This window comes from Cupressus sempervirens, chromosome 4 (genome assembly GCF_028749045.1).
Source record: "Cupressus sempervirens isolate cs-2001-9-10 chromosome 4, ASM2874904v1, whole genome shotgun sequence".
NCBI classification, from domain to species: Eukaryota; Viridiplantae; Streptophyta; class Pinopsida; order Cupressales; family Cupressaceae; genus Cupressus; species Cupressus sempervirens.
Genome location: NC_143121.1, coordinates 219797992 through 219870080, shown reverse-complemented (window position 1 = coordinate 219870080; position 72089 = coordinate 219797992).

The window sequence follows — 72089 nt, the reverse complement described above, 5'->3', positions numbered from 1 at the left end:
CTTTTGATTACTTTCTTCCAACTTCAACTTCACTTCCTCATGAAAAGACTTCATAAAACCAACAAATTCTTCCCCTTCAGCACTTCTCTTCCCTTCATCAACAACATCCCTTAAATATAATATTGCTCTAGGTTGCATTCCAGTAACAATCTCAAAAGGTGTTTTCTCTATACATCCCTCAAATATAATATTTCTCTAGGTTACATTCCAGTAACAATCTCAAAAGGTGTTTTCTCTATACTCCTATTCATATAATTATTATATGCAAACTCAACTTGTGCCCATATCATATCCTCCTATTCATAGAATTATTATATGCAAACTCATCTTGTGCCCATATCATATCCCAATTACTCAACTTATCTCTAGCTAAACATCTTAGAAAATTACCCTAGCTTCTATTCACAACCTCTATCTATCCATCTATTTGTGGATGGAATGTAGAACTAAATCTTGATTTAGTATCTATCTTCTTTCGCAAAGTGCTCCAAAAATAACGTCCAAACTTACTGTCTCTGTAAGAAATAATACTTCTTGGTAATCCATGCAATCTAACAAACTCTTTAATGAAAATTTCAGCACCATGCTCAACATCTGATGTTGTCTTAAATGGTATGAAATGAGACATCTTACAAAATCTACCCACAACAACAAATATGGAATAATACCCTTTTACTGTCTTAGGGAATCCAAGAACAAATCCATATTGATGTCACTCCAAGATTTCTTAGGAACATAAATAGGTGTATACAAACCAATATTATGACTTACTCCTTTCACAACTTTACAAACTCCACAACTCCTTACAAACTTCTGAACATCCTTATACATTTTTGGCCAATAATACTTATCCTTCAACAAACTCAATCTTTTATCAATTCCAAAATGTCCAGCCAATCCATCACAATGCTTCTCCTTAATGAAATTAACTCTCATAGAACTTCTTGGTATACACAACTAAATTCTTTTAAACAACATACCTTCTTGAATGAAATACTCATCATACTTACTCATGTGATCGGATAGATTTGGTGCTCTGCACTCTCTCCACACCTCAGAAAAATCAAGGCTAGTTTAATACAATTCCTTCGTCTTATCAAAATGAAGAACTTTCAACCTTCATCTTAGTCCACAAAGAACTTCTTCTCAATTCATCAACAACTCTGTTAGTAACTCCACTTTTATGCTTGATCACAAATGTGAAATTCCACAAGTACTCAACCCACTTCATATGTCTCTGATTCAATTTATGTTGACTTCCCAAGTATTGTAAAGATTTATGATGAATAAATAACACAAACTCCTTAGGAATCAAATAATGCCTCCACTTTTTCAAGGCTTAACCAATAGCATAAAACTCTTGATGAAACACAAAATACTTTCTTTTAGTATAATTCAACTTTTCACTAAAGAAAGTAACAAGTTTACCTTTTTGACTCAACACAGCTCCTATTGCACTACCACTTGCATCACATTCAACTTGAAATAACTTATTGAAATCAGGCAAAGCCAATACAAGTAACTCATAAAACTTTTGTTTCAAAGTCTCAAAACTCTTATCAGCTCCATGTGTCCACTTAAAATCCTTTTTATCTCCTCTCATTGTCTCAGTCATAGCATTACAAACAATACTAAAATTCTTTATAAAATTTATGTAGAAACTAGCCAAACCATGAAACGATCTTATCTCACCCACATTCTCAGGTGTAGGCCATTCCAAAATTTCTTTAACCTTCTCAAGGTCCATTCTCAAACCATCAGTTGAAATCAAAAATCCCAAATACAAAATCTCCTCTTGTATAAAAGATTTTTTTTTCAAGTTAATCATCAACTTCTCTTCTTTCAATCTTTGCAATACTTGTCTAACATGCTCAATATGTTCTGCCTTAGTCTTACTGAATATCATAATATCATCCAAATAAATAGTCATAAACTTACCCAAAAATATTTTGAGAACTTCATTCATCAACCTCATGAATTTTTCTTTCCACACTGATCTCTAACCCTCTTAGAATCCTTCAGCTCAACTTGGCTACCAATACTCAGGTTACTTCTACCAAGCTCTTCATTCTACAAAGGAATTAGGAAATTCTTCCTACCACCTTTCACAATTTTAAATACATTCTTGACACAATCGTGCACAACCCTACAATGATACTACCAAGGTCTACCAAGCAACAAATGACAATTGTTCATGTCCACAATATCACACAACACTTGATCCTTAAACTGCCCAATCTAGAAATCAACAAGGCATTGCTCCCTCACCTCCAAAGTATGTTCACCTTGCAACAAACCAATCCTATAAGGATAAGGATGTATCATTCTTCTCAAACAAAGTTTCTGAACCATCTCCTCAGCAACAAGGTTTTTCTATACTACTACCATCCACATTCACATTGCAGAGTTTACCACTAGACTTATAATGAGTCTTGAACAAATTACTCCTCTAACAAGAGTCCAGTGTCCTCTGACCAACCAATACTTGCCAAACTAGAAATTTCTCTCCTTGCTCAGATTTACTAACATGATCTTCAACCTAAATCACAACAAAAACTCTTCTATCACTAGACTTCTATGGATAATCATAAGATCTATGTCCCTCTTCATGACATCTAAAACAAGTACCCTTAAACACACCTCTATCTATCCTTTTCTTTTGATTGACAGGTTTTGGTTCATATTCTGCACTCAATTTAGCTTTTGCCAAGCTTTCCTACTTCTCCTTCGCTTTGGAATCACCTTGAATTTTCCTCTTCAACTTATCTTCTACCTTTAGGGAATACTAATAATCATCCTCAACCAAACAAATCTTCAACATGCCAACCTCATCTTGGATATTTAATCTCAAACCATTAATGTACTGAGCTACCTTCTCCTTTGACAAATCTCTATGCCTAGACTGAATAGTCAACTTGTAGAACTCCCCAATATAATCTTTCATAGACATATCCTTCTACTTCAAATTTTGCAACCTTTTGAACAAATCAAGCTCATAATTTGTAGGAATGAACTTAGCCTTCAACTTAGTTACCATCAACCTACATCTAGTGATTTTATTTCACCTTCCTTCTCTCTGTCTCTTTGCAGTTCTTTTCACAAAATAGAAGCATGTCCTTTCAAGTTAGTTTGTGTCAACCTTACTCTAAGTAGATCCTCAATATCCTCAAGATCAAAGTAGTCTCCCAACTCACCAATCCAATCAATCGGGTCTTCAAGATTCAAAGTACCTAAGAAATTAGAAACCTCCATCTTATGCTTCAACTTCAATTGAGATCCAAGTCTAGGAAATTGACCAACCCTACCTCCCATAGGTCTCTCTACATGATCAGTTCTATCCTCACCACTTGATCCAACAACTTCAAAATATTTAGCAACTTCCTCATAAGCATCTTTAGTACCCACATGTTGAGGTACACCACCCAAAGCACTCACAATTTTAGCTATCATGTCACTCTTCATCAATGCCATCTTCTCTGAGAGCCTTTCTTCCACAACATCATAGAGATCATCAATCTCCCTAGGGTCCAATATTCTTGGAGGCATGTTCCAAGATATTTTGCAAACCCAAAGCAATAAATTCACAAATCCAAAAGATCAATCAGCTCCACAAGATCAACCTTCTCTTCCAGCCTTCACCCAAGTCCTGGTGTAAATTGCCTTTGATTCAATGCTCAATCTACACACTCAAGAACAATTGTACTGTGATACCATCTGATGTAGTGCAAGGTAGGAGAATCCCTAAAGGAGATGTCCTAGCCCCTAACAAATAACCACACAATGGAAAAAATCCAACAATGCAAGATCTGATACCAATTCACAATACTTGAATCATAAAATAATTGTTTACATGCAATGTGCCTAACTGTAAGGCCTTCCAGGTTTTGGCCAAATATAGTAGCAATTACAAAAACACTTCTGCAAGATCCCTCAAGATCCAACCCAAAACCCATCTAGTCCAGATCTACATTCTAGTAGAAACCTCCAAGGAAGATCTAAACTTGTACTCGCAAGCCTACCAAGCAATCTCCTTATTTTCCAAGCCTCAGCTACTAGCCCTTCTCAAAGTTTTCTCCTCCACTTCATCCCCTTCTCTTATTTGGAATGATAATGATTAAAGACTCAACAAGACCCTCTACTTATACCCAACTAAGCCACAAGTCAGCCTAGCCCATGATAAACTAAAATAAACGTTTACATTAAATATATGCATAAGCTACAAGTTGGCTGCAACACCCAATTATCCAACCACCTTGCTAAGTAAACACCAAGGAAGAAAATACACATAGAAAAACACAACAGATATAGAGAACAAAATAATTTTATTGATTCATCAAGTTATCAGCATGCATGTCCAGTTGTAAGGCCTTTGGTTATGGCCAGATACAAAATACAACTTCAAGATCTACAATCTCGCTTCAAATTCACAATTCCAGAAACATTTGCTCTCACTCTCTAAGTCTTGCTTCAAAACTAAACCAAATACCTCTACTTATACTTACCAAAATGACTTACAGAAGATTCTAGATCATTACATAATATAAAGGCTGACCTCAAAATGGTTTGTACTCATTCAAAGACAAGATCCTACCATTAGATTCATGATCCAAATCAAATACATAAGTCACCTCAAACTAAGAACCAATCATAGACAAAATCAATCAAAGAAGGAACTAAGCATCAACAAGTATCAAGTTCACTCGGCACATGAAGGAACACTTAGTTAACACTGTGAAATTGGTTAACATGACATGTTAATACACGGTTAACATTGCAACTCAATTAAAATGACATGTTAGTACTTGGTTAACAATGCCATTCGGTTAACATGATAGGTTAGTACTTGGTTAACACTACTGAAACTTGACTAACAATGTTGGAACTTGGTTAAAAGTACTAGAATTAACAAAAGAGAAGGATAACAAGGAAACCTAGGATGATCTTGCATCAGACAATTAGAGTTGAAAGAAATAATTCTCTTGAATCATGCAATTGTCACAACCTGAGTTGAATCCAACTCAAATTGAGAAATCCATGTAGCATCTTCAACTGGTTTATTCTTCTAGTTTACCAAATACTCATAGTAATCATTTCCTCTTGTGCTCTTACGAACTCTCTGATCCAATATCTATTTAACCCCTTCAATATGCTTCTTAGGATGATCATCTGACACGGTAACTTCATCATCTATCTCATAATACTTATACAAATAAGAAACATTGAATATAGGAGATATATCCATGCCATCAAGTAACTCAACTTCATAAGCATTACCACTGTCAAACTTTCACAAGATTTTACAAGGTCCAAACTTCTTCATCTTCAGCTTACTATATGTTTCATCTACCTTTCTTCAAATGAACCATCACCAACTTCAAAAACATGATGCCTTCTTCACTTATCAACATTCTCCTTATACTTCTGATTACTTTGTTCCAACTTCAACTTCACTTCCTCATGTAAAGATTTCATAAAACCAATAAATTGTTCCCCTTCACCACTTCTCTTTTCTTCACTAGAAACATCCCTCAAATATGATATCCCTCTAGGTTGCATTCTCATAACAATCTCAAAAGGTATTTTTCCTATACTCCTATTCAAAAAATTATTACATGAAAACTCAACTTGTGCCAATACTAGCGCTTAAGTACTTAGCTTATCTCCAACTAAACATCTCAAAACATTACCCATTCTTCTATTCACAACCTTTGTCCCTCCATCAGCCTATGGATGGAATGTAGAACTAAATATCAACTCAGTATCCATCTTCTTCCACAAAGTCCAAAAATAACCAGCAAACTTACTGGCTCTGTTAGGAATAATACTTCTTGGTAATCCATGCAATCTAACAATCTTTTTGAAGAAAATTTCAGCAACATGCTCAGCATATGATGCCTTCTTAAGTGGTATTAAATTTGACATTTTAGAAAATCTATCCATAACAACAAATATGGAATCATACCTTCTTGCTCTCTTAGGCAATTCAAGAACCAAATCCATAATGATGTCACTCCAAGGTTTCTCAAGAACATAAATAGGTCTATACAAACTAGTATTTTGACTTACTCCTTTTGCAATTTGATAAAATCCACAACTCCTTACAATCTTCTAAACATCCTTATACATTTGTGACCAATAATACTTGTCATTCAACAAACTCAATGTCTTATCAACTCCAAAATGTCTAGCCAATCCACCATAACACTTCTCCTTAATCAAATTAACTCTCATAGATCTTCTTGGTATACACACCTTGATTCCTTTGAACAACATACCTTCTTGAATGAAATACTCGTCATACTTACTCATGTGATCAGATAGATTTGGTGCTCTGAACTCTCTCCACACCTAAGAAAAATCAAGGTCAATATCATACAATTCCTTTATTTCATCAAAACCAAGAACTTCAACCTTCATCCTGATTAACAAAGAACATCTTTTGCTTAATGCATTAGAATATCAATTAGTGACTATAGTTTTATGCTTGCTCACAAATGTGAAACTCTGCAAGTATTCAACCCACTTCATATGTCTTTGATTCAACTTATGTTGACTTCCCAAGTACTATAAAGCTTTATGTTAAGTATACAACACAAACTCCTTAGGAATCAAATAATGTCTCCACTTCTTCAAGGCTTGAACAATAGCATAAAGCTCTTGATCATACACATAATACTTCCTTTTGGCATGATTCAACTTCTCACTAAAGAAAGCAATAGGTTTACCTTTTTGAATCAACACAGCTCCTATTGCACTACCACTTGCATCACATTCAACTTGAAATACCTTATTAAAATTAGGCAAAGCCAATACTGGTAACTCAACAACCTTTTGTTTCAAAGTCTCAAAACTCTTATCAGCTCCACGTGTCCACTTAAAATCCTTTTTATCTACTCTCATTGTCTCAATCATATCATTACAAACAAATTGGAAATTCTTTATAAACTTTCTACAGAAACTAGCCAAACCATGAAATGATCTTACCTCACCCATATTCTTAGGTGTAGGCCATTCCAAAATTGCTTTAACCTTATCAAGATCCATTCTCAAATCATCAGCTGAAATCACAAATCCCAAATACACAATACCCGCTTGCATAAAAGAATATTTTTTCAAGTTAATCATCAACTTCTTCTCTTTCAATCTTTGCAATACTTGTCTAACATGATCAAGATGTTCTTCCTTAGTCTTATTGAATATCAAAATATCATCCAAATAAATAATCACAAGCTTACCCAAAAATCTCTTAAGAACTTCATTCATCAACCTCATGAAAGTACTAGGTGTATTAATCAAACCAAAAGGCATTACCAACCATTCATACAAACCATCTTTTTTCTTGAAAGAAGTCTTCCATTCATCACCTTATTTGATTTTGATCTGATGGTAACCACTCTTCAATTCTATTTTGTTAAAATAATTTTCTCCAATTAAGTAATCCATTATGTCATCCATCTTCGGCATAGGAAACCTATATTTCACCGTGATGTTGTTAATAGCTTTGGAATTTGTACACATCATCTATTCTCTATTCTTCTTTGGTGCTTATACTATAGGTACAACACATAGACTCAAACTTTCTTTGATCAAACCTTTCTGCAACAACTCTTGCACTTGTCTATTAAGTTCTTCATTCTCTGTAGGTGTTAATCTATATGCTGCTTTATTTGGAAAACTAGCTCCAGGAATTAGGTCCATACAATGAATTATACTTCTTACTGGTGGTAAACCATAAAGTATATCCTTTACAATAATATCTTCATACTCATTCAATAATATTGCAATTTTTACTTGGTTACCACTATTGTATTTCATTCGATTACCACTAACCTTTGTCACTCGATTATGACTAGGATAACTTGATCTCGTCAGAATTATGGAAAAACATATTTGATTCTTGTTCATTTCCTTTTCAAATTTCTTTCCATTAACCATGAAAATCCTCACAGTAGCACAATTAACCTCATCTAGAATTTCAATCAAAGGTAACAATACTTTCTTTCTTCCATTTATCCAAAGAGTATATTGATTCAATCTTCCATCATGTATAGCATATCTATCATATTGCCAAGGTCTACCCAAAAAAATATGACAACAATCCATAGGTACAATGTCACGAAAGACTTCATTAAATTAATGTCAAATCTTGAACTTCACAATACATTGTCCACTTACCAATATCTTATTATTATCCTTCATCCATGAAACATGATAGGGTTTAGGATGCTTTAGCATCTATAACATCAACTTTGTAACTAGCTCTTTTGATGCCAAATTTTTGGAACTTCCACTATCAATGATCACCTTGCAACATTTTCCAAACATCTTACATTGAAGAATTATCCTTAGAATAGATTCTTCATCAACTCCCTTATCACATAAAGTTCTTCTTATCATCAAACTTTCTCTAGTGTCAGGTCCACTTGGTGAATTCTTAATGTCTCCTTGAATCTGTTGTCACCTAAATTTGCAATCTATAAAATTACAAGAAAAACTTGAAGATTTAGGCCAACATTGGGACAACCAAAGGTTGTGGGTAACCTATCAATGGATGAACCTCCAGATTCTAGGCCGGCTCCTCTATGGAAAATCACCTGATTGATTCTTCTAACATTACTTTCTTGATGAGAAAAGGGTTAGTGAAGATTGCAAACTGAAAAATAAACTATTTTAAAAAAGGTGATGCACCAAAGATGTTTAAAGAAAGGTTTCAACAAATAACAATTTTTTTCCAATCAATATACAAGAAAGCACTAGTAAGCACTCAAACTTTATATTGGCTTGCAATAGTGTTTCACATTAAGGTTTTGATTCTCACTCATTAAGGAAATAGAGATTTTCATTTAATAAGATGAAAATAAAAAAAACACAAAAGATGACCTGCAAACAAAATACACTCCAGTCACAGGGTAAAAAATGAGATAGATTAACAAGGACCCCTTGGATTCACAGACTAATCTATCAAATTAGGACATTACACAGTACCACAGAAAAAGATTGAGGCTTGAAAATCTTCCCCCAAAATGAACCTGTAAAAGCTTGTCATATATTCCACTTTTCTTCAAAATAGTTATAGAAAAAATACATAACAATACTTAGGATAAAATATCACTCAATACTATTTTTGCATAACTCAGAAATGTCTCTCCAAAATGTAAGAGAAAATAAAACTAAGTACTAAGATCCTCCCCACTCCCTGGGTTGGATACACAATCATTGCCCTGAAAATAGCCCCTCCACTCCTCCAACAAGCATCAATTGACTAGAAAAGTCAAGTCAAGGCATCAACCACCCATGTGACTCATCAAAAATGTCCTCAAAAGGCTCAAACTATCAATAAATGACCCTAAAAAACCCCTTGCGATGCTCAATTTGATCCTTAAATATGCCCAAGTAGGTCCTATATTCCCTTCATTTGTTCCCCAACTAATTCTGCATGCGTCACAGGTAATTAATTGATCATAAAAAAAAATTATTAAATGCTTATGCACATACAAAATAAAATAAAGCTCATAAGGAATTTAATAACATATTAATATATCTTTTACAAGATAATATTAACACATTATTAACATGTTTGAACATTGAGCTTTATTTAAAGAAAACTAAGGGAAATAAAAACAAAAGAAGATGCCGATAGGGATAAGGGCTCGGATTTGAAAAGATGTTACGATGTTAAAAAAAAGGTCTTTTAACATTCGAACCCTAGCATCATTAAGCACATTTCACTTTTCCATTTGCTTGTTGTCTGCAATAATGAAGGGTTTTGAAACCCTTGCTACCATGAGAGCCTGAAATACAGTTTGTATGTTGACTGAAGACATCACTTCATTTGCTTTTTCCCCTTTTCACAAATTTTTAGGTAAAAAACTATGTCCACTCATTCAACTTGAGCTGCTATGAGATCATCTACTGGAGATATGTGGGTTGAATATCATGATAACCCGCTGAAGGTATGCTTTCTGAGCCTATTTGCTTGCTGTTATATGAGGAATAATTCATCATTTCAAACTGTGAATGCATACAGCTGGTCTATGATGCACTTTTTTTTGTGTTTTTGCTGGAAAAAAGCTACTCACTGAATATGTTGTGAGAATGATGAAGTTGTTGCTTTCACATTTGATAAAGCTTGAGTACACATTCAGTCGGGTTCATTCAGTCAAAAACCCAAACTAGGTTTTACCGTAGTTGTAACGACACTTAATTTCTCTTTTTTCTTTCTTTTTTTTGCTGCTATTTGGACTTCCATTATTATGTTGTCATTGTGATTTTGGTGGAATCTGAAAGTTCTTGTTAAAATGGTTGTCATTTTTCTATTCGGATATGGTATTCTTAGACATTTTCTCTGCTGGTCTAAACCTATTGCTTGATTTCAGATTGCCTTTTGTATTGAAATCACATCCTTGTAGTATTGTCTTCCTTAAATTATCAGTTTCCCTTCTACACAAAGCTGAATGTCAGTTTCTCTTCTGCACAAAGTCGAATCATGGCTTACTTTTTCTTCTAGTGCTAGTATGTATTCAATCTCGCATTCGTAGAGCAACCATTATCATGAGGATCTTCACTTCTTCATTTGAATTTATCAATGGATGCTTATTCATGTTAAATGTTGTTGGTCTGATTAAGCTCTTTTCATAAATTTGAGGCTCCCTTATTTTTGTAGATGCTCATTCTTCTTGCCCAGACAATTTGATCCAATACTAGAAATGTCGACAGTAGAGCATTTTAGATTTCCCAAGATTTTTGACTCATCAACATTTTGTGATGTACCATCTCCACTATTGATAAGGAAGTTTGAGCCACATTGAATAGCTCTACATATTTTATCTCTGCCTTCTTCTTTATTTAGGTACAAAACAGGGAGAGCAAGTTCTGCTTTACCTATGTCTATTGAGCTCATTACTTCAATACTTCAGAACTTAGTTGCAGTTGGGTTTCTAGTTGATAATATGTATGTTGCAAATGTATATGGCTATTTTTCTTTTCCTCATTTTTCTTTTCCATCTCTTTATGATGTAATATATTCAGCAAGATCATGTCTCTTCTTTTTCACATTCTCAGATGTTTGAAAATCAAATTAGGATATTTTATGTCTAAGAAACAGTGATTGAATGCACTAATGCTATTGTTTATATTGTTTTGCTGGCCATCATTCCTTGAAGAGATGGTTTTCCCTTTTGTCTTGATTCCTATGGCTTTTGCTGATTGTTTCATAGCACTATTTGCTAGATGGTATTTTTCTCCGAACATTCTGCATTGCTTGAAGTAGTTCATATTGATGATCTTACATGTCTTCTTCCAGTAAGTACACACATACAATATGTGATGTCAATCATTATTGCTATAGTCCTGTAGCATATTATTATGTGAGGTTCAAGCACGGGCTCATGACACTTGCAATGAATTTTATTTCTTTTTGCACATGGCACAAACATGTTAGCAATAAAATCACTTGTGTACATGGTTTTGGTTGTCAGAAACTCTGATATTGCTATTCCATGATTGGTTGAGTTCACTATTCTTGTTCAAACTAGGATCATGGGTAAATGGTACAAGTGTACATGTATATTTTTGTGGAATCAAACATTGCTTAGATCCATATGGATCTAACGTGTACCTTTCTTTCAATTTTTTCAGGAGTTGGATGCTTGGGGAATCGGGAAGAACTCAATTGCAGTAGGGAAACCTCGGGAATGAAGACTCAGACCAGCCATATACCCCTAGGCAATGGCTGGTTCCCTTTCTCATACTCTTGCATTCCATTTGTATCATTTATTTTGTTTTCTACATGTTCCTTATTTGCACAAGAATAAATAATCCTAGGTTACTCTCACAGCCTTGTGTGAGAGATTTTGATCATTTTTTCATTCAATACATGTTGTTTAATTCTTCAATGTATAAACTCCAAATTGAAATTTGTCATTGTTTAATACAAATAAAGAATTTTCTCATTTTATTAATGCAATGTACTTTTTCATTTCTATGAGCATTGACAAATGAATGCAATTGATAAACAGTAATGAATGTTAATGCAAAATTTCGTAGGTAATGAAAATTTGATAACATTTTTGGCAACTTCCACTAGATGTATGCCTGCTATACACAAGACCAGTTGTCTTACAAGTCCATTGGGCTATGGAGTCTGATAATGTAAGAATCAATGATTATTGTTTTCAGCTGAATGTGGTTTGCATGTCTTGTAATGATGAAGGCTTGCCTTCAACCTTTTGAGTTATGCTCATGATATTGGGTTGGAAAAAATGATGGTTGATTCTCATATAGGTATTTTGATTAGGCAATCATGCTTGTATGTATGTTGTGAAGATAGTTAACCAGTTTTCTGTACTTATTAGACATAGAGCCTGAATTATGCATCCCTAGCACCTAAACTTGACACAAAGCGACTTCTAAAGTTGCTGGTTCAGTTTTGAATGTACGCTCATGAATTTAATAAGACCAAAAGCTCTTATTAAATTGATGGTTATGTAGGGTCAGAACTTCAAGTATCAACTTTAGGAGTTGAACCATCATAGGTGACCATTTGGTTGGCGTATGTGTAGATGTATGGACTTATATGACTGTATGTATGCAATGTATGCATGGGTATGTAGATATGTATGGATGACAACCATACATATTTAATGTCAGTGATATGTATGTCTGTATGTGTGCATATGTTGAATATGTGCATGCATTTGGGCACATATATCTATGCATGCATGAATGAACTAGGTAGATATGACTGTAGAACAACATAAACCAGCAACTTGACTAACCTAGACTACCAAACCAAAATAGAATAGAAAACAAAAATAAAATAAATGCAGATGCATTTATTGAAAACAAGGGAACTAAACCTAATATGTACAAAGTAGGACTGAAACTCATACCTCAAAACATGCTTTAAGGTGGATCCTATTCATAAGGATTGGTAGCTGCTCTCCATTCATCTTTGATAACTAAAAAGCATTGTGTTCTTTGCACTCTGTAATGATGAAGGGACCACTCCACATTTTGTCAAAGTGAGTGTGCTGCCCCAGTCTACTTTTCAGAACATCCCACCTCAAGACAACATCACCTTCTTTGAATACTTTGACATCTGACTTCTTATCAAAACTTCTTTTCATTTGGATTTGATGGTACTCCATATCCTTCATTGCTTTGTCTCACATTTCTTCTAACTCCATGAGCTCAACATATCTGACTATCATTGGTCTTGATCCTCTAAAATTTCCAACTGACGCACAATCTCCAAAGCTAGAATCTCCACAAATAAGGGTAATTTGGCTTCCTTCCCATAAACCAGCACAAAAGGGGAATTTCCAATTGATCTCTTTGGTGTTATACGATTTTCCCACAATGGAGATTTTAGCTTAGTATGCCAATTCTGCTGGTTATCTTCCAATGTTCTCTTAATAACCCTTATTAGATTCTTATTTGTGGATTTAGCCAAACCATTACCTTGAGGGTAATAGTTTGAGGATGTATTCAAATGAATACCATGCTTGACAGCCTAATAAGTGATTCTCAATCCCAAGAATGCCAATGCAATGTCAGATATAATTGATTCCGATACTCCAAGCCTGGCTACCAAATCTTCATAACAATTTAGGGCTGATGTTTCATTAGCCTCCTTAAATGCCACTGCCTTTATCCACCTTGTAAAATAATCAGTAGTAGTCAGGATCCATTTATGTCCTAAACTAGATGGAGGGCTAATAGGTGCTATAAAATCCAACCCCCACTTGACGAAGGGCTGATCCACTTGAATTGGCTGGAGGAGTAAGGTTGGCAACTTGTCTTTCCCAACAAAAATAGCATATTTGGTACATTTTCTGACCCAAGCATGTGCATTCTTAAACAAACTTGGCCAGTAGTAGCTAGCCCTTAGTATTTTCCAAGTTATAGTCCTAGGTGCAAAATGTCCTCCTGCTTCTCCATCATGGAACTCATGCAAAATCTTGTGAACTTGATGAGGAGCTACACACCGCAGCAGCACATCACTATGATCCTTTCTGAACAATACACCTCCAAGCAGTACAAATGGAATTGACTGCAACCTAAAGTACCATCTTTTAGCTTTATTCATATCAGCTGGATATGCACCATGCTGCAAAAAACTTGTCATTTCAGCCATCCAATCACCTTCTTTGACATCAGCCTCCTACTGCTATCCAGTTTGCAGCATTAAAACATTGTCCATCTCAGTTAAAATAGGGCCTTCAACTATCTACTCACATAAACCTTTACCTTTGACCATCTTGGTAATCTTTATATGCATGTCATATTCCATGACTTTAGTGATCTATCCTGCCTCTTTTCATTTAAATCCTTGTTTAAGAGGAAATCCTTCACACTAGGATGAGAAACCATAAGATTAATCCTGCTGTTAGACACTAGAGGTTTAAATTTTTTTAAACTCTTGATAATAGCCAACACATGCTTCTCCACAAAGGAATAATGCTGCTCATAATCATGAAGCCCTTGACTAAAAAAGGCTATTGGCATCTCAAAGCCATCTTCATTTTCTTGTACCAAAATTGCAGAAATACAATCATAGCTCCCATAAGCATAAAGGATAAAATCCTTATGAAAATTTAGATTTGCTAAAGTTGGAGCTTCACTTACAGCTTTCTTGATCTCTTCAAAACTTTGCTTTCCCTCTTTTGTCCAACTGAAAACTACATGTTTCTTGAGCATGGTTGTCAATGGTTTGAGAAAATCTACAATGTTATGAATGAACCTTCAGACAAAATTGATCCTTCCTAAGAAACTTTGTAGTCCTTTTTTATGATGAGGCAAAGGTAGCTCCAAAATAGTAGAAACCTACTCAAGATCAATGGTGGTTCCTTCTTTTGACACAATAAAACCTAGCAATTTTCCTTGGTGAACAACAAACACACTTTTTTTAGGATTTAAGGATATCTTGAACTCTCTACAACGTTGAAAAATCTACTTCAAATGGCCAAGATGATCCTTTGCTTCTTTCAAAAATACTGTTATATCATCAAGATATACCAACACTATCTTGTACATTAGTTTTTCGAAAGCCATATCCATAGCTTTCTGGAATGTTGCCCCAGCATTAGACAACCCAAAGGGCATCTTTTTATAAGCCATAGTCCCCCACTTGGTTGTAAATGCTATTTTATAATAATCCTCATCCTTAACCAGAACTTGATTGTATTTGCTATAACCAGCCAGCAATAAAAAGTGTTAAGCTCCTGAAACAAATTGCAAAATTTGTTCCATTGAGGGAAGAGGGTGGCAATCCTTCAAAGAGGACCTATTAAGGTCTTTGAAATCTACACAAAGCCTAAGATCACCATTCTTTTTTCTCACTGGGACTAGATTTGATACCCAGGAAGTGTGTTTGATTGGAAAAATTCTGTTGCTCTCAATCAGTTTATTAAGCTCTTTCTGCATTAAAAGCTCCAATTTGGGGTTCACAGGCCTCTATTTTTGCATAACAAGTTTGGCACTAGCTTCCAATTTGATGGTATGCTATGCTAATTTTGGATCAAAACCTTTCAAATCTCCATACTCCCAGGCAAAACCATCACTAAATTCATTGAAAAGCCACACAAAAGACACTTTGTCTTCTGTTGTACACACTTTTCCCAGCTTAAGCTTCTTCCTTGCTGAAACCTCCACCTCTTCATAATGATCTTGCTGTACTTGAATGCTGGATTTTGGCTTTTTAGCTTCATCATTAGTATTAAATAATGATTCAAAGGTATCCAATCCCTTTGGGAATTTATTGTTTTTTAGCTGGATAATCTGATCATCAAAAAGATGCTGAATTTTATCTTCATTCATCAAGGAGAATTTTGCCTCTTCTTTGATAAAATTTATGATTTTCTGGTCACTATAAAAAATCTACCAATGTATGCTATTATCAGGTACAACTAGTCTGAAAACCACCTTAATATGTTTGTTCCAGCCTTTGTTGTTGACTTCCTTGGGAACATCAAATTTTGCCCCTATGGCAGCCAACCTGTTAGCATGTTTTTTTTGATTTCTTGGAATTGAAATCAAATTTATGGCATCAAAATCTTCTAACAAATCCCATACTTTGTTTCTGTAAGATTTTAGTAGATTATTTTTGGCTGTATTCAAACTCCTCACTTGATTAACCACTAACTCATTATCTCCATAGATCCTTAAACAATAGATACCCATCCTTCTAGCCCACTCTAGTCCATATATCAATGCCTCATACTCAACTGTGTTATTGGAACAATGAAAATAGAAATGAAAAGAAGAATAATACCTCTTTCCACTAGGAGATATCAGCATACAACCACTGCTAGCCCCGACTTTGCTTCTAGCACCATCAAAATACATGTCCCAAACTTGTTCAACTAACTCTTCATCTTGCTGGTCAATCTCTTTAACAAGATTTGGGATCACAACATTTGGTTCCATCATCATGTAAACTCAAAGGTTTGACTGTTCAACAAGAGTGGAAGTAACTTGTATTTCGTATTGAACAGCCCATTCATCAAGAAGTATATCTGGAATACCTTCAATCGGAGTTTGACTTTCTACCCCATTCTCCTCTAATTCATTTATCATCAAGTTGGCATTAATAAGGCTTGGGCTATAGGGCTCAATGTGGCTTTTTGCAATAGGCTCAAACTGGATAGTAATTTGGTGCCATATCTGGTCCTAAACAACATGTGTGACCAATCCAAAGATAAATAACCTCCTATCTTAGCAGTGAAATCACGTGAAAGACACAAGGCAAAATAAGGTGGTAGCTCAATGATGTAGATATCTTGAGGAATGGAAAAGTTTGGACAGGCATGTAGAGTCAAATCCAAACCCTTAATAACACCAATCGTGCCTACAGATGTTCCATCTAGCCGAACAATTCCCTTTTCTAGAGGTTCATACTTAATTCCTAGCTTGTCCATGATTTGTTTAGGCATAACAGAGTTGCTAGCTCCTAAATCAATCATACAATTAGGGAGTAGGATATTTCCAATGATTAAAGACACATAAAAAGGAGGTGGTTTAGTTTGTACCAAAGTTTGAACTGCTGGACTTTCTTCAGCATTAGTCAATATAACTTTAGTACTATCAAAACTAGGCTCACTAGATAAAGTCAAATCATGCAAAGCTGATTGCAACAAATCCTTTTACCCCAAAATACTTAAAGAATCCCACAATGACATGGAAACATTAACCTTCTTCATTGAATCTAAAATATTGAGGGTAGGGACACTTACTTTGGCACCTTTAGAAGGAATCTCTAGATTATCAATTGCTAGAGCAGAAGGTGGCACACTTGGTTTGGGTACATTTGCTGATTGGTTAACACTTGGTAAAGGTTAACCCCTTGGTGAAATCCTTTGATTGGAAGGAATCTGTTGGGCTTAATTTCTAACCATGGCTACTACTAGTTTATCTAGTACCATAGCTACTTTTTTGGTATGTTGGCATCCAAAGCTCTCTTTTTGCTTCTCGTATTATCTAATATTGTTGAGCCATCTTGTTTAACTCCGTAAAAATCTTCTTTTTGCCAGTTTAACAATGTTGTTTTAGGTGGTGGATCTACTTGATTAGATGTTGAAACTTCATTGACTACAGCTTGTTGGTTGCTTGGTATACTTTGTATCATTAATGCTTGATTGATCATTCCATTCACACAAGTATTCTGATTGTGTGCTTGGTTACAAGGATAGCACCATTCAAAATCTTGTACCAGGTTATTCTAAATAGGAACTATTTCCTTTGAAGTACTGGAAAAATTTGGATTATAGGGCTGAAAATTTCTATTATTGTATGCTCTTTGACTTTGATTTTTCTAGAAGACGGGCCTATTTTCTTGGTTTTTCTTAAATCCAGGTTGTATAGGCTGTTGATAAGGCCTATAATTCTGACTTTGTTGCTTTTTAATATTAACTATCTCATTACCAAAGTTTTGCTGCAAGCCTTTGATTTCTTGAAGTTCATTTGATTGAGCTAAAATATCTATTAGTAATGCATTTTGGGATGTTCCTGGTGATGGCAGTGTTGGTACCACTGGAATGGCTGCTAAATGAGCCACTTGCAATGGCTCTACTGGAGGTAACCTTGGTGCAACTAGAAAAATAGGCATTACAGGCCTTGGAGCTATTTGACCAGCTTGTATCAAGTTGTTTTATGCTCTTATAGCTATTTGATATGCATTTGGGAGAGTATTTCCTCCTAATGATTGAATCATTACATCAATGTTGCTATTAAATGCCCTTAAGAAGTATAAGAATACATGCTCATTAGATGGCCTTACTGTTGCAAGAATTCTTTCCCAAGTCTTTTAGAATCTAAAATTGAAATCAGATACCTGCTCATGAGGAGCCCGCTTGATAGTTGACAACTACTCCATCAAAGACAAATGATCTGAGGTGTCCTTGAAAAAATCACATAAGGCTATTCCCAATTGGTGCCAATTTGTAATGGATGTTGTAGCTAACCTTCTGTACCACTCTAGAGCTTTTCCTTTAAATGAGGCTGCCAAGGGCCTAACTACAATATTGTCTTTAGTAACATGATGTAGTGCACATAAATTAGCTACATCTTGAATATGCTATGTAGGAGTGGTTTGTTCTTCTCCTAAAAAGTATGGTAAAATTTTCAAGGCAGCCATTGGTATGGGATCATGCTGTGCTAAATTTAAAGGACTCCCTTGGTTAAATGCAGCAAAAGCTCTTGCCATTTTTTCTCTTTTAGTCCCTCTTCTTCTAAAAAAAACTAATGGAAATGGTTGTACTAATACTAAACTTGTAGGAGGAGGAATAGATTTTTCTCTTCTTGTCTTGACTAAGCTTTCTTAGACTCTATCAGCTATTCTCCTACCTCTCCTAGGTGGTGACAAATCACTATATTGAAGAGGTGCAATACTGCTTCTTGTTTGGACTTTACTCATAAATTGTAGCACTGAAAATACTCATACCAGAGTAATGGAGTCGCCAAGTGTGTTTATTTTCTGCCTTTTGCAAAAAAAAATAAAAATTGTTGAACACAACAACAACAATATCAGAAAAACACAAAAAGAAATACAAAACTCCTTTTCGAGTCCCACCAGGTGTGCCAAAAATTGTTGTCACCTAAATTTGTACCCTATCAAATTACAAGAAAAACTTGAAGATTTAGGCCAGCATTAGGACAGCCAAAGGTTGTGGGTAACCTATAAATGGCTGAACCTCCAGATTTTAGGCTGACTCCTCCATGGAAAATCACCTAATTGATTCTTCTAACATTACTTTCTTGATGAGAAAAGGGTTAATGAAGATTGCAAACTGAAAAAAAAACTATTTTTAAAAAGGTGATGCATCAAAGATGTTTAAAGAAAGGTTTCAACAAATAACAATTTTTTGCCAATCAATATACAGGAAAGCACTAGTAAGCACTCAAACTTTATATTGGCTTGCAATAGTGTTTCACATTAAGGTTTTGATTCTCACTCATTAAGGAAATAGAGATTTTCACTTAATAAGATGAAAATAAAAAAAACACAAAAGGTGACCTACAGACAAAATACACTCGTCACAGGGTAAAAACTGAGACAGATTAACAAGGACCCCTTGGATTCACAAACTAATCTATCAAATTAGGAAATTACATAGTACCACAAAAAAAGATTGAGGCTTGAAAATCTTCCCCCAAAATGAACCTGTAAAAGCTTGTCATATATTCCACTTTTCTTCAAAATAGTTACAGAAAAAATACATAACAATACTCAGGCTAAAATATCACTCAATACTATTTTTGCATAACTCACAACTATCTCTCCAAAATGCTAGAGAAAATAAAACTAAGTACCAGGATCCTCCCCACTCCTTGGGTTGGATACACAATCATAGCCCTAAAAATAGCCCCTCCACTCCTCCAACAAGTATCAATTGACTAGAAAAGTCAAGTCAAGGCATCAACCACCCATGTGACTCATCAAAATTGTCCTCAAAAGGCTCAAACTTTCAATAAATGACCCTAAACAATCCCTTGGGATGCTGAATCCGATCCTTAAATATGCCCAAGTAGGTCCTATATTCCCTTCATTTGTTTCGCAACTGATTCTGCATGCCTCCCAGGTAATTAATTGATCATAAAAATCAATTATTAAATGCTTATGCACATACAAAATAAAATAAAGCTCAAAAGGAATTCAATAACATATTAATATATCTTTTACAAGATAATATTAACACATTATTAACATTCTTATTAGATTTCCACAATCCATTGATGCTAAAAAATTTGACACAATCAAATCCAGAAGCACAAATTATACATTATTAACATGTTTGAACATTGAGCTTTATTTAAACAAAACAAAGGGAAATACAAACAAAAGAAGATGCTAATAGGCATAAGGGCTTGGATTTGAAAAGATGTTACAATAAAATAAAAGGTCTTTTAAAATTTGAACCCTAGCATCATTAAGCACATTTCACTTTTCCATTTACTTGTTCTCTACGATAATGCAGGGTTTTGAAACCCTTGCCGCCATGAGAGCCTGAAATACAATTTGTGTGTTGACTGAAGACATCACTTCATTTGCTTTTTCCCCTTTTCATAGTTTTTTAGGTAAAAAATTATGTCCATTCATTCAACTTGAGCCGCTATGAGATCATCTACTGGAGATATGTGGGTTGAATGTCATGATAACCTGCTGAAGGTATGCTTTCTGAGCCTATTTGCTTGTTGTTTTATGAGGAATAATTCATCATTTAGAACTGTGAATGCATATAGTTGGTCTATGATGCACTTTTTTTGTGTGTTTTTGTTGGGAAAAAACTACTTGCTGAATATGTTGTTAGAATGATGAAGTTGTTTCTTTCACATTTGATAAAGCTTGAGTACACATTCAGTCAGGTTCATTCAGTCAAAAACCCAAACTAGGTTTTATCGTAGTTGTAATGGCATGTAACTTTTCTTTTTTCTTTCTATTTTTTTCTACTATTCAGACTTCCATTATTATGTTTTCATTGTGATTTTGGTGGAATCTGAAAGTTCTTGTTAAAATGGTTGTCATTTTGCTGTTCGGATATGTTATTCTCAGACATTTTCTCTACTGGTCTAAACCTATTGCTTGATTTCAGATTGCCTTTTGTGTTGAAATCACATCTTTGTAGTATTGTCTTCCTTAAATTATCAGTTTCCCTTTTGCAAACAGTTGAATGCAAGTTTCCCTTCTGCACAAAGCTAAATCATGGTTTACTTTTTCTTCTAGTGCCAGTATGTATTCAATCTTGCATTCGTAGAGCAACCATTATAATGAGGATCTTCACTTCTTCATTTGAATTTATCAATGGCTGCTTATTCATGTTAAATATTATTGGTATGATTTGGCTCTTTTCATAAATTTGAGGCTCCCTTATTTTTGTAGATGCCTATTCTTCTTGCCCAGACAATTTGATCCAATGCTAGAAATATTGATAGTAGAGCATTTTAGATTTCCCAAGCTTGTGGACTCATCAACATTTTGTGATGTACTAGTCCCACTATTGCTAAGGAACTTTGAGCCATATTGAATAGCTTTGCATATTTTATCTCTGCCTTCTTCTTTATTCAAGTACAAAATAGGTAGAGCAAGTTCTGCTTTAGCTGTGTCTATTGAGCTCATTACTTCAATACTTCAGAACTTAGTTGCAGTTGGGTTCCCAGCTGATAATATGTATGTTGCAAATGTATATGGCCATTTTCCTTTTCCTCAATTTTCTTTTCCATCTCTTTATGATGTAATATATTCAGCAAGATCATGTTTCTTCTTTTTCATATTCTCAGATGTTTGAAAATCAAATTAGCATATTTTATGTCTAAGAAACAGTGATTGAATGCACTAATGATATTGTTTATATTGTTTTGATGGCCATCATTCCTTGAAGAGATGGTTTTCCCTTTTGTCTTGATTCCTATGCTTTTTGCTGATTGTTTCATAACACTATTTGCTAGATGGTGTTTTTCTCCGAACATTCTACATTGCTTGAAGTGGTTCATATTGATGATCTTACATGTCTTCTTACAGTAAGTAAACACATACAATCTGTGATGTCAGTCATTATTGCTATAGTCCTGTAGCATATTATTATGTGAGGTTCAAGCATGGGCTCGTGACACTCACAATGACTTTTATTTCTTTCTGCACATGGCACAAACATGTTAGCAATAAAATTACTTGTATACATGTTTTTGATTTTCAGACACTTTGATATTGTTGTTCGATGATTGGTTGAGTTCATTGTTCTTGTTCAAACTAGGATCATGAGTAAATGGTACAAGTGTACATGTATATTTTTGTGGAATTAGACATTGCTTAGATCCATATGGATCTAACGTGTACCTTTCTTTCAATTTTTTCAAGAGTTGGATGCTTGGGGAATTGGGAAGAACTCAATTGCAGTAGGACAACCTTAGCAATGTAGACTTAGACCAGCCATATACCCCTAGGCAATGGCTAGTTCCCTTTCTCATACTCTTGCATTCCATTTGTATCATTTATTTTGTTTTCTACATGTTCCTTACTTGCACAAGAATAATGAATCCTAGGTTACTCTCACAGCCTTGTGTGAGAGATTTTGATCATTTTTTCATTCCATGTTTTTTAATTCTTCAATGTATAAACTCTAAATTGAAATTTGTCATTGTTTAATGCAAATAAAGAATTTTCTCATTTTATCAATGCAATGTACTTTTTCATTTCTGTGAGCATTGGCAAATGAATGCAATTGATAAACAGTAATGAATGTTAAAGTAAAATTTCGTAGGTAATGAAATTTTGATAATAGAATCATAGCATTTCTATTACCTCATTCATTATTAGTAGATCTATACTCAAAGGATTTATGCCCTTCTTTACCACATCTGAAACAATTACCATTAAAACCACCTCTAGAATAAGAATTACCTCTTCCTTGATAAGAATTACCACCTTTTCATTTAGTGTTTCCTTTTCATCACTTTTCTATTCAAATTTTCCCTTATCTTGTATAGAATTGTTAGATCTGCCACCTTTTCCATAGATCTGCCACCTTTTCCATAGGATCTATATCTGCCTCTTTGGAATCTACCACCTCTACCTCTTTGTCTTTGTTCATGCTTCTTTGTCAAGATCTCCTTGTTAGTGTAAAAAATTATTTATTACACTTTACTTAAGTTTACTTAGGATAAATGCATTAATTTATTATTTCTTAGGTTAGACACTTAGGATTTTGCATACTCATATGGGTTTCCATGTTGACAACACAAGAGTTAGCAACTCTAATTTAGCACATGGTGTCTACAACATTGGAGTTTGCATGATTAACCGAGTTGTCATGTTGACAACATAGTTATTCACACTCTTATTTTAGCACATGGTGTCTACAACATAATTTTACGTGCTACACCTTTGTAGGCTTATCCTCTCATCATCACACTAACTCCTATGCTTAATGGAGGATAATCCACTCCTGGTGGACATGTGCTTGGTTGTAAGACTTATCAGTGTGCCGACTCTTAGTCAGTCTAGAGGCCTTTATATTCAGGCACTCCTAGTGTACTTTCATCCAATATCCAATATCATTCAATATCTAAGAACATTATTCATTCTCATATCATTATTTTGATCATACATTATTTGGTCAATATTTTTCTAGTCTTGTGCTTTTTGATCTTGGCTTCATTTTTCCCTAAGGAAAATTCTTCATGGTATCTTAGCTATAAAAAATTCGTACATGGTATCAGAGCCATAGAGGCATCATTTTAGAGCCACTAGAGACTGATCTTGCTTCACCTCTCTGAGCACACCTTGACTTAGATCTAGAGTATCTGCACCTATTGGGAGAATCTAGAGCCAAAGTGAACCTCACCATTAAGTCTGAAGCATTGATTTGGTGAAAATTAACTATAAATTTTCCTATGTTGGACCATAGTCAAATTTGAGGCAATTTCTTTTTTGCAAACTGACATCCAAAGGTCTGATTTGAAATTTTGGTATAATCATTTCAGATCTGTGTAGTTAATTTTTAGATCTACATTTTTCATTTGCTTCTCCTTGCATCTCCGCATTTATTCTATTCATATTTGTAGTTTATTTCTGAAATTCTATGAACAAATTGGCCTTTTAGGCCAGTAAGAGAGATTTTTTGCAGGTGAAGATTGGATCTTGCTAGTGTAAATCAGATATAGCTTCATATTTGTTGTTGTAAACAGAAAAATTAGAAGTCCACTAAGTCCAATTTGACAAAGTTGCCCATTGTAATCACACTACATATAAAATTCCAAACCATGCATTGGGGGGGTTGATTGATTGTTTTTGCATTTTGGGGGGTGCATACATATGTTAATCTCATGGAGTTTTGTTTCACATGTCGGCGTGGAGTTAGACTCTCGTTGACAAAAAGGAACTATCACAAATGGAGTGCTTTAATCATTGATCATCTAAGAAGAGAGCATAAGAAAGTATTTCCTTATTTATGTTCCAATGAACTGATCTCTTCCACTGAAGAATAACCACCCGTTAACAAACCTTTGGATATCATTATATTTAGTATCAGTTTTGATTTTTAGCATGTCATTAGAAAGCTCATTCACCCTTATGATATTTGGATGGCTATTTGGAAAGAATATGGAGATCCCATAGTTCCTCCTTTTCTAGAAGACATTCTATCTTTAGTCACTTCAGCTATGGTTCCTTAAAATATAGTTGAGATCCCACCTCCTGATGCTCCTATTGATTCTACTGATCTAGTTCTAGCCTTAGATGCTCCTAATTTAGTGCAATAGGATTTACTATGTCTTCCTACTTCAGTTTCATAGGACGAATTCCTTCCAGACATTGTAGGGTTGTTCGTGGAGTCTCACATTGAAGATGTGGGAGACATCATCAATGACATCAATCTTCTCTTTATTGAGGATACTTCTTCACTCATTGTGAGGGCACACTTTGACCCTCAACCACTTGATCATTCTAACATAATTGTGGCTTCTTTACAGTAGTTGGAGGATGACTCTTTCACTTATGAGGAGTTATATCAGTCTGTGGAGATTGTATTGTAGTTTCCTTAGACATCCTATTTTCTAAGGATTCTTCCTACTAGTTGGGGAGCATTCTCTACCACACCTTTGGAACCATTTCTTCCTACAGGGAGGGCCATCATTTATATTTCATGGTGCAACTTCTTCTATCATCAAGGAGCTTCTTTCACAAGTGTGTCTACATTATTGAATGGAGGTGACATAGCTTCTCTTCCTACATTTTCCTATCTGGATGCTTCATCATATGTGGAGGTTTGCTTCATCTTCATTCATGGACATGTTACCTTATTTGCCACCTTATTTTGTGCTTTCAGTAGATTGGTTTGTGGCATCCTCATTCATTAAGGACTTGTTGACATTTGAGTAGACTTTAGAGGTAGCATCCACCACATACTAGATCTAGATTCCTCTTCCATCTTCCTATCCATAGTGGGAAGCATACTTCCACCTCTATTTGGTGTATTTATAGGATTTGAGAAAATAAGCCAATCAAATCCACAAAGCCTTTGAATCCCTGCATGCAAAAATTTGTCATAGAAGAAAAAGACGAGAGGAGGCAAGGGTTTTTCTAAAAAATGGAGATAGAAGAAAAATTTCTCTCAAATGTGAAAAATGCATAAGAGATAATGAAAAAAGTACAAGGCTCAACCTTATAAAGGTGAGATAGAAACCCTAAATGAAAAAGCGAGGTTGCACATTAATAATTAATAATTATTTAATAATGTACCTGAATGAAGCTTAAGTAACTAGAGTAATAGAAACTTATATAATTAAATCAATATGATTTAATTAATAAGTATAAATGAAAAAAATACTCTAATACCCCCCTTAAGCTTAAAGCAAGGAGTAAGCTTACCTAGCAAAGAAAAGCTATGAAAGCAAAAACAAGTGGGTCTTGGCAACAAGGCCTGATCAAGTACCTAGTACAAAGAAATCTCTATAAACCATAGCAAAGGAGAAAACCTAGTGGGAAAAAACACCTCTCCAAAAAGAGATGTAAAAGCATGCAAAGACAAAAAATAATGACTTCAAGAGACTCTCTCAAAGCCATAAGTAAAATGCATGCTACCAACCCCCTTGTGAGAGAGGGTTGAGGCCCCAAAGTCCCCCTAGAATGTAAGAACCCCTAGATCAATGAAAAAACCACTGTAACTCCAATACAGAGGAGTGAAAGGTAGTGGACACTATAGAGGGAACCTTGAAAGTTGAGGTGTCACTTGAAGGCCAAGGTGATTCTCAAAGGAGTAAACACAAGGATCTTGAAAGGGAATCCCCAATGTAAGTGGTATGACAGGTGTACAAACACTATCATCAAAGAGGAGATGAGTGTCCTCTATAGAATCCTCAAAAATTGCACCTAGTGGCTCGATGAATGGAGCTAGAGGATCAGACAGTGCTGAAGAAGAACCCTGCTAAATAGAAAAGAGCTCAAGAGGAGGTGACAAGGTAGTCACAATAGTAGTCTCAGGAACCACACAGAGGTTCAAGAAACCTAACTTTACCATATGATGCTCTCTCAAAGGAGGAGAGTCATGTTTTGGAAAAGGTGGACCAAAGTGTGAAAAGGAGTAGAGACAAGTGGAAAGATCAACTATCCTTGTAGCAACAATACCTCCTATCAAACTATCCCATATGAAAATTGAATCTGGAGTGAACTCAACTATCTTCCCAGACCCACTATGAGAAATTTGATAAACCAAGAGAAGGTTTGTAGATAGAGATGGAACATACAACACATCATTGAATGTTCCATCCTGAATGCATATAGTGCCTTTCCCACAGACTATCATAATAGTGTTATTCCCAATGATAATATGAGGAATAAGAGAAGCCTCAAAAGAAGAGATCTCTGGAGAAGATGCCATATGGTGAGAAGCACCTGAATCCAGTATCCAAGGGACCTATAAAGGGAATGTGAAAGAAGCTTGTAATGCATGACCCTTTCCAAGATCCTATCCAACTGTAGGATTGATAGTGAAAGATTAATAAGCAGACCCCTATGAGCCAGAAGAGGATGGAGAGGAAAGATTGCTCTTCTAAAGAAGAGCTTGCAAATCTGCTATCTGTTTCTCATAACCATCAAACCTCTTCTGATAGCAAAGTAACTCATCATGTGTTCCCTTCTGACAATTGGAACATGTAGGTCTCTTAGTCTTCTGTTTCTCCTTCTTAGAAGAAAATGGTGGGCTAGTATAGTGCTAAGAAGAGGAATCTGATATCTACTTCAACTTTTGTGTACTTTGAGGTGGCTTGGCAAGCAATGCCTGTGACTGTGAACCTGTAAGAGAATCCATCTGAGTGAGCTTTGATTTCTCATGAGTCAATTGGGCACAAAAGGTCTCGAAAGAGGGCATAACATGTTGTGCACCTAGAGCATCCATAGTGGAGTAGAAGGTAGAACGAAAAATTTGATAAGTTCCTCGAAGCTTGGATAGTATCAGGAAGATACACTCATCATCACACTTTATCTTTCTAGTAGCCTGTAACATAAATCGAAGAGACTTGAATTTCATCAAGAAATCCTCAATGCTGGTGAAGGATTTAGGAATCAAGGAGGTAAACTCTACATCTATCTATACAACCCTGAACTGATTCATTGTTCCAAATAAAGTTGAAAACTTGTCCCACTTAGCCCTAGGTGTATTCAAACCATCCAGCTGAAAAAGTAACCCATCTGAAATATACATTGCAATGAGGCTCATTCCCTCATCGATTTTATTGTGTTGCATAAGAAGCTCATAAGGCCTCTATAGAACTAGTTGAGCTGCATCGAGACATGACCATAACCCCTTTGCCATAAGAAATCTAGTCATCTATCCTTTCCAAGTATGATAGTTGTGTGGTGTAAGGAAGGTGACATAAGAGTCCGCCATTGAGATAAGAAGATGGAAGTAGAAGGGTCTTATTCTAAATTTAAAGTATAGAAAAGAAAATGCTCCCCCAACAATAGATAATGATATCCCTCGAATACCAAAGTAAACAACCATAAAAAGCATAAAAATTGAGAAAGGAACCTAGATTTCATATGTAGAGAAGAGAGAAACAAAAGCCTGTACTTTAACACCAAAATTGGAAGCTCAAATGAACTCATAATAAAAAAAATTAGCACCATTGTCTCCATCTCTGAACCAGCTTTTTGACGCTTCTTTTGGATCGAAAAAAGACCTCCATATGCCCAAGTTATGGCCAAAAAACCAACTACAGGTCCAAAAAAAGAGCTCTCTGGAAAATTACAGACTGAGGAAAAAATTTGACGGTCATACAAATGTTAACAGCTAGTCGCCAAAAAAAATTGATAGCCAAATTGATGATGTCAAAGGCTAGCTTGATGACATCACTTGTAAGGAAATGACGTTAGGACAAGTGAGTAGTCGATGACATCATTGCCAAAAAAAGGTGACATGGCCCCTGAAGGTGATGTCAACAGTCAATTTTTTGACGTCAGATGTTAGAATGCTGATGTTAGACGGTAGCATTTTTTAGGGGGAGATGCCATTGTAGAGGTGGCACTCAAAAGGTGGCATTTTCTGTGGCTCAATCGGCGAAGCTAAGCTACGATGGCCGTAGGGTGGCGTGTCAGTGGCGACCACGAAAGGGTAGTGCTGTGGCAGTGTGATAGCTATGGAGCTCGCTTCGCTGAGCGTCGGTGGCACTTGAGTGGAGTTGGGGTGGCCGTTGGGTGGAGCATCGGTGGTCACCCTTTTTTCAATTTTTTTAATAAAAAATGCCTTGATCTATGTCAATGAGGCTGTATGGTCCTGTTGGGCAAAATTTTTTTGCCTCCTAGAGCAATGTTGTCCAAATCAAACAAATTTTATATGGAAACAGGAGTTTTGATTCCTTTTGAATCCATCTGTGATGTTTGTTTGCCCTCAAACTACTCCAAAAATCAATGACCCCCTATTTTCTCAAAAAATACTCGAAAAATTCCAGATCTATTTTTCCAAACCCTTGTTCTCCTTTTTCTCCAAATAACAAACAAGTTGCAGTAGATTTGGCTCTGATACCATGTAGGATTTGAGCAAATAAGCCAATCAAATCCACAAAGCCTTCGAATCCCTACATGTAAAAACTTGTCATAGAAGAAAAAGATGAGAGGAGGCAAGGGTTTTGCTTAAAAATGGAGACAAAGGAAAAATTGCTCTCAAATGTGAAAAATGCATAAGAGATAATGAAAAAAGTACAAGGCTCAACCTTATAAAGGTGAGATAGAAACCCTAAATGAAAAAGCTAGGTTGCACATTATTAATTAATAATTAATTAATAATGTACCTAAATGAAGCTTAAGTAACTAGAGTAATAGAAACTTATATAATTAAATCAATATGATTTAATAATAAGTATAAATGAAAAAATACTCTAATAGTATCTTCTTCCTCAAAGGAGAGATGTTGTTTGTAGGCATTGGATTTTCTTCTGTCTTCAGACACTTATCATTATGAGATCCTTCACTAAGGGGTGGATTTCATCATGGGATTCTCTATTGTATATGCAAGATGTATGTCATCATGGGGGGTCTTTTTTACTCCATCCATTCATGCATCTTTTTTTCTTGTACTTTTCTCTCTTTTTGGGGGAGGGTTTTTCCCATGAGGTTTTCTCTCTTTCCCCTATTGTAGAGATATTGCATTGTGTGTTCAACATTGCATTTGTACTTGGGTACCTAACATGGCCTAGTAGCTAGGACCCATTATGCATTTCATCATAGCTTTTGTGAGCTTAAGTGCATTCCCCTAAGTTGCACTTAAGGGGGGGTGTTAGTGTAAATAATTATTTATTACACTTTACTTAAGTTTACTTAGGATAAATGCATTATTTTATTATTTATTAGGTTAGAAACTTAGGAGTTTGCATAATCATATGGGTTTTCATGTTGACAACACAAGAGTTAGAAACTCTAATTTAGCACATGGTGTCTACAACACTGGAGTTTGCATGATTAACTGAGTTGTCATGTTGACAACATAGTTATTCACACTCTTATTTTAACACATGGTGTCTACAAAATAATTTTACATGCTACACCTTTGTAGGGTTATCCTCTCATCATCACACTCACTCTTGTGCTTAATGGAGGATAATCCACTCCCAGTGGACATGTGCTTGATTGTAAGACTTACTAGTGTGCTAACTCTTAGTCAGTCTAGAGGCCTTTATATTTAGACACTCCTAGTGTACTTTCATCCAATATCCAATATCATTCAATATCTAAGAACATTATTCATTCTCATATCATTATTTTGATCATACATTATTTGGTCAGTATTGTGCTAGTCTTGTGCTTCTTGATGTTGGCTTCATTTTTCCATAAGGAAAATTCTTCATGGTATCTTAGCTATACCAAATTCTTACAGTCCTCAGCTTTCAAGGCATATTGGTATGCTTCTTCCACACTTTCCAATTTCACAAAACCTATTTTATCTTGAATCCCAGATCTAAATCCATTTAGATACCTTACAACTTTCTGAACGTCATGATGCACATGTCCATATCTGATGTACAATCAATATAATTCCTTAGTATACTCCTTCATATTCATGTCCTTTTCTCTCAAGTTTTGCATCTTTCTTAACAAGCTAACTTGGTAATCAATAGGAAGGAACTTCTTCTTCACCTTCTTCACCATTTTCAGCCAAGTTATGATCTTCTCTTTTTATCTCCTTTGTCTATCAATTTGCAAATGCTCCCACCACAGTGAGGCATGACCTTTCAACCTACTAACTAAAATTTTCACCTTCCTATTATCAGGAGTGTTTTCAAACTCAAAGAACTTCTCCATATCAAAGATCTAATCCAACACAACATTGGTGTCCAATTTTCCATCATAAGGAATAACTTCTACTATAGCCTTTGAATGTGCCCTAGACAATACTCTCAACAATCTTTCCTCATCTTGTTCTTCTTCAAGTTCTAGATTAGGGTTTGGTGCTATTGCTTCATTAATACTCACATCTTCAAGATGTGCTCCTCTCCTCTAGGTTGTCTCTACAGCATCTAATCTGGCTGTAATTTGTCTCAACATATCTATAATAGTAGCATTTGCATTTCTTTTGCCTCAAACCATCTTTGCAAATAGGTTCCTACAAGATTGTAACCCTTTGCAAGTTATAGAAAAAATTCTCAGATCTGCCACCCTACAACCAAATTCAACTTAGGGTTCTACACGATCCAATCTCCACAAGGATGAACCTCAACCTCTGATACCACCTGGTGCAAGGAGGGAAATTGAACAACTAGAGCCAAAGGCACATCCAACTATCCAACCACTTTGCTAAATAAACACAACAAAAGAAAACACACAAAGAAAAACACCAAGGGGAGAGAGAACAAAACACTTTTATTGATTCATCAAGTTATCAGCATACATGCCTAGCTTTAAGGCCTTTTGGGTTACGACCAAATACAAAGTACAACTTCAAGATCTACAATCCAGCTTCAAATTCATAATTCCAAAAATATTTTCTCTTACTCTCTAAGTCCTGCTTCTAAGCTAAACCAAATACCTCTACTTATACTTTCCAAAATGGCTTACAAAATATTCTAGATCATTACATAATAGAAAGGCCAACATTAAAATGGTCTGCACTCATCCCAAGACAAGATCCTATCATTAAATTCATGATCCAAATTAAATATACAATTCAGCTCAAACTAAGAACCAATCATAGACAAACCAAGTCAAAGAAGGAACCGAGCATCAAAAATTTCATTCGGTACATGAAGGAACACTTGGTTAACACTGTGAACTCAATTAACATGAAATGTTAATACTTAGTTAACACTACTAGAATTTAGCTAAAACTACTAGAATGAACAAAAGAGCATGATAACAAGGCAACCCAGGGTGCTCCTACATCAAAAGGATACAAATGTAATTGGAAGAAAGTGGATTTTTAGAAATAAGATGACTAGAACAGGTGAAGTCACAAGGAATAGAGAAAGACTAGTTTGTAAAAGATATGCATAAGAGGAAAGAGTTGATTATGGAGGGACATTTACTCCTGTTTTAAGATTGGAAGGAGTGAGAAATTTTCTTGCATATGTTGCTTACAAAGGATTCAAAGTATAGAAAATGGATGTCAAATTTGCATTTAGGAATGGAATCTTGGAGGAAGAAGTCTATGTTGAACAACTTGAAGGATTTGTTGATCCTAGCAAGAGGAATATGGTATGTAAGTTACTTGAAGCATTAGATGGTTTGAAGAAAACTCCTAGAGCATAGTATGAAAGGTTACATACTTATTTGGTGAATATTGGTTTTCCCAAGAACAAATGACAATAGCAATCTGTACTTGAAAAGTGAATCCAAGGACAATATATTGCTAGCTTAATTTTTTTTTGATGATATCATATTTGGAGGAAATGATATGTTGTGCAAATCCTTTTCAAATGAAATGAAGAAATAATTTAAGATGTTAATGTTTGAAAAGATCAAGCTTTTTATTGGTTTACAATTTTATTAGATAAACAAGGGTATTTACATTACTCAATCAAAATTTATCAAGGAGATATTGAAGAACTTTGGAATGGAAAATTCAAGACCAGTTGGAACACCTATGGTGACTAGACACAAACTCTCAAAGAATGACAATTTTGCTGAAGTGAATCAAACATTGTATAGGTCAATGATTGGAAAATTGCAATATGTTGTACATAGAAGACCTGGCATCGCATTAGATATTGGTATTGTTGCTAGATTTTCTCTAATACTAGAGAAAATCACATGATGTCTATAAAAAGGATCTTGAGATATTTGAAAGAAATAGAAGACTATTGCTTTTGGTATAAAAAGAGTGACAAGTTTGAATTGAAAGTATACAAGGCTGACAACATTGATGATAGAAAGAATAAAAGTGGAGGTACTTTCTTTGTAGGAAAGAGATTGATTTCATGGAAAAGTAAGAAGAAAAAACTATATTCCTCAATCCACACCAGAGGCTAAATATGTTATTGTAGTAGTTAATTGTTCAAACATTATTTGGATCAAGTAATTGTTAAAATGTTTGAAGGAAGAAATTAAAAAACTTGTAGTGATATTAAAAGTTCTATAAAGATATCTAAGAGTCCTATAAGACAAAACACATTGCTATACTTGAGAGAACTAGTTAAAGACAAAGAAGTGAGTCTAGAATATGTGAACACAAAGGAGAATATAGATGATATATTCACAAAGGCACTACCTAAGGATGCATATGTGCATCAAAGTGGCAAGCTAGGGATCATTCCCTTATCTAAAGAAAAATGAGTAGAGATGCAACATTGCATGAAATGTTATGATTAGAATATCTTACAAATTTATGTAGGAGGTCACACTTTAGGAACTTCCTAAAGCTATGAAAATAAAAAACAAAAGTATGAGTAGATGAAGATGTTAACAGTCATGAAGAAATATGAAAAAATGATCGATCTTGCAATATTATTCAGATAGTGATTAGTTAGAATAGTGACAATGAGAATTTGACGTGTATGATGAAACAAAGAGGGAGAATGGATGATGTCTTTGGCATTGTTGTCAAAAAGGAAGAATATGCATGCAATTACCATCAATGTTAAGAAGGAGAGATGTTATGAAGTTACCATTCTATATTCAAAGAGGAAGATTGTGATTATTGTCAATAGAGGGAGATATGTACAAAGTTGGAGATGTATGTGATAAAGGGAGATATTACAATTGATATTATAATTTGATGTTAGAGGTTCATGCAACTCTTAGATGAGAATCATAATGAAGACCTATTACAAAATACACAGTGAGCTGATAGTGACAAATCAAGTGATGTATTTTGCATTTTCATGGCAGCTTAAGGCCTTTCCATCAATACCAAAGAGGGACATTGTATGAAAATACAATTGGAACAATCATTATGTTTTCATTGATGTAAAACCTTACTAGTAAGACATTTTCTAATAGTGTAGAGTGCCATATCAATTGATTTATGAAGAGGATATGAAAAAAGAGATAACTAGATAAACTAGTGAAGTTGATGAGTAAAGAAGAGTAAGTATGATAGAGATAAAATGGGCACTTGATCAGTTAATGTTTGACAAGATGATGTGTTGTTTAATTATTATATCTAGTAAAGAAGTTAGTTAAGTTAAAGTGTGGAAGAGATGTTTGAAGAAAGACAAGAAGTTGAGTAAAACACTAAGTTTGACCAAGTACCAATTTTACAAGGTTAATAAAGTAGATGCAATAGAAGATTAAGGAACTTAGAGATAACTAGGCATAATAGTATTAACCGATAGATAGTTGTGGATGAGCAAGAGAAAGGTAATATGGAGTAGCGACCTATCATAGTGAAGACCAATAAATCTAGTGTAAACCAAGCAATGGACAAAACTTTAGAGATTGAGCAATGTAGTGATGACTAAGCAGAAGGGCACAATGATAAATGAGTGTCAACAAAATAACAATTTATGAAAGAATAGAGATTTGAGGTTGACATAGTTGAAATTTCAGATTGGTCAAAAAACATGAAAGATAAGGATTTATGAGCTTATGTACTTAATGCAAGAATTGAGTTTGTTAAGTGATCTATGGTGAGAATTTTAAAAAAAAGTTTCTAGAAGTGTCAAGAAAGAAGAATGAAAAAATGGTGATCATATTTGTTGAATCTAATCAAAACCTAAGATCTACGGTGATGTTTACGAAAAAAAGAAGATCAAAGCTACCTATTTAAGGAGGTATATGAGATGTATATGTTGGTTGGTTTGTTGTTGATTGGAAAATTTGTGAAGGACAAGTGAAGTACATATCAACAAAGAAAAAGTAAGAAGATTGGTGAAGTGTGATTTCTTGAAGGGTTGTTAAATAGATTAGGATGAAGAATATGATGAAGTCTAGTCAATGAACGATCATGAGCCAAATGGAGATTTGAATTTGCAAATTGATTTTGTTTTATAGATCAAACTTATTTGTCAATTCCCAATCATTAAGACAACCAAAATTCTTTAATTAAGGTTGACCTAACAATCATTTGTAAATTATTTAATGAAGGTGAGATTCTAATGGAATGATCTAAAGACCACTACCCAAGCCACTCCAAAAAAGGTGATTAAATCTTTTAATAGGGTGTCACCTAATAGTGTATTTTATAACATTTAAAATGATTGGCTCTTAATCAAGCTCACTTGAAAAGAGTAAAAAATCCTTAGCATGCTACTAGTGATTTTTTTCCAAATTGGGTTTCCACGTTAAATCTAGTGTCATGTACTTGTGTGAATGTTATTTTTTGATGCATACTATTTATAGTTGTTTATTTATTTTAGTCAAAATATACTAAAAATAATGTTAAGTGATGAATGGATATGTTAAGTTTTTGACGTGTTTCTTTATAGATCGAGTGGTTTATTGAGTGAATAAGTTGTTTAGAGTTGTTAAAAGTTGAATTGGTAAATATAGACATGAGGATAGTTTTTGATTAAGTAATATAGGTTTTACAGGGACTTGAAACCCAAAAGTTTTACAACAAAATATTAAGACATTAAAGTCCAAAAAACACAAAACTACAACTAAAAGACAAAAAGAAAAAAAGGCCAAAGGCCAAGAGGCAAAAGCCAACTGCCAGCCCCACTAGAAAAACCAAACCTAATGGTTCTCCTTATCTAGCAGAGTCTTAGCAACTTCGTTGTCCTTTTGATTGTTCGCTCCTTCCTGGTTCATGTTCTGGGCTTCCTCTTGGTCTAGATGGTCTACCTGGTCCTAGGCAGCATTCAGGGAAATCTCTTCCTCGCCAATGTTCAGGTTGGTAAACTTTACCATTTTCCCACCGAGGCCAACTCTCATTAGAGTATCCCCCAGGTTGACAATGTTCTCGTTCAAAGTGTGCAAAGTGTCCACAATTTGATTAGTAAGAATCTGGTGGATTTTGTCAAACCTATAGACTTTCTACTCAACCAAGGATAGTCTATCCTCCTACTCTTCTTTGGAGTCCACCTAGCCACCGTAGTGCTTTTGGCTATCATCCTGATCAGTCATCCTATCGGTGTTCTCCTGGACCCTGCAGGGGCTATGGCTACTATCCTAGTTTTTCTTTTCCTTTAGAGCCTAGATTTCTTGAAATAATCATTTGATAGATTGGAAGTTATCTATCATGCCATTCTTCACATTGTTCAAGAGGTTGAAGCCAATTTCTTGCGTATTGTTAGACAAGACCAGTAGAGCGGGGTTGATTAGCTCATCATAATGGGTTCTGCCATCAAGGTCCTCCATCACCTAGATGTTCATTGGTTCTCTGACAATTCCCAACCTAGAAGTATCCATGTTAAAATTCCTCCAAGCCCTCTTCTTGTCCTTTCTTATCACCTCCCCACTTTTTTCCACAGTCATCTCCTCAGGCGGGGAAGGGGGTGAGTCAGGGCCAAGAGTCTCAGAGGTCAGGGCAATGGGGTCTTCCTGAAGTAGGGCTTGGTCTGCTTTTCATTTTCTAGGGTTATCTGGGGAAACATCAAGGGTAGCTTCCTCCTTGTCACTTTCCCTTCCCTTCTCCTTATCCTTCACAATGTCCCTCCCATTTGCCTTGTCCTCATCGTCAGAGTCAGTCTCAGCCTCCTCTTCTTCTTCTCTATCCTCATTCTCCTCCTGGGGTTTTGGCTTGAAAGGAATGGGGGGAAGACATCTATGGATCTTTCTTCTAGGAAAGTGGGGATTTCAGGTAGTAGAGGTGGATTTGGTGGAGTAATCCCCATCCTTAAAATTAACAACTTGAACATCTCCAAAGTCCAAACTAGCAGTATCCTCTGAAGCATTACCCGGGTCTCCGAGGGATTTTCCCCTAGTTCGAGCTTTCAAAAACTCATAAACTAAGAGGAGAAGGCCATCGTGAAGGGCAAGATTAGTGATGGGTTTTCTCTTGAAACCCTCAATACCCTTAGACATGGAAGTGTAAAGAAAGAAAGCAAAGGATATTTTAACAACATGCCTAAAGTGGTTTAGCAACACAAAATGGTGCATTCTTATTCTGTCTAACCTGGAGTCAAGAGTGATATACTCAATGAGAATCTTGAGAACATACCTCCATAGTTTTTTTATGGATTCCATATCATAGTAAGTGTCAACCTTGATAAGTTTGTTCCTCTCAGCACCATCCTTGACAAATTTGCTAATAGCATTGGCCGACATCTTTTTGTCCTTGTAGAAGTTTATGCCATCCTGAGGGATTTTCATCACCTTCGCAATCAAGCCCTCTATGATTTGGTGGGTGACTCCATCAATTTTGACTTTCCCATTATTCCATGTTTCCACCATCACCTTAGTAACCCCAGAATTGAAGCCATGAATCTTCTCCATGAACTTGGTGATACCCCCTTTTTCGAGCTTATGCAAAACCTTCTCCTTCCCCTTTCACTTCTCTATTTCCCCCCAAGGCTCTCTTCTGATCCATTCCCTACCATGGCTACCTTCAGCTCTGTAAACCCTATTGCACTAGAAAAAAAATTGAGCTCAGTTTTCCTTCAGATGCTGTAAAGAAAAATTTAATTACATTTTTTAGTGGCTCTGTTCACACCAACCCTCAAAGTGTGCCTTCTGTACGTGTGATAATGACTTGAAAAGAGCTCTGCATGACCCCCTTCTCAGTTATTATAATTATTCTAATAGACCTCCCTTGAGCAAGGAGACATTTCATGCATTTATTGAATTTCCTTATAGTCTTTTGACCTCTAGTTGATCTCTCAATTAGATACCTACTACATGTCCCACTTTCATCTTCTATTCCTCTATTTACCTCACTTTAGGAAGACACATCTAACAAATAACTATTTTTTGGTACCTATATTACATCAAATAAGAGATCTAGTTGGTAAAGACAAAGATTTTGAAGATGAGATAGATATATTACAAGACATTAACCTTACTATTCACAATTGTATTAAATAAGATATCTCTATATGATGTTATTGACTTATAAATGTTGGAAATGTAATGATGATCGAGTGACTGAGAGGGGGGGGTGTGTGAATTAAGAACCACTTAAATCTTCTTTCTCTTAATCCCACTTCACTTGATTATCTAATCTACTTTCATGCATGAAACATAAAGAAATAAAAGTAAAAAAATTATAACACTTTGACACAGTATTTGGTAACCCATAAACCCTCTAAGGAGCAGGTAAAACTGGGGTGGAGATGACACCCACAATGCTTCACTACTACAGTAGTAAATTTGGCCTGTTAGGGCTTACAATTGATCACTTTTGGTGGTCTACTCAATTAAGAGTAAGTAGGACTTCTAGGTCCACCTTGTGAAAGGATTTATACAATATAATGAAGTATACAATTTGTTAGGAGTTTCTGCAAGGATTTTTAGGTAGACCTAGTTAGAGAATTTGAAACTGAGACACCTGTTAGGATGAATCAATAGGTTAATCTCTTCTTTGCAAATTTTTTTACTGATGAAGATCCTTTGAATAATATAATGATCATCTAACTATGATAGATGAGTCTCTACTTTGCCTTTGTACTTCTTGGTAGTCTCCTAATCAATATACTCTTCCATTGTCCATATTCACTTATGATAATTGTAAGAATTTGGCTTAGGCGAGAATTCACCCAAGACCAAGGAACTCAAACACAAGCACACAGTAGACCAATAGAGAGAGTATGATTAGAATGATGATATATTCATTCAACATGTCAATATGCCATATCCCATATTAAGAGTACACTAGGAGTTCTTGTATATAAAGGCCTCTGGAGGGCTTCTAGAATGCATAGAAGTCAGCATCATGATAATTCATACAACTAGACACATGTCCACTAGATATGGGTTATCCTTAATTAAGCACAAAAGTAAATGTGATGATGTGAGGATAAGCCTATAATGGTGTAGCATGCAAATCAGTGTTGTAGACAACATGTGCTAAATTAGGAGTGCGAATAACTATGTTGTGAACATGACAACTCAGTGAATGCTAAAAAATTCTATGTTGTAGACACCATGTGCATGATTAGAGTTGTGTAACTCATGAGAGTACACAAACTCCTAAGTATCTCACCAAAATAAATAATCAAATAATACAAAATAATTAAATAATACATTAACCTAAGTAAACTTAAGTAAGTGAAATAAGTAAATACTTATTTACACCAACACCCCCCCTTAAGTGCAACTTAGGGGAATGCACTTAAGCTTACAAGAAGCTAGGATGAAGTGCATAATGGGTCCTAGCTACTAGGCCATGGTAGGTACCCATGTACATAATGATATGCAATCTCTCCAAAATAAGAGGATGTGGAAAAGACAACACCACAATCCAATCAACAAGGCAAGTCCTCAAATTCCAACAAGAAAGGGGACAACAATAAGGAGAAGAAGAAGTGTTCCTATTGCAAGAAATTGGGTCATGAAGAACATGAGTGTTAGCTTAAGAAGATTGATGAGTTGACCAACATCATGAAGAAACATAATGTTGCATTGCCTAATGCTTATAAGGATAAAGGGTCTTCTTCAGATTCCAAGGGAAAAGGCCAAACACTCATGGAAAATTCAAACTCTTAAAAAGGAATGGATATTTAACTCAGGTGCCTCATATCACATGGGTTCTTCAAAGGAGGATTTTTCTTCAATAAAGCAATCCAAGGTATTGAACATCTTCATGGGAAATGATAGCAAAATGGAAGTTGAAGGGAAAGGAAATGTGGAGATGGAAAATGGAGAGTTTCAAAATGTTCTCTATGTTCCAAACCTAAGTTCAAATCTCCTATCAATCTATCAAATCAATCACCTTGGAGATGGACATAGAGTTGAGTTCCTTCTAGACTTAGTAAAGGTGTACAGTCTTAAAGATGACTCATTGGTTGCAATGGAGAAAGTAAACCATAACAAAAGGTTGTACTCTTTCTCGCATTTAGTGCCCAATTCCCCTTCAAAGGCCTTGTTATCTCAATCAAATTCAAGGATGTAATTATGGCATGAGTGGTATCGTCATCTTGACTTCTGCTATCTTTAGCAACTTTGCACATACAAAAAAGGTCAAAGGTCTACCTCAAATAAACTTTTCTAAGGGTGAATGTTCACAAAATTTAGTGGATATGCATCGAGAGGGGAAGTTACAAAGAGGGAAGTCTTCAAGAGCACCAAGTGTTCTACAGATGGTTCACATGGTATTAGCAAGTCCTTTTGCATTCAGCTAGGGTCACTACACACTAAATTTTGTTGATGACTTTTCAACGTACACTTGGGTCTACTTTCTTCATAGTAAGAATGAAGTGTTGGACAAGTTTCTAGCCTTCAAGACTCATGTAGAATGAAAATCTAGGAAAGCCATCAAAGTTCTAAGAACAGACAATGGAAGCATGTATGTGAATAGAAGGCTTACAAACTTTTGCAGACTCGAGGGCATTGATCTTCAGACTTCGTCAACATTCAGTCCACATAAGACAGATGTTGTAGCATTGAGGATCTGAACTCTTAAGTCTATGGCAGGTTGCATGATACAAGCCAAGTCTCTAGATCCATCATTAGAAGTCAAAGCAATCTCAAGTGCCACTGACATTCTTAATTGATCTCCTCATCCAACCTTAGATGGAAAGACTCCTTTTGAGGCATGGTGTGGCAAAAAACCTATTGTGACACATTTCAGAGTTTTCGGTTGTCCTGCATGGGCAAAGATATCTTCCAGGGGTTGCAAGGCATAGTCACCTTAGCCTTGTACTTTCACTAGTTATGAAGATAGTGTGAAGGCATACAAACTTCTAGATCTAGAGACACATGAGATTTTTGTGGAGAAGGATGTACACTTTGAGGAAAGTTCACCCAGCTTATCCTCTATGTTAGGATAAACCACAGACAGAAATAAAAACTACATGCAAATATAACCAATAACAAAAAATAATAGAACACATAGAAATGAACACAAGGCACCAAGATTTAACGTGGTTCACCCAATCCCTGGGCTACGTCCACCAAACAGCAAGTCCAATCTTATTACAATCCAGTGATTACAACCTAATTACAATCCGTAATCCCTTACAGCTCAATACCGCCACAAGAACCAATTTCGTATTACCACATATGAAAAATACCCAACCCTAAGCCCTTTTTATACAAGTATTAAACCACTTTAGGGTTATAAAATGTTGGCCATATGTCGGCCATAATATGTCGGCTACTTCCAAAAAAATTTTTTTTCGGGGCGATGCCCCGAACCCCACTATTTATGAAGTATGTACAGTACTTTCCTGATCAGTCACCACAATCTAACAATCTCCCACTTGGGGACTGATCAGGCTCCACACCAAACAACAATCTCCCACTTGGAGACTGATCCTGTAGCAATACAACTACCGCATGGGGCTCCCACTGGATCAAACCACCCTAGACTCTGTTGTTCTTTTATTCACATTTAGTCTAAAAGACCAACTGAAGCTGAAGAGGAGTTCAACTTCTCCCTTGTGACAACCTTTGTCAACATATCTACTAGATTTTCATTGGTATGTATCTTCTCCAGCTTTAACTATCCATCCTCCAAAACTGACCGAATGAAATGGCACCGCAACTGTATGTGTTTGGTCTTAGAATGCAGAGCTGAATTCTTAGCAAGATGAATGGCACTCTGACTATCTGTGAACAAATAATTATCCTTCTGAGGATGTCCCAATTCTTCCAAGAAGAACTGAAGCCATATCATCTCTTTGGCTGCCTCTGTAGCAACAAAATACTCTGCCTCTGTAGTGGAGAGAGCATTAATCTTCTGTAGCCTAGAAACCCAGCTCACGGCTACCCCACCAACAGTAAAGACATAACCTGTAGTACTCCGCCTGGTATCAATATCCCCAGCCAAATCTGAGTCAACATAGCCCTGTAAATCAGTAGTAGAGCCCCCAAAGTGTAAACACTTATTGGATGTTCCTCTCAAATATCTGAGAATCCACTTGAAAGCATTCCAATGCTCAAAACCTGGATGACTCATATACCTGCTAATGACTCCCACTGCATGTGCAATATCTGGCCTAGTGCATACCATAGCATACATCAAACTTCCTACAGCTGAAGCATAGGGTACCTTGGACATCTTATCCTCCTCTTCCTGTGTCTTGGGACACATCTCCTTAGTCAATTTCAAATGACCAGGTAAAGGTGTGCAGACAGCTTTAGCATTCTCCATAGAGAAACGTTGCAACACCTTCTCAACATAATCAGCTTGAGATAGTGTCAATGTTTTGTTCTTCCTATCTCTGCAAATCTTCATACCAAGGATTTTTTTTGCTGCCCCCAAATCCTTCATAGCAAATGCATGTGCTAACTGGCATTTTAGCCCCTTAATATGATGCATGTTAGACCCAGCTATAAGCATATCATCAACATATAGACATAAAATAATGTAGCTATCATCATCCAACCTCTTAAAATAAACACAGTAATCTGAATGACACCTGTTATATCCATGCTCATGCATAAAACTGTCAAATTTCAGATACCATTGCCGAGGTGCTTGCTTCAGGCCATATAAACTTTTCTTCAATTTGCACACTAAGTTCTCCTTACCTTTGACCTCAAAACCCTGTGGCTGAGCCATATATATTTCTTCATCCAAATCACCATGAAGAAAGGCTGTTTTAACATCCATCTGCTCTAAATGCAAATCTTCAGTAGCCACAAGACTTAAAACAGTACGAATAGAAGTCATTTTAACAACAGGAGAACATATCTCATTAAAATCAATTCCCTTTTTCTGTGCAAATCCTTTTACAACTAACCTGGCCTTAAATCTTTTCTTACCTCCTTCCTCTTCTTTCAACCTATAAACCCATTTATTCTGTAAAGCCTTTTTACCTGCAGGCAACTTGCACAAATCCCATGTCTTATTTTTCAGCAAAGAGTCCATTTCATCTTTCATTGCAGACTCCCACTGAATCTTAGTATCCACCTGCATAGCTTCATCATAACTTTCAGGTTCACCAACATCAGTAAGTAAAATAGAATACAAAGAGGGAGAAAACCTTTGTGGAGGTCTAATTGGCCTTGTTGACCATCTAACATTCACTGGTGTGTGTGGTATTTGTTGTTGTAGTTGTTGCACATCATGAGGAATGGCTGGAACATCAGCTTTTGGAGTATCATCCAGCACTACATAATCATCTTCTTTCTTCTCATGTTGCTGCAACAGATCTTTGTACAACACTTTTTCATTGAATATGACATCCCGGCTTCTTATAATTTTATGATTTTCAAAATCCCAAAGCCTATAGCCAAATTCATTAATGCCATATCCAACAAAGACACATTTCTTTGATTTCACTTCTAGCTTGGTTCTATTTTTAGAGTCTATATGAGCAAAAGCTTCACAACCGAAGGTCTTGAGAAAAGAATAACTCACCTTCTTACCAGTCCATGCTTCTTCTAGAATACCACAACCCAAAGGAGTAGAGGGACCTCTATTAATCAAATATACTGCAGTATTGACAGCCTCCGCCCACATGTGTAAGGGCAACCCAGCATGCAACCTCATGCTCCTTGCGCGCTCCATTATAGTCCTGTTCATGCGTTCAACCACTCCATTTTCTTGTGGAGTCCTTGGAACAGTTTTTTGTCTACAAATACCATTATTGGAGCAATAATCTTCAAATTCATGACTGCAATACTCACCACCATTATCAGATCTGAGACATTTTAATTTCTTACCAGTCTCATTTTCAACCAAGCATTTCCATTTCTCAAAAGTTTGAAATACATCAGATTTCTGTCTAAGGAAATAAAACCATACTTTTCTAGTTGCGTCATCAATAAATGTAACATAATAATGAGAGCCACCAAGGGAAGATACGTGAGTCGGTCCCCATACATCTGTATGCACAAGCTCTAATTGCTCCTTTTTGTTTTCCTTCCCTGTCTTTACAAAACTCACTCTCTTTTGTTTTCCATACACACAACTTTCACAGAAATCCATATTCACACATTTTAGACCTGGTAAAACTTTCCTTGAATGAAGTACTTTCATACCTTTCTCACTCATGTGCCCAAGTCTATTGTGCCACAACGCTGTATCAGAATCTACAGCAGCTATTTGTTCTCCCTGCTCAACTGCAGTAATTGTTCTTGAATATTCATTTTTCTCTGAAACAATCAAAGTAGAAGGAACAATATGACCTGTACAAAGATATAAGGTGCCTACTTTCACACCTTTTGCTACTACAAGGGAACCTTTTGAAACCTTCCAATTTTTATCATTAAAAGTAATTACACAACCCTCATCACCGAGTTGCCCTGCTGAAATTAAATTCCTACTCAGCTTTGGAACATGTCTTACCTCATGTAGTAGCCAATGATTCCCATTCTACAACTTAATCTTAATTTTTCCCTTTCCAACAATCTGACAGGGTTCATTATCCCCCAAATAAACAAACCCAAAATCCCCTTGGACATAATCAATGAAATAACCTCTATGAGGTGTAGCATGAAAAGAAGCACCAGAATCTAAAACCCATGAATCATCAACACTCTCTAAAGACAGAAGCAAAGCATCCTCTTCAGATTTATTACTTACCACATTTGCCTCTTTGTCTCCATCTGATTTATCTCCTTCATTTTTCTTTCGAGTCCAGCAATCTTTCTTTTTGTGCCCTGGTTTCCCATAGTACCAGCAATCATTTGGTCCTCTCAATTGAGACCTCCTCCCCTTTGACTTTCCTCTTGATTTCCCACGATTTCCAGAGTTACTTCCTCTTTCAGTTGTTCTGCCCCTGCTTTGTGCATTTAAAGCACTTCTTGATGTAGATCCACCTGAGGATTTTCTACGAGTTTCCTCACTTAAAATAACACCGATCACATCATCATATTTTAGGGTACTTGATCCAGGAACAGAATTACTCACCGCCATTACCAAGCCATTCCAGCTTTCAGGCAAAGAACACAAAATCAAGAGAGCCCTAATTTCTTCATCAAAATTGATACCCACAGAAGATAATTGACTAGTAATAGTATTAAACTCATTTAAATGATCTGTAACAGATCCACCTTCTGCCATTTTCATATTAAATAAATGCTTCATGAGAAATACCTTATTTGAAGCGGAGGGCTTTTCATACAGTGTCGCTAGGGTTTTCATCAAATCTTTGTCGTCTTTGCTTTTGTAATATTAAATGCCACCGATGGTGCCAAGCATAACCAAATGCTTTCAAGTGCCTTTTTGTCCAAAAGATCCCATTTAGCCTCTGACATAGTTCCCTGATTCTTGGCTTTTCCTTCCAACGGCTTCCATAAATCCTTTTGATATAAATAGTCTTCCATTTGCATCTTCCATAACTGGAAGTTCTGCCCATTAAACCTATCAACCCTCAGCTTACCATCATCTGCCATTGCTCCCACTCAATCGTGAGACTCCCACTTAACTGTGAGACTTTCCTGCAGAGGATAACTAAAAAACAACCTGGCTCTGATACCACTTGTTAGGATAAACCACGGACAGAAATAAAAACTACATGCAAATATAACCAATAAAAAAAAAAATAGAACACACAGAAATGAACACAAGGCACCAAGATTTAACGTGGTTCACCCAATCCCTGGGCTACGTCCACCAAACAGCAAGTCCGATCTTATTACAATCCAGTGATTACAACCTAATTACAATCCATAATCCCTTACAGCTCAATACCGCCGCAAGAACCAATTTCGTATCACCACATATGAAAAATACCCAACCCTAAGCTTTTTTTATACAAGTATTAAACCGCTTTAGGGTTATAACATGTCGGCCATATGTCGGCCATAATATGTCGGCTACCCCACTATTTATGAAGTATGTACAGTACTTTCCTGATCAGTCACCACAATCTAACACTCTAATCCTCTCCGCACATTATATAGTGTGGAAACTAATAGTGACACCAGTAATAGTGCTTCAATAGATTCAAACACGGGAGGTTCTATCGATAGTTTTAGTGAGAGGTCACTTCATCAGCTCAGTCCACATGCATACATCGCCACAGTGATAGGTCTAGCATAGTAGGGTACATCTAGTCTTCCAAGTCTAGCTTCAGTGACAAATTTGGGGGACAATATTGATGATTTGCTTCTTCTTCTTGATGCAGAAGTACCTTCTTCAGTTGTCATGAGGGCTCCACCTAAATATCTTGTTCATTCTCTACATGATCAATCATTACAGGTTGACATGATTATGGATACTTATGATCAGCAGTTGTAGCAGAGTTCTTCATCAGTTGTAGAGACAAACAGTTCTATAAGATAGGTTCTTCAACTAGTTGAGCAGGTTTTATAGACATCACTTATTCATGGGATTCTTTCCACACACATACCATGTAAGAATTTGGCTTAGGCCAGAATTCACCCAAGACCAAGGAACTCAAACACAAGCACATAGTAGACCAATAGAGAGAGTATGATCAGAATGATGATATATTCGTTCAATATGTCAATATGCCATATCCCATATTAAGAGTACACTAGGAGTGCCTATATATAAAGGCCTTTGGAGAGCTTCTAGAATGCATAGAAGTCAACATCATGATAAGTCATACAACTAGGCACATGTCCACCAGATATGGGTTATCCTCCATTACGCACGAAAGTAAGTGCGATGATGTGAGGATAAGTCTACAATGGTGTAGCACAAAAATCAGTGTTGTAGACAACATGTGCTAAATTAGGAGTGCAAATAACTATGTTGTCAACATGAAAACTCAATGAATGATGCAAACTCATGTGTTGTAGACACCATGTGCATAATTAGAGTTGTGTAACTCATGAGAGTACACAAACTCCTAAGTGTCTCACCTAAATAAATAATAAGATAATGCAAAATAATTAAATAATGCATTAACCTAAGTAAATTTAAGTAAGTGTAATAAGTAAATAATTATTTACACCAAAAATAATAAATAATGTAACTCAATGGTCTCATTTGGATGAAACAAGATAACTTCCATATATATCAATCCAAATAGTAACTTTGCATTAGGTCGACTATAATATCAATTCAATAGTTTAAAAAAAAATTACCAAGTCAGCTCAATGCTAGTACTCGAGTCTAATAGCTTACTCGGGTGACATGGAGACACTTGGGCAACATTATCAACTTAGCTAACTCTGGCACTCAGTTGACTTTGGATGGTTGGTTCACATTGATCACTCTGTAAAGTCTACTAGCTTGGTTCATACTACTTTTCCTTCTCGATTCTCATTCTGAAAATAGAATGCTCAATTAACTTAGTTTATACTAGAGCTCAGTTGCCACTGTTAGCTTGGTTAACATTCTTCTATTTGGTAGCTCAAGTTATATTGGTTTCTCATGATGACTAAGTGTTTTGGCACTAATTGACAATATTTCTTGCCATAGGGTCAACAATCTCCCTCTTTGGCATTAGTGACAAAAAAACTTGTCATGCACAAAATCTTCAATCAAAATCTTTCAGTCAAACTCCCTCTTTGTATGTTCTCTATTTTGCAACTCGGTTTGAGCTAAAAACTCTATTTTTGGTTTTTCAAAAATTGTTTTTGTTTATCCATTTTCTACATATATTTTATACAATTCTTATGTTGAAAATGTTTCCACCTTTCTAGACATATCTCCCCTTTATTTACATACATACATACATACATACATACATATATACATACATACATATATATACACACATATATACACATATATACATATATATAGATATACATATATATATATATATAGATATATATATATATATATGTATATATATGTATATGTATATATACATATACATAGACATATACATGTATATATATACATATTGTTTGAAATATAAGAGGAGTAACTGAGAGGGGAGGGGTGAATTAGTTACCACTAAAATAAATCTTAGATCCCTTAGATGTCAGTAGAAAAAAAATCTTTGAAAATTAAATATTGCTAATGCTTAGCAAACAAAGAAATGTTGTAACTCAATAAACACTAACTTATGCTTGGTAAGAATCAGGATGCAAAAATTTAGATATTATCTGTGATTACCATTACTTTAACTTAGTTACAAACACATAAAATTAAATAGCATGAACACTTTTGACACCAAGATTTAACATGAAAACTCAATTTGGGAAAACCACCAATTGTAACTAGTTACTGTATTCACTCTTCTGAAGTGAGCCTTGGTAGGAGCCAACCTTGTTAAAGGTTAGTAAACACACTGTTAGGTATGACCCTGTTAGAGGATTTAATCACCCTATTAAGAGTGGCCTTGTCAGAGGTCTTAAGAAAATTCAATAGAACTACCACCTTGCTAGAGGATTTACAAATAATTGTTAAGCTAACTCTATTAAGAGATTTAGATTACTACTATAATGGTTAGAGAGTAACAATGAGATGACCTAATTTGAATGCAATTGAATTGCTGATTACAGATCTCTGTTCTAGCTTGTACTTGATCCTTCTTGATCGAATATATCTTTTCTACTCCACAAGGATATTCTGCCTATCCTTCACTTCCTCTGCTCATTATTAAATCTTCAATTTGTTCACATGCTTATTTTTTTCACATTTACAACTAGACCTTATACTTATATTATCCACATTGTCAAGTTGGCTAAAATATAATTTAGAACAATTAATATTCATCATATCAGTCAGCTAGAACCAATAGATAAATTAATTAAACTTAATATTCCAAAACAAGAAAATCCTTCATTAGCTGACCTTGCTCAGTAGACACTAACTCAGAAATGATTTCTTGTGTTAACCAACTAAAACTAAGTTAACACTGCATACTCGCACAAATCCTTTGGAAATTGAGTGAGCTCGGTTAACACTCTTCTTCAGTAGACTTTCCTTCGATGCCCAAATGAACTTGGTAGACACAAGAACACTCAGTAGACACAAAAAACTATCTTCACTACTCGAGTGAGCTTGATATACACTGATTGAAACTAATATAACATTTTTGTAACATCAAAGACAATACACAATTAATCAATTGTATCCAAAAATCTCCCTCTTTGGCATTGATGGAAACACAACATGTCATAACACAATGAAATTTTTGGAGCAAAAGTAAAGTAAGGAATATAGCCTTAGTTTCATTCTGATTCTCATCCATGAGAACTCCTTCTATCAGTGTGAACTCTTTCCTACCTTCAAACTTCTCCCTCTGTTAGAAAACTTCTGTACACTTCTCCTTCTTATTGCAAACTTCTCCTTCTTAGAGACATTTCTTATGAGATATGATAGTAAACTTCTCCCTCTTTGACAACACATGCCAAAGATAAAAACTTTGTTAATATCAATGTACCTCAAGTACTGATTCATTTGCAATATGTCCTTGTCAATTCTGCATTAATTGATGATCTTCAATATGCTCTAGTTGATAAATCACTAAACTTCATTTAGTGAGCTTCTGATATGGGAGTGACCCCTAGCTTACCTCTTAGATACAAAAATGAATCCTTAGGTAATAGCTTTGTGAATATATGTGCAATCTATTCCTTTGTGTTCACTTATTCCAATCTAACTTCTTTATCTTGCGCTAATTCTCTTAAGAAGTGATATTTTATAGAAATGTGTTTTGTTTTGGAATGCATCATTGGGTTATTTGATATATTGATTCCATTGGTGTCATCATAGTATATGACAACTGGATCCTTGATCTCTATCTTCATACCTTCCAATAGTTGTTTGAACCAAACAATGTTTGAACAATTAATTGTTGCTGCCAAATATTCTGCCTTTGCTATGGATTGAGATGTACAATTTTGTTTCTTGCTTGTCCAAGACACTAGTCTTTTACCAAGAAAGAATGCTCCACCACTAATGCTCTTTCTGTCATCAACACTTCCTGCCCAATTAGCTCAGTATACACTGACTGAAATTGATATAACATTTGCATAACATCAAAGACAATACAAAATTAATCAATTGTATCCAACAATCTCCCTCTTTAGCATTGATGGAAACACAACATGTCATAACACAATGAAATTTTTGGAGCAAGAATAAAGTAAGGAATATATCCTTAGTTTCATTTTGATTCTCATCCATGAGAACTCCTTCTGCCAGTGTGAACTCTTTCCTACCTTCAGATTTCTCCCTCTGTCAGAAAACTTCTGTACACTTCTCCTTCTTACTGCAAACTTCTCCTTCTTAGAGAAATTTCTTATGAGATATGATAGTAAACTTCTCCCTCTTTGACAACACATGCCAAAGATAAGAACTTTGTTAATATCAATTTACTTCAAGTACTAATTCATTTGCAATATGTCCTTCTCAATTCTGCATTAATTGATGATCTTCAATATGCTTTGGTTGATGCATCACTAAACTTCATTTAGTGAGCTTCTGATAGGGGAGTGACCACTAGCTTACCTCTTAGATACAAAAATGAATCCTTAGGTAATGGTTTTATAAATATGTCTATAATTTGTTCCTTTGTGTTCACTTATTCCAATTTGAATTCTTTATCTTGTGCTCATTCTCTTAAGAAGTGATATTTTATAGAAATGTGCTTTGTTTTGGAATGCATCACTTGGTTCTTTGATATATTGATTGCATTGGTGTTATCATAGTATATGAAAACTAGATCCTTGATCTCTATCTTCATACTTGCCAATAGTTGTTTTAACCAAACAATGTTTGAACAATTAACTATTGTTGCCACATATTCTGCCTCTACTACGGATTGAGATGTACAATTTTGTTTCTTGCTTGTCCAAGACACTAGTCTTTTACCGAGAAAGAATGCTCCATCACTAGTTCTCTTTTTTTCATCAATACTTCATACCTAATCAACATCAGTAAACACCTTCAAGTCCAAATTTCCTCCAAGTCTATACCATAATCCATACTCATCAATACCTTTAAGATGTCTCATGATTCTCTTGATTTCCATCATGTGATTTTCTTTGAGATTTTCTGAGAATCATGCCACCATACCAACTACTAATACAATATCAGTTCTATTATGCACTACATACTACAATTTTCCAATCATTGATCTGTATGTGGTCTGATCTACTACCTTGAAATCATCATTTTTGGAAAGATTATGTCCAGTAGACATAGGGGTTCCAGAAAGTTTTGAATCTTCCATTCCAAATTTCTTTAGTATCTCCTTGATATACTTGGATTGAGTGATGTACAACCCAACCCAACAAAGAATTTTATCTCACCAAACATAGACATTTCAAATTCTTTACTCATTTCTTCCGAGAATGCCCTGCATAAGTCATCATTTCCTATGAATAAAGTATCATCAACAAATATTTCTACCAACACAATCTTCTTGTCTGGTCCTTCTTTGATATACAAGCTACTATTAACATTTGTTCTTTGAAAATTAGTCTATACCAAATATTTATGTACTCTTTCATACCAAGCTTTAGGAGCTTTCTTGAGACCATATAATGCTTTGTGTAATTTGCAAACCATGTCTCTTTTGCTAGGATCTACAAAACCTTCTAGTTGCTCAATGTAGACTTCCTCATCAAGAATTCCATTCAAGAATGCAGATTTAACATCCATTTGATATACTTTAAATCCTCTATGTGTATAGGAGAAAAAGTTTCACCATAATCAATACCTTCTTCTTGAGAATAGCCTTTACATATCAATCTTTCTTTGTTTCTGGAAACTTGTCCATCTTCATTTGGCTTATTTCTAAACACCTATTTCATGTCAATTATATTTTTATCCTTGCGTCTAGGAATAAGAGTCCAAGTTTTTTTCTTCTCAATCTATTCTATTTCTTCATTCATTTCCTCAACCCAACTTTCATTATGCAATGCATCTTTAACATTTCTAGGTTTAAATTCAGCAAGTAAACATGTACCTTTCAATTTACTTCTTGTCATTATTCCATTAGTTTTGTCTCCAATGATCTGATAAGGTGCATGATGCTTTTTGACATATCTTGCTAACATAGGCACTTTGGATAATGAATGACTTTCACTTATTTCATCATGAACTTCAATGTTAGGCTTAGGTCCCACTATCTATGACTCAGGTCCATCAAACTTGGTTTGAACTAGCTCGGTAGTCTCTGACTGCGACTCAAGTCCTTCAGACTATGACTCAGGTTGTAGTGAATGCAACTCAATAACTGTTGGAGATTTTGGGGACTTGGGGGGTGAAGCCTCATTTCCTTCAAATGTGATTGGAAAAGTATTAGGTTCATAGTAAACAAATCTTTTGTAATCCTCTAGTTCTTTGCTGCTTTCTTCTTTACTCCTTTCTAAAAACTCATCAATTCTCACATGTGCACTTTCTATGATTTTATGAGTAGATAGATTCAAACCTTTGTATGCTTTACTTCTATAGGAATATCCTAGAAATATGCCTTCATCACCTTTTACATCAAATTTTCCTTTTCTATATTCTTTCAAGATATAACATTTGCTGCCAAATACCTTCAAGTAACTTACATTAGGTTTGTAGCCATACCATAGTTCATAAGGAGTTTTTTTTGAGTATTTTTTCAACTATACTCAGTTCAAGGTATGAACTACAGTGCTAATGGCTTGCTTCTAGTATTTGATAGCAACACTCTTTTCTATCATCAATGTTCTTGCACAATCCATGATGGATCTATTCCTTCTTTCAGCTATACTATTCTGCTAAGGTGTACCAGGGGCTAATACCCATCTTTTGATTCCTCTTTCAATGCAAAAATTATTGAGTTCATTGGAGATGAACTCACCACCTCTATCTAATCTTAAGCATTTTAATTTCTTTCTAGTTTCTTTTTCTACTCTTGCTAGATACCACTTGAATTTTTGAAAGACTCTAGATTTTTCTCTTAAGTACATTATAGTCATCATTCCAGAATAATCATCAACAAAAAGAATGAAAAACTTTTCTCCACTGTAACTCTCTATTCCAATAGGTCCACATAAGTCAGTATGAACAATCTCTAAGACTTCTTTAGACTAACAGTTTTTTCTTTTGAAACTAGTCTTTCCCAGCTTACCAATTTGGCAATTCTTACATAGACCCATGTTAGGTTTCTTCAAACTAGGAAGACCTCTTACTCTCTTATGTTTGATAATCTTAACTAGATTACTAAAGTTTACATGACATAGCCTTTTGTGCCATAACCAACTTTCTTCTACTTGAGCAATAAAACATGAACTTTCATCGAGATCAAGATAAAATAGATTACCTTTTGTTTGCTTTCCAAATCCAACCATATTTCCTTAACCATCAAACAGTTTTGCCTTTCCATTCATGAATTCTACCTTGAATCTAATGTTATTCAACTATGATACACTCAGTAGATTATGCTTTAGTCCTTCAACCCAATAAACATTGTCACATACAAGTTCATTGGTCAATGAGATACACCATTTTCCTTTTATGCAACAAGGTTCATTATTTCCAAATCTCACACTACCTCCATCATAAGGTTCCATATTTTAAAATTTTGTTTTATCTCCAGTCATATGATGTGAGCAGCCACTATCAATAATCCATGTATCATTTTTGCTAACATGAGAGATAAGTGCCATCTTATCCCTTTCATCATCAGATTCATCCTTTACAACAATATATACCATTTCATCTTCATTATTATCAAACTCTTTAGCCATAAAACAAGATTTTTTACCTTTTTCCTTGTGGTTCTTGTAGTTCTTGAAATCCTTCTTGCCTTTGTACTTATTACTTTTCTTTTCATCTTTGTTTTCTCTGTTTGAACACCTTGCAGCAATGTGACCAACTTCTTCACAAGAAAAGAAGATCAGAGGAAATTTACCTTTGTACTTTCCTCCACCTTTAAAATACTTCCTTACAAGTAGGGCTTCAACAACTTCAAGATCACTATCTAAACTATCTTTTGATTCTTCTTCTTCACTTCTTGATTGAATGGACTTTGATTTCTTATCTTTTTTCTTGAGTGAGAGTCTAGCTTCAAATGTAGACTCAATAACTTTTGAACTAGGAACATAGTTATCAAAATTATCTAACTCAAAAGCTGTCAATCTTCCAACTAGAGCATCTAAAGACATTTTACAATTTGGATGGTATCTCATCTCTTGAATAGAAAACACTCTAATTGCATAGATAGGAAGAAGAGTTCTAAGTAACTTGATTATAACTATTTTCTCTTCAATGTCTCCTCTAGATGCCTTGATAGCATTCACACTTGTTTTAATTCTTTCCACATATTTTGCAATGTTCTCATCTTCTCTCATTCTCATTTTCAACCTTAGCTCTTCTTACATTGTCATCTCCTCCATAGATATCTTTTAGTTTGGTCCACATGTCATGAGCTATTTTGCAATCTTTTACTTCATCAAATTCAACATAACTGAGAGTAGAAGCAATATCAATCATCATAATGTTTTGGTTCTCCTTCTCAACAATATCTTCAACAGATAACGTTCCAGTGGGAGTCTTGTATTCAACATGAAGATATTTGCATCTTGAATCACTAATAGTAGCCAAATGTAATCTCATTAGTCCTTTCCATATTGCAAAATTGTCTCTGTTCAGCTTGAGAATCTCTCTTCTGTAAGACATCCTGATCTTTAGCTTAGGTCCTTGAAACCTTATCTACAAGCACCAAAAGCTCTAATACCAATTGTTGAAAATATAAGAGGAGTAACTAAGAGGGGAGGGGTGAATTAGTTACCACTAAAATCAATCCCAAATCCCTTAGATGTTAGTACAAAAATAAACTTTGAAAATTGAATACTGCTGATGCTCAGCAAACAAAGAAATGTTGTAACTCGGTAAACACTAATTTATGCTTGGTAAGAATTAACATGAAAAAATTTAGATATTATCTGTAATTACCATTACTTTAACTTAGTTGCAAACACATAAAAGTAAATAACATGAACACTTTTGACACCAAGATTTAACATGGAAACCCAATTTGGGAAAACCACCAATTGCAACTAGTTACTGTTTTCACTCTTCTGAAGTGAGCCCTATTAGGAACCAACCCTGTTAAAGGTTGCAAAATACACTGTTAGGTGTGACAATATTAAAGGATTTAATCACCCTATTAGGATTTGTCTTGTCAGAGGTCTTAATACAATTCAATAGAACTACCACCTTGCTAGAGGATTTACAAATAGCTGTTAAGCTAACTCTGTTAAGAGATTTAGATCACTGCTACAATGGTTAGAGAGTAACAATGAGATAACTTGATTTGAATGCAACTAAATTACTGATTACAAATCTCTATTTTTTCTTGTACTTGATCCTTTGTGATAAAATATATCTTTTCTAATCCACAAGGATATTCTACTTATCCTTCATTTCCTCTGCTCATTATTAAATCCTCAACTCGTTCACACACTCATTTTTTTCATATTTACAACTCGACCTTATACTTATATCAGCCAAATTGTCAATTCAACTAAAATATAATTTAGAATAATTAATATTCATCATCTTAGTCAGCTAGAACCAATAGATAAATTAATTAAACTTAATATGCCAAAACAAGAAAATCCTTTGTTAGCTAACCCTGCTCTTTAGACACCAACTCAGAAATGATTTCTTGTGTTAACTAACTGAAACTTTGTTAACACTACATAGCTCGCAAAAATCCTTTGGAAATTGAGTGAGCTCAGTTACCATTGGTTCCATCCAACTTTTCCTTCATTAACCAGGTGAGCTTGGTTAACACTCATCTTTAGCAGACTTTCCTTTGACACCCGAGTGAACTTGGTAGACACCGCCTTCTGAACTTGGTAGACATAGGAACACTTGGTAGACACAGAAAAATATCTTCACTATCTGAGTAAGCTTGACATACACCGACTGAAACTGATATGACATTTGTGTAACATCAAAGACAATACACAATTAATCAATTGTATCCAACCCATATATATATATATATATACATATATACATGTATATATACAAATACATATATACATATGTATACACATATACACATATGTATACACACATATGTATATATATATATGTATGTATATATATGTATATGTATATATATGTATATGTATATACATACATACATACATACATATATACATACATATATATGTATATACATATATACATATATATATATTGTATATATGTATATATTTATATACATATATGTATGTATATATGTATATACATATATGTATATATGTATGTATGTATATATATACATATATACATATATATGTATGTATATATGTATATACATATATGTATATATATGTATGTATATATATACATACATATTATGTATACATATACATACATATATATGTATATATATATATATGTATGTATATATAGATACATACATATATACATATATATATATATATATATATATATACATATATATATATATGTGTGTGTGTGTGTATATATATATTCATATTCCCCCTTGTTTTTTTTACAAATGCCAAAGTTTACAAGGTTATGCCAAAATGAGAGAGTAAATCATGATGTACCTTCAAAATTAAAAACATAGTCTTATCCCAATTATCTTTCAATACCTTTAAGATTTGCAAATCTATCTGAAGTTCGGCTAATAACTCCATCATATGCTCTACCACTAAAAGTGTTGTATCTTTGACTAGTGTCTTTGCATTTTCAATTCTCTTCTATATAATATCCACATGGGGAAGCATCATAATTTGAATGCCTATTAAGGTTGCCCCTATTTTGGCCTCTTCCCTCAATAGTTTAGCCTATAATTTGTAAAAAATTTGACTTTTTCAAAATGAGTTGAATTGGAACTTGAGTTAAGCACCAACTGAATAGCACTAGCCTTCAAGTCCATATCAATCTTAGCTAGTTTATCCTTGATTTCCTTGGTAAAATTTTTTGTCTCACTCAATTTTACAAATAAGCATACAACATTATTTACAACATTCTCTAATGTAGTAATAAGAGTGGATAACTCTACCTAGTCAATGGCAATTTTCTGTGCTCCATTTTCTAGAACTTTACTTTCAAAATTCCTTTGTTCCTTAACAAGAAGTTTATCTTGATCATCTATGTCTTCATTGAACTTATGTATAGTTTCAAGTAGTTGTTCAATGATGAGGACTTTGTCATGTACCTCTATAGATAATGCATCCAAAAATATATCTTTAATATCCTCAAGGACTTTGCTTCTGTCTCTCTCTTCTCTCAACTTCTGCTACTTGGCCCTTTTCTTCCAAAGTTCACCCATTATATCCATTTTCTTAGTAGATAGATTGGATAGATCCAAATTTGGAATCACAATCTCTTCATCTAAGTCAATATCAAAAATTATCTTTTTTTCCCCTTGGCCTTGACAGCTGATGAAGGTATTATTTCTTTCCCTTTGGCTCCATCACTCTTTTCCTCATTTCTTGGTTGAAGTTTGTCTTCTTTATCAATTGTGTCCTTATCCTTGATGGGTTGTTTCTTGGTTAGGATTTCCCCAAGAGAAGTTAGAGCTTGTTGCTCGATTACTACTGGGGTAGATGAAAGCTTTCCTTTCTCCTCTTCTTTTATTTCTGCCTTACTTGCACTCGGTGAAGGTGTATATTATTTTCCTTTTTCTTCCTTTTCTTTATCTCTGAATTGAACTATTTTCAACTTGGTAGACTAAATTTTGGGTGCTACCTTTATTAACTTAGAGCTTGATGGAGAGGTTGGAAGAGATGCCATGACTTCTGTTGCAATTTTCTTTGGATTGAACTCTTCAATGGTCTAAACCTTTGGTAGATTTTCCTCTTCTTTTAGAACAAAAATATTTCTCCACATATTGGATGTGGACTATACAACATCCTTAATTTTATTGGACAAAATCTAAAATGCTTTGAATCTAGGAGTCTATTTGTTTACATACTTTGAGATTGCCTCCTTTAATTCCTTCTTACAGAAGTTTGGCATTAGCTTCCTTAGAGTTTTTTCTCTAATGTCTTTCTCTGTTTTGATTGCATTAGTCTAGTGGTGAGAAAAAACCTTTAGTAGGGCATCAAGAGATTTCCCTTATAGTTTAGTGGGGTCATATTTTCATCTGGCCATTTTCTCCACCAATGAATCTTCAATCTGTTTCTACTCCTTATTTTTGGAATCATATATGATGAATTTGAATCCTACCATTCCACTTCCTTCCCTTATTTATTTTAGTTGTTACTCAAAATTTGGTGGGGGCTTCTTCAGTGAGATGATCAGTGTGTTATCTAAATCTTCATAATCAGCTTCATCATCAAGCCTTAGTTTATTTCTTGGCTTCCTAGGCTTGGTGGCAGTAATTACAGGGGTAGAAGACCTTGTAGTTTTCTTGATTGTGTCTTTTCTTTATTCTTTGGAGGTTCCTCTACCTCTTCTTCGTAATGATCACCTTCCTTTTCTTCGTCCTCTTCTACATCATCACCTTTTCTCTCAGTAAGAATGAGATAGACATTAGATTTTAAAAATCTCTTCTCAAGGTTTTCCATCCTTTTCTTTCCTCTCTTCAAAATTTGTAGAATTTGAATCTTAAGTGAGATTCTGGTCTTGGCTCCTTCATAGGTTCCAAAATAGGTAGACTTAGGATCTGCTAGCTCATTGATATAGGCTCCAGTGATGTCTCTTGTTTCATTAATGTTAAAATCATAACCCAATGGTCTCACCCATGCAATCCTAGGTCTGACTACCTGAATGTGAACTTTGTCATAGTTATTTAGGAAATGTATATCTTGCTAATAATCATCAACCAATTTCTTAGGGATCCTAAACCTATTTTACATCTTCTCCTTGAAGTTCTCAAAATATGCATCCATGATGCCATCAAGATAATCACCCATTTCAATAATGAAATCATTGATCTAATATAACACAGGTCTATCCTTGCTCTATACAACATTTTCTTTGGATGGAAAGATTTTTTCTAGATGGAAAAATAAACACATTAGAAGAGAGCCAAAATTACATGGATTGTTCTTGAATGCTTGGATGCTGTCCATGTTCTTACTCAATTGAATACGTTGTAACTCGACAATATCAAATGAAAAGTTTTTCTTCACCACTTTGTATGCTAGGTCAACTACTTCACAAGGAAAGTTGTTGAGTTGGCTTGAACTATAGATCTTATGGGCTAATGACATGAATTCCAAATTTTATATCCATATCAATGACATTGTTTAGCTTCATGCCTCTACCCTCCCATTCAACTAGAGTTTGCTTAGTCAGTTCTCCTTATACTAGGGTTTTGGTTGCCTTGGACTTTTCCAACATTGGGTAACCAATAACTCACTGGATCATCTTCTTGGTGATTATGGCTAGTTCTTCAAGCTAGAAGGTCATGTCGTGGACTCGGCTCAATATAAACCTGATCTATTTAAGTTGAAAGTTCCTCGACATATGAAGGATGTGGATCAAACTTTTAACTTCCAAATGCTTGAGTTTAGGTTTCAATGCCCCATTCTCACACAACACATTGTATGCATTATCTAGCTTGAAATTACCCAACTCTTAAATTAAAAGTGGTAAAACATCCTTACATCATGAATTAGAAGTACCTTTAGAGGAATGAGCGAGTGTGCTCCTTTGGGATCCTTCTCTTTCACAATTGTAGGGTACAATTTGAATTTGGGTGCTTCACAAATTGCATTATTAACTAGCATTTCAAAGCCCTTCTTGACCTTTGTGTTTAATGCAGCTACCATAATGATCAGTTAATGAACTCTTGATAGTAAACTTGCTTGTAAACTTAGCTCATCAACAAATTTTCTCTAGATCACTTAGGGGCTCAAATAATGCTTTACATAGTTTGATCTTTGAATTCATGATGAAAGAATAAATGTTTGATTTCTCCTTTTATCAAAATTTCAACTTTTAGGGCCTCATATATGATTTGAACTATGTCAAATGAAATAAACTTGGTTGAATCTTCAAACTTGAATACATTGTGAAGCTCGATTAGAACTAGCTATCAACTTGACTTCGTTCGGCTAGGTCATATGACTCAGTTGAGTCATAGAACCTGACCTTTCTTTATTATTCCTAAAGAATAACTTAATAATGTCTAACAACTTGGTTATAACTGAGACTTGACTTGGTTAAAACATGATTCTTCAATTTTTCCTAGTGCATCTGATATCCTGATTTGGACTTTCTTTCTTACTTGACTGGAACTAATGTAGCATCTTATTTTGTTCACAACTCTAGTGGTCTCCTTGTATTCTTACTCAAAGGTGATTGAATCACCCAACCCATTGACTTGGGTGTTAATCACTTTAGAGTTTTGACTTGAGATTTTTGGAGATTTCCTTACCCATTGTTGATTCCTTTGAATCTTGATCTCATCAATCTTAGTCTTGCCTTTATTTTCTTCATTAGTATTTTTGGTATCTTGATTCATGAAATTTCTTTCCAAATGGCTAAGTTCTTTACATACATAACATCTTTTGGTAGGATTCTTTTTTCTGAAGTGAGTCCTCACACAACTTGCTCCAGTGTGTCCATATTCTCCACATAGATAACATTTGTACCATGTGTTGTAATCCCAACTGATAAATACTCCTAGTCTTGGTCTAATGTTCCATTTCTTGTTTTTACACTCTAAGGATTTATGACCTTTCTTTTTACATGTAAAGCACTTTCTTTCAAAATTTGGTTTGTCTTTACATTCACTTGCTCTATGACCAGGCTTATTGCAACTATAGCAATTTCCATTGAATTTTGATTTTCCATTATTCTAACTTTTGTTTGATGAATGTCCTATCTTTCCAAAATGATTGCATATAGGCCTTTTGTTCTTTTGAGCTCCTTGTTGTGATGATTCTCCTTGTTCAGTGTAACCTAATCCCATTTTCCCTTTGTGTCTTTTTTGAGATAGTTTAGTCAACTGATTCATTGTTTCTTGTAATCTCATCATTCTTTCATTGGTTTCTTTTTCTGCTCTAAGAGCATTCTTGAGTTTATCATTTTTTGTACAAAAACGATGACTTCTTAACTTGTACTATTAAGCTAATTTATCATATCTATATGATGTAGTGATAGCTAGTGGATTTCATTGACCTTTTCTTCTAGTATGGTGTTGAGTAATCTCTTGTCTTCATATGCCATCTCTTTGTCATTTTCAGCTTTGTTCTTTTGTTCCATAACTTCACATTCTTAGAAATTTTTTTAGTGCTCCCCTTGAGATTCATGACAAGGGCTTAACTAGCTCCTATTTTCTATAAGTCTAGTGATTGTATCAGGCATTGATAGATCAATCTTTTGGTGCAATGACAACTCTATCTTGTAACAAGTGGTATCAAAGCTTGGTCACAGGTATGAATCCTCAGACCCTCGAGTAACAATGAGGGGGAGATTGTTAGAAATTTGTTTAGCAATCCCCTCAAGATTTTTGACAAGGACTTAACCACCTTCTATTTTCTATAAGTCTAGTGGTTGTATCGGGCATTGAAAGATTAGTTCTTTGGTGCAATAAAAACTCTAGCTTGAAACACACATATCCTGACTAAATGAATCTCCTGTTCTCTTTTTAATTTTTTGACTACTTGCAGAATGAGGTTCCTTCCAAGTAGATCTTCTATAGCTACATCTTCTTCTTCTAAACTCCTTTCTCTTCAAATATCTTCAATTATTTATTTTGTGTATAGATTTTCATTCATTTGTACTGCTAACCGTTTTCTTCTTTTCAAGGATTGAGAGAGTTGATTCTTCAATTTCTTGATTTTCTCCATGGCCACATGTAGATCCAACTTTTCATTCTCAATGGCTTTATCTAGTTTGTACACTTCCATTGCCTCTGTTCTTTTATCTCAAGCTAATAAATTTATGACAAGAGAACATTTCTTTGATTCCAAATGTTAGAAATATAATGATGACCGAGTGATTGGGGGGGGGGGGGGGGGTTGAATCAGGAACCACTTAAATTTTCTTTCTCTTAATGTAACTTTATTTGATTAATAATCTACTTGCATGCATGAAACATAAAGAAATTTTTAAAAAAAACACCATAACACTTTGACACAACATTTGGTAACCCATAAACCCTCCAAGGAGAAGGTAAAACAAGGGTGGGGATGACACCCACAATGCTTCACTACTATAGTAATAAAGTTGGCCTATTAGGGCTCATAATTGATCACTTCTGGTGATCTACTCAGTTAAGAGTAAGTAGGACTATTAGGTCCACCTTGTGAAAGGATTTATACAATACAATGAAGTATGCACTCAATTAGGAGATTTTACAACTAATGTTAGGTCCATCTGGTTAAAGGATTTGAAACTGATACACCTGTTAGGATGAATCAACAGTTTGATCTCTTCTATGCAACTTTTTTTGTTGATGAATATCCTTTGAATAATATAATGATCACCTAACTATGATAGATGAATGTCTTCTTTGCCTTTGTACTACTTGGTAGCCTCCTAATTGATCTTCTCTTCCATTATCCATATTCACTTATGATAATAAATAATGTAATTCCATGATCTCATTTGGATGAAACAAGATAACTTCCATATATATCAATCCAAATAGTAACTCTACATTAGACCGGCTATAATAGAAATTCAATAGTTTTAAAAATAATTACCAAGTTGGTTTAATGTTGATACTCGGGTCTAATAGCTTACTCGGGTGATATGGAGACACTTAGGCAACATTGTCAACTTAGCTAACTTTGGCACTCGGTTGACTCTGGATGGTTGGCTCACATTGATCACTCAAAAAACTCTATTGGTTTGGTTCACACTTCTCTTCCTGCTAAGTTCTCATTGTGAAACTGGAATGCTCAACTAACTTGGTTTAAACTAGATATCAGTTGTCACTATTAGCTCAGTTAACATTCTTCTATTTGCTAGCTTGCGCTATATTGACTTCCCATGATGACTAAGTGTTTTGGCACTAATTGACAATATGTCTTTCCATAGGGTCAACAATACCTACATTGATCCATAAGACTATGAGGGATTCTCGGGAAAGGGGATCTGATTCCTATGTATATAATACAACTATCTTATGTTAGCTAAAAATTACATGATACATATACTACAATATGACCATGATCACTACAATGCCTCTTAGTTTTTTTTATGTTAACTCTTCTAATCTTACGAAGTTGTAATTTTTTCAAGTTATAACAAAATATAGAAAGAGTTAACATTTTCCATCACCTCTTCATTTGAAGTTATACCACAATCTAGCAAGTGCATTCTTCAATTATATTATCTGACATGATTCGATTGGCCACAGGAAAATAAAATCAAGCTATCAAAAATTTGGTCAATAATCATCACAAACTAAGAAAAGTGATGTTTCAGGTACACTAATAATCTTAGACCTAGTTACATATGGAACTTGAAATATTAGTTATAAAATGATGTTTCAATATAATTAATGTTGACCATTTCATCAAGGAGGGTAGTTGTGCGTTATTGAGTTTTAAAGGGTTTTGTATTTGAGAAGAGGAGTTATGTCAATTAGGGTATGATCCAAGACAAAGAATACTAGTGTTTGGTCAAGACAAGTTAGTAGAATAACAGTTTATTTCTAAGAAATCGATTCTTCCATCAATACCATTCTATCTTTCTTTTAATAACTAATTACAAACCAAGAACATAGAGAATCATGAACTCATGAATATAAATCTACAATCCAATCACATCTATCATTGAAAACCATCAATCAACATTTAAATTATAGAATAATCTACTTGAGAATCATAAAGTACTACAAAAAGAATTTCATTAGAGCGGTCACATTAGTAAATGAGCCAAAATTTATACAAGAACTTAAAAAGGATATTGATATGGAAATAAGCATAATGATTTCAAAAAGAGGAAGGTAATTGATGAAAGAGGCAAAATTAATGATATTAACAGGGTCCACTATTAGTTCAACCTTAGTATTTGATAATTCTATCAATAATAAAGATACTAAACTCGTAAGTTGTTGATAAGATATGCATAGGGTCACACTTTAACCTTGATGATAAGAGTTTTCTCATGGGCATTGCATCTTCTCAATAAAAGGATAAGATTTATTGATACTAAAATATCTTCAAACACCTTATGATGTAATGAGTATTGTACTTCAGTAATGACCCTTCCTGTGAAATTGTTGTCTAAAACCTTTCTCATGAGATAATGTGTTATGAGATCTTCATCAGTGAGATGGAACCTGGATCCAAGAGGTAGTTGTGGATTTCCCTTATCACGAATTTAAAGAAAGTTAAGTGCCCCCATTTTTGAATTATCTTCCCAATATTCTCACAAAAACATAAGAAAAAAAATGGATTATTTCAACTGTCCTCTATTATTAACCCTAACAAAATTTCTAGATGCCCACTTTTCCTTTTGCAAAATTTGATATGTGGGTTGTGGGGACATATTGTGTTGACTTCTTATATGAGTATTTGGAGAGGTGGGAAAATGGGATGAATGGGATGTGTAGAGAGGCATATATCAAGATGAATATGTGCTCCCTCAGTTCAGTGTATACATGGGTAAGAAAATAATCACTATAAACATGCTTTCTTGGTGTTGAAATAGTATGTGTATGTTGGAATTATTTAGAATAACTTAGAGGTGGGTGAATCAATTATCCAAGGTCCAGATGTATAAATAAAACTTTTCATAGCTTAGTGAACCCATAAAATATTTATCATCATGCAATCACTTAAAACTTTGTAGGTTACTATCAAATCAATTTACAGAAATGTAAACATGAAACATAATAGATTCAACAACACATTTGACACAATGATTTACATGGAAACCCAATTTGGGAAAAACCACCAGTAACATGTTACTCTTTTTTACTCTTCTGAAGTGATTCCCTATGAAAGGCCAACCCTATTAAAGGTTACAATAAACATTGTTAATGTGACCCTATTAAAGGATTTCAATCACCCTATTAGGAGTGAGCCTTGTTAGAGGACTTTAGACCATTCACTTGGAATGTCACCTGGTTAAAGGATTTACAAATGACTGTTAGGTCAACCTTAATCCAAAGGACTTACCCTAGAATGATACAATTATTAGAGAGTAATAGTAAGGCTTGATCTGATAATACCTTACAACTCCATTTGTAGATTATAGATGTCTATTTCAGTCCTCCGTTCTGCTTGGCCTTTACACATTTCAGCTTTGATAGCTTATTCACCCTTTAAGCATTCATACCCTTAATCCTTCTTGCTTAACATTATAATGTAGACTCTTCTCTTAGGTCACTTGATGAAGCAAAACCATTGACTCCTTGTCTTCCTTAGGTTCTTGCAAATGACAACCCTTTCTTTTGACCAGCCATCCCTATAAATAGGAAATTAAGATCTTTTGTCATTCATTCTCCATCTTCCAAGTTAGGGTTAGGATAGATTAGGCAGGATTCGATGAATCTACCTCTTATTCCATATTACTTCTAGAAACTTCTCCTTCAATCCTCTTTGAATTTGCCTCAAAATGGTTTACCTTGAATTCTGCAAAACTAGCTCATCAATCTTATCTTCCACCTGGTTCACACAATCCAACAAAAAAAACTTGTTGGTTTAGATCCATTGAATTCACGATCTTTTAAATAATGCAGCCACTCAAAATTAACTTGCTTTTGATGCTCAATACATACTGCATTGCATGAAATCCTCTATAAAATCACTCGGCATGAACTAAAGTCTACTAGTGCTCAACATCAACTAAAATTTACTCGACATCCACTTTTTTTCTTAGCATACACTAGAATAGATTTTTACTTGGCTCCAATTGATTTTTTGCTTGTCTTGCAATGACTTTGCTTGGCACCTACTACCCACTAGGTCAAGCTTTGTAGAAAAAATTTGTTTAACTTGTTCTTCTAAACTTTTCTTAGTATAGCCAACTTTTGCAACCTTAATTATATTATCAATACACTATGATATCATTGTCTTAACTAATTCTTGTACTCCTTTGTATATCATAACTCAACCTTTCTTGTAGGTGCTATTGTTACATCTTTTGATCAAATCCTCTTCATCAATCAAATAAGTGATAGTACTTAAATCATATAAGCATTTGTCTTACCAACAAATAGTAGGTTTGACATCAGTGACAAAACAATGATTCAAACATATTGATCATACTTGTATCAATTATTCTCAACAGTCTCCTTCTTCAATAGTGTATATATCATTATCATTAAAGGAGTGAGAAGGGAGGTTTAATTTTGTGTGTGTGTGTGGGAGGGTTATTAAAATATCCTTCTATGATGTATCCCAAATCCTAAGATAGAGAATGCGTGGATGCATGAATATGTGTGTTGTCAGTAATGGTAGAAAGTAAGTGAACACAAAACAAGGTCACATGGTTATAGAAAGGATTTTATGGGGTTGTAGCTATGACCAATAATGGATTATATGGATTTTATTCTACATGATTATATGATGGGCACGAACAGGCTTAGGCCTAGTTTTTATTTATGTTTATAGTACTTTCTTCCTCTACATAGTATAGCATGGTATAGTTAGTACTTTTACTACTACTACCACTACTTTCGATTGACCTAGCCTCTTGTTTCTCATGATGACCACTAATGTGGTTATATGTAAGCCACTTGTACCATATTGTGTTTACAAGACCCTTCTTTCTCCTTTTCTACTTCTTCCTTCTCCACTAAAAAAGATTACTGTAGAGACATAGATCGCAATGGCACAATAAGAGACAAAATATATATTCACTCCTGAATGCTAAATGAATGAATGAACAAAAAAAAAGGAGTTATAATACAATCAATCAAAATTTAATCACTTTTAGTTTCCCTTCCATTCCCCCAACTCAACAAAAGCTTCCATTGTGTATCCTCCTAGTTTCTCTTTATCATTGATTTGTGTGTATATAAAGAGGAGAGAGCAAAGAGCCTGCAGTTAAAACACCACATCAAATATCTGAACAATAAGAAATTGCATAGTCTAGTGCTTGGTCATTCATGACTATTTATATTCTTACCCACCTTCAAAAAATCTTAACTATTTCTCATATTTAGGGTAAGAGCAAGAAGATGAGTCTCAATTCCACAGAAGTCATTTTTGTGGAATGAGACTTCTTCTAAATCAGACACCCAATGTTTAAGAATCGAGTGTTTGTTATAGTTGGGTAACCCAATCCACTTTCAAAAATTAGGTGCCTGATTCTTGAGTATGGATTAAGCTACAAGACCTAAATGGGTGCACTATTTTAAAAATTTGATGCCCAATTTTAAACAAATCGGGTGCCTGACTCGTAAAAACTTATATCTAATTTTTTTTGGCATTTTTTGTCATTTTTTTTTGGTGATAGTGACTTTTGAAGACGAGAGCCCAATTTTAAAAGCCCTACCAACCCCCTCAAATGATTTTTTCACTCTTCCAAAATTTTTAATTTATTTTCTATTATTTTCATTATTTACTTTATATTTTGGTCAATTTATTATTTTTTGTTTGTGATTATTAGTTTTATATCCGTAATTAGATTTGCATTGTATTTACTTTAAACATTATTTTTTTTGACAAATTTAGTATATAAAATGTAGAATAGGTAAACTAAAAACAAAAACACAAATCATAGGTTCAGCTGATACTAAAAACATAAACTATAGGTTCAATTTCAATTCATAAACATAAAATTAAATAAAAAACATAAACATTAGCGTTAGGTAAAAAAATAAAATTAAAACACATTAAAAAATTAGGTAAAAAAATTAAAAATAAACTTCATTGCACAAAAGAAATCTAAATTTAAAAATTTTAAACATAGAAAACTGAAAAGCATAAAAATCCATGTTCATATCCTGTTGTCCTCGAGCTCCTCCCTAGTAGTTTAAACACTAAAGCCTTTAAGTTGATGTTAATCCATACACTAAACTTAATCATAATTGATTTAAACCCTAATTAAATAAAACAACATTCCAAAATAGTAAATGGTGATTGTAAATGTAAACACTAACTCTAAATACTAAACCATAGTCAAGTCAACGACAAACCATAATCCCACTAACTCTAAATGCTAAATGATAGTTGTCAACAACAAACCATATTCCCATCCCTAATTAAAAATGCTAAAATTGTATTTTAAATGCTAAACCCTAACCCTAATACTAGATGCTAGACCATAATATTAAATGTAAGCCTAACCCTTATCCTAAATGCTAAATTGTAACGTTAATTCTAAATGAAAAACTTTAATAAAAAATATTAAATCCTAAATCTTAACCAACATATATTAATGCTCAATAGTAAAACCTAATTTTGTAAATGTTAAGTTCCATAATTTAAAATCCTAACCCTTAAAGTAAATGCCAATCCCTAATTATAATCCTAATTTAAAAAATTAATCTTAAATATTAATTCCTAATCTTAATCGTAACCGTAAATACTAACCCCAATTATCATTTAATGATCTAGGATTAAGGTTAGTGTTTAACATTTAGTATCATGGATTGTATTCAATTTTAGATTATAATTAGGCTTAGGATTTAGGGATAGGGTTAGGATTAGGAATGAAAAAAATTGAGATTAGAGTTTAACATTTAGTATTAAATGGTTAGGGTTTAGCATCTAGGATAAGGGTTTAACATTTATGATTAAGGTTACAGTTATGATTAAGGTTACAATTATGATTTATCATTTAAAATTAGGGTTCGTGTTTAGAATTTATAAGTAGGGTTCATTATTTAGGATTATTTTTAGGATAGGATTTAGGGTTTACTATTTTAGATTTAGATTTCGTATTTAGGACTATTCATTAGCAAATTGTGATTCAACATTTGAGATTGAGATTTTCCATTTAAACCCTAATCCTTATATTAAGTGTAACCATAACCCAAAATGTAATATTAACTCTAACACTTTAGAACCAAAAGTCTAAGCATAATCATAACACTAACTATGCTACTAATTCAAATCATAAACTTAACTGTTATCCTAATCATAACCTAAACCCTAACCCTAGCACTAAGCATATGTATTTATCTGAACTAAGACTAATTTTGATACAATCATTTAATACAATGTTTTAAAGGGGTTTTAAGTTACGTGCAAGTTAGTTATATATCTAGGGTTAGATAATTTTGTGTTCACTTTGTTAATTTAGAGTTATCATTCAAAGTTTTTAGTTTATTTGGGGTTTTGGATCTCCTGATAAAACATATTTTTACCTTGATCCAAAAAATAATGTCTAATGTTAACTATTCTTAGTCATTTTCTCATCAAATGCTATAATAGATATTGTAAGCTTTAAGGTTGACATCAATGGAAACACATAACACTAACCAAAATATCCTATGAGAGTTGTTTGTCTAGCCATTGGCATGCATTATCCAAAACCTCAATGGTCGAAACAACATCCACGAGTTTATCAAAAGTCATAATATTTACTATTTATGGTGAATATCTCATCCATTTTGAATGATATACCCACAATATTAGGTTTACTAAATATAAAAATTTACAAGGTTGATAGAATCTTGATCCTAAATTGAAATGTGGAAATATAATTTTGATGCTTATTATTAATGTTTATTTAAATATAAATTAATTCATTTTATTAATCTAGTAACTTCCTAAACCACTTGTCCAATCATCTCGATATTTTTAAAAATTCAATACTTTATGAAACATTTATATAAAGAAAAGAAAAATTTGTCCAAATCAAGTGAAGATGTATATAGGATAAATATGATATATATATCTACAAATTAAAAGCTAATATATTAATTTAAACCTATATATATATATATATATATATATATATATATATATATATATATATATATATATATATATATATATATATATATATATATATATATATATATATATATATATATATAATTAATTTATTTATATTACAAACACATGCATACATATAACATGTGTACATTAAATTTATATTTATATACATATAACACATGTGCATACATAAAAGTAAACACATAAAAATTAAAATGTAATATAAACCCTACACTTTAGAACCAAAAGTCTAAGCATAATCATAACACTAACTATATTGCTAACTCAAATCATAAAATTAACTATTATCTTAATCATAACCTGAACCCTAATTCTAGCACTAAGCATTAGTACCAACCTAGATGACAAAATAGGTTTCCATTTTTCAAATTAGTGCCAACCTAGGTGACAAATGGCATTACTAGTTTCAATGGGCTAACTAATATATAATCACAAACCCTTACCCTAACTATGACATGTATTTTAAGATGTTTAAATAGTTTTAAAGACATGTAATTAGATTTATATGTTTTAGATTTTTTAATTAAATAGTAATTTTGTAAATTTTTATGTTGTATACATATATACAACTTATATTTCATGAACAACATATTTGTTGAGGACCCACCCCGTCCCCCACCCTCACCCCCTCCATCTCCATCCCCACCTCCAAAAGCACCTAGTCCTCCTCCACCACCTACCCCAAAGGAGTTGTGAGAGAGCATGAGGTGCAACCTCTATGACCTCATGTAAGACATAGAGAACCTTAGGCACGAGAACCATCCCCCCTAGCTACCATGCCTTGTAGATAGCATGCAAGGCATTGTATAGTCTATAGAGAACTCAGACTATGACATAGATAGTTTTAGATAATGGAGGAAAAACATGCATGCCTTCTATTTTGATGGCCTATCTTATAAACAAGTCCATGAATTGAAAATAAATAAAGGATGTTTAAAAAGATATTTTAAGAACCTGAAGACGGGTGAAGAGATATGTGAGAAGAAGCCTTGTATATCTATTAGATAGTGTACACACCCTTGCATATCACAACATTTTTGGGAGAACTGGTGGATGGTATTTGACCATCCACCACATGCTAATCATGAGTTACCCATGTACTTTCTTAAGAAATTATGGGAAAAGTTTGAATTGGGTTTGAAACCCAATTATTTTGATATAAAACCATTTCAAGGGGTCTGATGTGACAACCAATTTTTCTCCTACCCTAGCTTCCTATAGGGTCACCTTAGGTCTTTCTCTTGACCTAACAGAGTTTCTAGATACCCTACTTTCCTTAGGATCCTAACAATGAGATCCTAGACCATTCAACTAGTGCACACCAATTAGCAAGAACAAGAACTCTCCAACACTACAACCAACCCCAACAACTCAAATGACACCCCAAATGGAATAATGGTCATATAGGAATGCATTTTGATTCCCTTCAATGTCAACAACTACAATGAAGCTTGAAACTCTAATTGAGTTCCAAAAATCATTTAAGATTTCAAAAAAATGCTTGTAATAGGGCTACAAGCAATTAGCCCTCTTAATGAAGAAAATATCAAATAACTTGCAAAAGTCCTTAACAAGGGGCTCAATAAAACATTGATGCAAACACCCTTTTCAAAGAACTCAAATATTTTGGTGGTCTTGGGTTCCCAAGCAATCCGTATAGTACGACTACAAATTAAGCCTAAAAATAAAGGTTTTAAGGGTTTAATAGGCTGTCTGACAAAAATTGTGTTTTACTCTCCATAGAACTTTCGCCAATGCCTTCCATTGAAGGTAGGGATTCATCACACATGCTACCATCTTTACTCAAGCTTGGATTGAAGAAATCTAAGAATTCAAACCCTCTTATTAGCTCTGGACTTGACTCTAATCCCTAGCCATGCATCTCTAGCTCGCCTAGGGCATCAACACAAAAATGATTAGCTTGCTTCACAGGGCCCCTCCTTCACTATAAATTATGTAAAAGGATTCAATCTCCCAAATCCAAAGAGGTTGCATAAATCCTACGATGGGAGAGGGAGTTATGACTCCATCTTGCTCAAACACTTGATTCAAAACAAAAGGTAAGCATAATGAAAAATAATTTATTCATGAAAATAAAATCTTAAAAAAACACAAACTAAAGTTGTATAGAATCAAAAATCAAACTCCTCTAACACTTCCAAAAACAAAAGATCCAAATTCAATCCATTAGAAAGCCAAGATCCTCAAAAACATAAAATTGTAACTGGTTGACTTGTTGACAGTTCGTACACACACAAGTGTCTCAAACTTCCAACCCTCTCAAAAGTTTGAGAATGGACTTATAAAAAAATTCCAACTCCTATCCCAACTGCTTTAGATAGATACCAAGATTTAATTGAAAAGTTTCTCGAATGCAACAAAAGTTGTCAATGTTGTCAATGACAACATTGACAACTTTTAAGCAATTTTTACATCTTTAAGTGTTTGAACCTCAAACTTGCTCCAAAGGTTACCAAACCTTACAAAAATCCTTAAATGGAATCAAGACATGTGAAAA